The sequence below is a fragment of the Fundulus heteroclitus genome, chromosome 21 (genome assembly GCF_011125445.2).
Source record: "Fundulus heteroclitus isolate FHET01 chromosome 21, MU-UCD_Fhet_4.1, whole genome shotgun sequence".
Classification (NCBI taxonomy): domain Eukaryota; kingdom Metazoa; phylum Chordata; class Actinopteri; order Cyprinodontiformes; family Fundulidae; genus Fundulus; species Fundulus heteroclitus.
In genome coordinates this window covers 39,938,063-40,002,644 of record NC_046381.1, presented here as the reverse complement: position 1 = coordinate 40,002,644, position 64,582 = coordinate 39,938,063, and the positions used below count along the sequence as shown (strand labels likewise).

The following is a 64,582-nucleotide window of genomic DNA, read 5'->3' as shown; positions in this document are numbered from 1 at the left end:
ACATGATTGGCTAGAATACAAAAGGAAGGAAAACTTTATTCTATTGAACTTTTTATTCACCTTTTTTTTATTCACCTCTTGAGCCATACGTCTATTGATTGATAATAAAACCCAGAATTAGAGCTGGACGATAAATGTTGTGGGAAACCTGACCTCTAGTGGCAGGATGCTGTAACTACACAGTAAAAAAAAAAATCAACATTCACTACAGGAGGTTCAGTTTTAGCCACTTTATTCACTTTAAAAGAATAAATGTCTCTACTTTATGACATGATGTGCCTTTCTTGGCTCTTTAGGGCCGGATTCGGCCCGCGGGCCTCGGCTTTGACTCGTTAAACGAAGTCGTCTCTCGGCTCCGTCCTCTGACCCAGACTTTGTGTTGAGCAGGTTCTGGAGGACGAGAACGCCAACGTGGACGAGGTGGACTTCAAGCCGGACACGGTCATCAAACTGTTCCTCGGATACAAGAAGTCAGAGTTGTTCTGTCACGTCTGCACGTCTCCGCGGTCCGTCCGCCGCTCCTAACCTCTCCGTCTGTCCTCCTGTCCTCCGCAGCAAGAAGCTGAGGGTCAACATCAACGTCCCCATGAAGACGGAGCAGAAGCAGGAGCAGGAGACGACCCACAAGAACATCGAGGAGGACCGCAAGCTCCTCATCCAGGTTGGGACAGTTCTCCCGTCGGAACCGGCGCCGCTCGGCCCGGTCCAGAGAGTAAAGCCTCTGTGTGTCTTCCAGGCGGCCATAGTGAGGATCATGAAGATGAGGAAGGTTCTGAAGCACCAGCAGCTCCTGGCTGAGGTTCTGAACCAGCTGTCGTCCCGATTCAAGCCCAGAGTTCCTGTCATCAAGGTAAGGCCCGGTCCGGTCCGGCAGAACCGCACCAAGAGGTTCTCAGAGCCCAGAAACGAACCCAGGAGCTTCTAGAGCAGGGGTGTCAAACTGATTTTGGTTGAGGGGCCGCATTCAGCTTAATCTGATCTCCAGAGGGCCACACGAGTTAACTCATTACAAGATTAAATAGAACTAATAAATGTGGACTTGTTGTTGATTTTTATATTAAATTAATTTCACTTTTACACAATATACTATGAATAACCTCAGCGTTTTTAAGAAAAGTATGTGCAATTTCAACAATACTTTTACTCAGTTAAACATTTACTTGTGCATTATGCATAAGAACTGATCACAGTGATTGTACAATGTTGAAAAACATTTATTCACATTTTTTGGAACTTAAAAACTCTGTCCTGCATGACAAAATACATCAGATAAAAATTAAGAAATTATTAAAATTTTTCCACACCTGAAGCTTAATCTGCTAATTAAAACACAGCGCCCCTCGTGGACAATATAGGAACTGCAGATTTTCAATTAAATTAAGTACATGTTTTTTTCAATAATTGTTTTATCATTCTCTTCCTTTTATCTTGTCCACTTGTGAAAGTCAAATCTGATGAGCTCTTTGTGGCATCTTATTGCCACATTGCCAGACAGGACACTGGGGAAAAAAAAAACAATTTTTTTAATAATGATGCATTTAGCCACAGGGCCGGACTAAATTGTTCGGCGGGCCGGATGTTTGACACCCCTGGTCTAGTTAGAATAAAGTTTAATGTTTTAACTAAAATAATCAAGAATCTTCATAAAAGGAAAACTTTTTTAGTATCAGGAAAAAAAAAACTTCACATTTTTAGATTCATCTGTGATACTTTTAAACTTTTATTTCTCATAATTCTGATGGTTCTGGATGCAGAGGGTGAAAACCCAAATTCTCCAGAACCTTAGATGTGGCTGCAGTGACCAGCTGTTGCCACTGTGGGGCGCTGCTGGTCCTCCACGGCCAGAACTGAAATCAGTGCTGATAAACTGGTTCTGGTTAAAGTTCTATCAGAACCGCCTGGTCCACTGACTGCTCTCTGTCTCCCTCTTGTGGCCAGAAATGCATCGACATCCTGATAGAGAAGGAGTACCTGGAGCGCGTGGACGGCGAGAAGGACACCTACAGCTACCTGGCCTGATCCGCCGCGGCGCCGCGCCTCACCTTGATTTTTATTTGTAACCTTTTTTTTTTTTTATTTGATGTCTGCGTAAATAAAGTGTGGATCCCTCTGAGGAGGAAGAGGAGGGTGTTCTGCTCGCTCTGCAGTGATGAAGAAGGAAAGGCCCCTACTGTTGAGACTGGGAAACCCCGTGTACTCGCTCGCCCGTCCCGTCGACTCCAACTCGCCCTCATGTTGTAAATAACGGCCCGACCGACCGGAACCGGAAGAGGAACAGAACCCTCACCTGCAGACGCCCCGTGTCTGGCAGAGGAGCGCCGCATCCAAAGGTTTCTGCATGCTACTGCCTACCTGCACCACAAAGATTAGAGACAGAGCTGGGGCCGCACCGTCCGGGTCCAGGTCCGGTTCATGCAGGAGGCCCGGTTCGTTGCCCAACGGTGGACATTTGTATAGTGTGGTTCATTTTCTAAATGTGTGATAAATAAAAATAAGGAAAGATTTCTCTAACGCTCGCCTCCCAGAGAGTCTGTGCACCGCTTGCTGGTCTGACCCGGACCAGGACACGTCAGAACCCGCTCCACATGCAGGAAGTTCTGAGTTTTCAGCATGTTTCAACCCAGTGCTGCCCCTCCCCAACCTGTTGTAACACCAGCTGGAACTGGGCTCTGTTAGCCTTTTAGCTAAGAAACTGCAGCAGTTAGCTTGTTAGCTAACTGAAGCTAGCCTCACTACCAGCTGCTTCCTATAAACATTTTTCTGCACAATAAGCCATTAGCAACCTGACGTTAGCTAAAAGGCTAACAGCAGCTGTTAATTTTTTAGCGTGCTGCTTCCAATAGATATTTAATTTTCTGCACAATAAGCAGCAACCTGATGTTGGTAACGGCAGACAGCTAAAAGGTGCTGTTACACTTTTAGCTAACAAGCTAACCAGCTAATTTATTAGCATGCTGCAGCCATTAGCTAAAGGCAGTTATAATAATTGAACTTTATTGATCGCACAATGGAAAAATTCACTTCTGCAATCTGGGGTTAAGGGTCTTGCTCAGGGACCCAGAGTGAAGGCAGTTGGAATCGAACCCGGTTAGCTAACTGCAGCTAGCCTGACTACCAGCTGCTTCCTGTAAACATTTAATTTTTTTGCACAATAAGCAGTTAGCAACGTCTGGTTGCTAAAGGGCTAACAGCAGCTGTTAGCCTTTTAGCTAATTAGCTAAAGGCAGTAGTTGGCTAACTGCAGCTAGCCTCATCGATGGCTGCCTCCTGTCAATGTTTAATTTTCTGCATAAAAAGCTCAAACATCTGAAATAATTGCTGCAGCCCTTAAATGTTCAACATTGGATTTAGATCAAGAGTTTAATAACATGGTTCTCGTGGATCCCACCTTCACCAAAGCTGCTTTTTATCTCATCACTGGATCAGAACCTCTGGACCCGTTCGATTAGCGACCAACCTGCTAATCGCCCGCTGTTAGAACGAGTCGCTTTGAAGCCACCAGCCGCCATATTGGTACTCCCTATTTTCCTCCAGTAACTAGGGAATATGTGCGCTACAGCATCGAATAACGAGGATTCTCTCATGTTCAGGGGGGGCTTAAGACTTAAAATGTCAAATGCCATATACTTTTGTTATGTTCTAAAAATATCAAGTACTTAGAAAGTCATGTGCTGAAATATTTAGCATTTTATTTAAACGTATGTATAATATTAACATAAAATATTTCAGCACCTAATTTCCTAGTAGTTGATAGTGTTAGTACATCCACTGACTGTAGAGTTACCTGTGAAACGTTTTCACTCAGCCAGAAAACTGCTTGTTGTTGCAACCAAATCCTGTGGGATTCTGTGAGAGTAGGGAGGAGCAAGATGGCGGCCAGTGACTTCAGTTTATTATATAGCTCAGTGGTTTTAACGGGTCTAAAGGTTCTGGTTCCTGAAACTAAACTCACCAGTTTTCATGTTAAATATAATTGATTAAGTTAAACTGATACTGGCGACAAAGGTTCTGATCAGGTTCTGGCTGTTGGACCATCCGGACCACGTCGGGTCGCCCTGTAAACCCGGTTCTGTAGAAATGACACCAGAATCGGACCATTCAGAACATTTTTAATCAGCATCACTCTGAACAGCAGAATCCCTGCAAGCCTTAGAAAATTCAGCACCGGTGTCAGAACCGGAGGCGGTTCTACCGAGACGGGGAGAAGAACCTGAAGCTTAAAGGGCCGGGCCGGGCCTCCCGGTTCTGTTCGCTGACCCGACCCGGCGCAGCACCGTTGACGTGATTCTCCAGAACCAGTGAGGAGCTAGAAGACAGGAAGTTGGTCTTTGTTCTATGTACAGGTGAGTTCAGCACCGCGGGTCCGACGGGCCGGCGCCGCTCGGCTCCAGCTTGTAATAAATAACAGAAACGGGCCGGAGCGGCGTTCGGACCTCGGAGAGCACCAGAGACGGAACCGTTGCTGGAGAACCTCTGAGAAATGGGCCGGTCCGTTAACGGGCGGTTCTGTTGGGAACCCGAGGCGCAGCAGGGAGCGGGTCACCCTCCACGGCCAGAACCTCCTGGTCCAACAGAACATTTAGAGGAGAAAACGGGTCAGTTATTGGTTTCACAGTCCATTACTGCAGAACCTTGGTTCTGGTCCACTCCAGAACCCGGGTCCACATCAGGTTCACCGGGCTTTAAAACAGCTAAACAATCCTTCCTCATACTGCTGCTACGGTACCGCTAGGTCCGATCCCAAACCGGGTCAGAACCAAACAATGGTGTGCCAGTACAACACCTGGGTTCTTTCAGTTCTGGCTCGTTATCGGACCGGACCGAACCGGGTCACATCAGCAGCAGACGTTACATAGTTTGTTATAAAACTCAGAACCAGCTGGTCCAATTGGTCCGGTTCCACTTCCCATCCGACACCAGAACGAACCGGACCCACCTTCTCCAGAACCGAATCATGATTTCACAACACAGAAAACACCAGGAGGTCCAATCAGCACAAAGAGACCCGGTTCTAAACCGACCCGGTTCAAGGGAGCCACTGAGGGATTCTGGGAAAACTGTACAGACAGGAGCACCAACAGAACATCCGGAGAAGTCCAGACGGGTCGGGTTGTGTTCTGGTTCTTTAGAACCGTCAACATTTAGCACCTGAAGCTGCAGAATCAGAACCAGAACCCGGTCCAGCTTGGTTTGCTGGTGGGGAAGAACCTGAGCACGTTTCCGGTGTTCAGTCTGCGGTTCTGACCCGTTCGTTTGGCAGTGTTGGGTCCGTTGGGCCGAACCGGGCCGGTCCGGTCCGTGTGCCGCTGGTGGAGGAGTTTTGGTCCCTGAAGCCTCCGACTGTCGGCACCTTCTGGGTCTCGTCTCCGGTTCCTGTGCCGATGATTCCCGACCCGAGACGAGACCCAGAAGGATCCAGAACCTCCCGACAGAACCGGAGCGTTTGACAGAAGTTAAAACGAAAAAAAAAAAAAATCCTACAGAGCAAAAAAACAAGCATCAGCCCAGAGTCCCCACGGTTCTGTTGGGTCTGGGTTTAAGGCCTCGGTGGCGCCGACCCGGTTCAGGCGGTCCGGTTCAGGCGATCTCCATCTCCCGCTCGATCCCCACGTACTTCAGGGCGTCGGCCTGGCTGTACCTGCAGAACCAGAACCAGAACCGTTAGCTTCTGACCAACCGTCTCCATAGCTTCTCCTGATAAAACCTCTGGAGAACAGAGAACGTTTGGACCTCCAGAACCAGGTCAGAACCCAACATGAGGAGAATTTTTTTTTTTTTTAGATATAAAAAACAAACAAGAAGCTGGTTTTGTCCCAGAAAGGGTTCTGGTTCCTGAGCCGGTCCATTTCACAGAGGCTTAAACTCTCTGGTTCTCCTAGCGTACGCTAACTGGTACCGGGCCTGGGTCAGAACACTGAGCTATATTATACACTGGAGTGCTAATCACCGTCTGTTAGAACGAGTCGCTTTGAAGCCACCAGCCGCCATATTGGTACTCCCTATTTCCCCCCAGTAACTAGGGAATATGTGCGCTACAGCATCGAATAACAAGGATTTTCTCATGTTCTTTTAAAATGTCAAATGCCATATACTTTTATGTTATGTTCTAAAACTATCAAGTACTGAGAAAGTCATGTGCTGAAATATTTTGCATTTTTTTATATATGTATATTTATATTTAATATGAATAACATGTAAAATATTTCAGCACCTAATTTCCTAGTAGTTGATAGTGTTAGTACATCCACTGACTGTAGAATTACCTGTGAAACGTTTTCACTCAGCCAGAAAACTGCTTGTTGTTGCAACCAAATCCTGTGGGATTCTGTGAGAGTAGGGAGTAGCAAGATGGCGGCCAGTGACTTCAGTTTTTCAGCTAAATCAGCACTCCAGTGTATTATATAGCTCAGCGGGTCAGAACCGCAGAACTGTTTGGGTTTTTAGACTCTATAACGGCGGAAAACACGAGGTAATCTAAAGTTTATGGATCAACTAACGATTAATTGAACATTTTTCAGATTTTCTCAGGTTATTAAACTTAGACGTTTAGATTTAAACATGTAAAACAATAATCAGAGGTTTTAATCATTTAAAGACGGTAACTAAGTTAAAGGTTAAAGATAAACTACTGCTGAGAGAACAGGCTAGCTCTGCTTAAAGGCAGCAGCGCCCCCTGCAGGATGGAGGCTGAACTACATCACAGAGTGTCACGTCACAGGAAGGACTACCAGACCTTTGAACTAGAAGAGTCATTAGCAAGACTCTTTTCTTTAAGATCTCATTTTAAAATCTACATAAATGTAAGATAATGAAAGTAGAGCCACAGACTAAAATAACATTTTAGGTGCAGCTCACTGGAGGGTGGTGCTGGTTTTAGAACGAGCCTGAGGGCCCCTCATGTGGTTCCTGGGGGCCGCCTGATGCCCGCGGGCCGCATGTTGGTGACCTGCTCTAAGTTATCAGTTAATCTGGTGGAACAAATCCAATTAACCAATTAAGCACCAATGAATGGTGCAGAATGGACCGGCAGAGACTGAACAGCGTTATTATTCTGCATCCTCACATCCAGACTAAGGATGTGAAAACCAGCCGGTTCTGAGTTTCGGGTCAGAACCTGAAGGCGGTTAAAGGTCCGGATCTCATGTCCCATAAACCGACCTGTAGTCGAAGAACAGCTCCTCTCCAGTCTGGATGGCTCTCTTAGCGAAGATCCCGATCCGGTGATCCCCGTTGACCATCATCACTGCAGAGAACGGACCGAGTTAGACCAGAACCACCGACCCGACCCGCGTTAGACCAGAACCACCGACCCGACCCGCGTTAGACCAGAACCGCCGACTCGACCCGCGTTAGATCAGAACCACCGACCCGACCCGCGTTAAGCCCCGCGGTTCTGCTGCTCCTACCTTTTGCATAGCAGTTTGGGTTCACGGAGTGATTAGCGAAGCGGATCTTGTTGCCTTTCCTGGTGGCGTCGACCACAAAGTCTGCAGAGAGAGAGAAGATCAGCGTGGAGACGGACCAGAACCTGCAGAACCAGACCGGCCCGGTTCTGAGGGCTCCTCACCGTTGTTGAGGTTGAAGAGGAAGCTGCACATGTATTTATCGTAGACCTTCCCCCTGCGGTCCGCTTCGTCCTGAGAGATTATCTGCAGGGAAACAGAACCTGGAGTCTCAGTTCTGCCGGGTTTGGACCCGACCGCCCCGGTTCTCCAGGCAGCAGCAGAACCCCGGCGGCCCGGTTCTTACCTCTCCACAGTACTCCGAGATGAACTCGTTCTTCTGGACCGGCTCCTTGATGAAGATGCCCCACCCGGCCACGTCGGACGGCGCCAGCAGCAGGTGCTGAAACCCAAACGCTCGTCTCAGCTTTGCTCAAAGGCACCGGTCGGTTCGGCGGCGCCAGAACCGGACCTTACCTTCTTGGCTCCCCTCTGGATGGAGCAGTTCTTGCAGGACACGTTCTTGCTGTCCCAGTGGTCGGCGGCGCCGCAGGTCAGGCACAGGTCCGGGTCGCACTCCCTCACCGCCAGGTAGCAGGGGCACTGCTTGGTGTTGCACTGGGCTTTGCACCGACAACCCGGGAAGCGGTTCTGACCTGCAGAGGGCGGAGCTTTAGGACCCAGACAGGATGTGGGGGGGGCAGCAGAGCGGGGGGGTTCTTACACTCGGAGCTGCACTGGCAGAACTTCTCACAGAAGTTCTGGGCGGTGACGCAGGGGCAGGACGAGTCGCAGGGCTGCCGGGGGTGGTCACATGGTTGGTAGTTGTACACGTGATTGGACGAGCCGTCTACAGGGACAGAACAGGGTCAGCTGCCAGAACCGGGCTCATCAGAACCGGGCTCATCAGAACCGGTACCTTTCTTCAGCTGGATCTTCCTGCAGTGGGTCGCCCACAGACGGTGCTTCCTCTTCTTCTTCCTGGGGGGCGTGTCCTCGTCCTCCGCCGGCGCCCGGGCGATGATGGCCGACTCCTTCACTCTGAACTCGTACACCTGAGCGCCGCGGCAGACAGAGACGGGTCAGAACCGGTGCGTGTCCCCCGCCCCGGCCGGCCCGGCTCGGTCTGGGCTCACCTGTCTGCAGGTCTTGGTGCCGATGAGCCGGGCGATGGCGCAGAAGTTGTCGTAGTACGTGCCGATCAGAACCCGGAAGAGGGACGCCTCGGCGCCGCTCCAGTCCGCGGCGTCGGCCTCGCAGCTCAGCTTCATCTTCACCGGAGTCTGACAGCGAGAGTTTCCCTCTGCAGAGACGCCAGAACCCGACGTTCAGAAGGACGACGGCGCCCGAACGCACCACAGAACGCTGTAGGTACCAGATCTGCTCGGGTCTGGCGCCTCCTGATGACGTCACTTTATGGCAACGCCACTCAAACAAACTACATAGAGCCCACGGTCTGCATTTGTTACAAATCAATTTTATTTAGTTAATTTAGCGGTTTCTTTTTTCTCAAAAGCTTGAACAAATATTCAAGCCATTTTACAAAAAAAAAAAAAAAAAAAAAATCAACAAATATTTGACAATTGCGTACCGCGCACGTGATGTCACCGTCTCAAGAGCAACGCCCCTTTTGCCGCTTAGGTAGGACATACAGGAGAGAACGCAGGGATAACGGATATGACCGACTTTACAGCCGTTAAACTTTCCCAAGACGATGTCCCAGGCACACGGTTTACTGGCCGCACTGTCGAAGAACACACCAACCTTCAGCTCAAACGATGGCTTGAGGTTCGAGGGCTTAAAAAGACTGGAAAACTGGCCGAGTTGATGAACGGTAAGCTTTGTTTATTTTTTCCTGCGCGGCGATCATGGCGTCGTCGGCCATTTTTGTTTTTTTTTGTTGTTGTTTGCAATCACCGTCCAGGAATGGGTATATGTTTAATGTTTGTCTCATTTGAAATGTTTTTGAGTAAGCTATCCTGGTAGCAGGCTATCATGTTAGCGCCTGCTACCATGATAGCCTATATGCTGTCATGGTAGCAGGCGCTACTTTATTAACATGTCGGCCACCAAAATACTCTTACCTTGACTTGATGTCGCTGGAATTGGGTCAGGATGTTCTTCGGTTGGGCCCTTTCCTCCGACAAAATGCTTGCTACATATGTACTTGAATTTGGTAACTTTTTCCGGGTTGAACTGTTGTGTAGGCCGACCGCCCCGGTCCCAGCGCACACATTTCTCCTTGGCAGTCTTGAAGAAAACATCCTTCATATGCGGCCGATCAGCGTACCTCCAGTCGCTGTTGCACGTTCCATAGCAACAATGTTTAAAAACCATGATTTTAGATTTGGAAAAAGCAGTCGTTTACCGAGTAAAACCTAGGCTAACGCACGTCTCTTTTACAGCAAAACAACGGCGGCTTTCCGGAGTTTGCCCCACTGCGTACCACGTGATGTGACGTCATCGTGACGTTGTGTTTCTAAAAATAGCTCGCGCGCGGTACCGCATTGGCTCAATGTTTGGAAGAATATTGTTAACAAAAACGGAAGGGCTAGCCAGACTAATTTATCCAGCATATATCTTAAATGTACCAAATACCACAATAAAAAAATAATTAAATTCATCACAATTTCATCTGGAATAATAAAAAAACATGTGATCAGAAAGAACAACATCAGTACAAAAAGGAGGAATGAACGTTATTGATTTTAGATGAATGCTGTTATAAAATTAAATTTGGCTGCTGACTTTTATTAAAAATGAAATGAGTTTATGGTTTAGTTTCCCTTGACAACTTAAAAAAAAAAAAAAAAATTGGAGGAATTAAATTTCTGTAAGGTTGTAACTTTGATCCTGCAAAATTACCGATTAAATTGTCAGACTACCACACAAGTATTCTAGAATGATGTTAAAAGTTTTCACGCCTCGACTAATTTACAGGAAAATAACCGTAAATTAACTAAATTAAATTGATTTGTAACAAATGGAGGCGTAATGTAGTTTGTTTGAGTGGCGTTGCCATATGATGATGTCATCAGGAAGCGCCTGAGCCGATCTGGTACCTACACGGGGTCAGAGGTTGTGTACCTGAGCTGCTGTTGGTCTCGTCCTTCTCGTTGTCCCTCTCGTCGTCCTTGCTGCCTTCGCTGTCCGTGTCTTTGGTCTCTGACGACACGGTGGGCGTACCGGGTCGGCTGCTGCCGTTGCTGTTGGGCTGCCGGCCGCGGCGCCGACCCGCCGGCCGCTTGGACGGCGTCTTGGCGCGCTCGCCGGCCGCGCCTGCGGGACACTCCTTCTCCACGCCGTCCTGAAAGCAGAGCGGTCCTTTAGCCCGGCCCGGTTCCTCCGGAGAACCCGTGTCTCCTGGGAGCAGAACTCACCGGTACCAGCGACATGTAGCAGTCCAGGCTGCACGGCGAGCTGTTCACCAGGTTCTCCAGGTTCTTGCGCTTGTAGGTGTTTGGAGTGGCGTGGAACGCTGGAAAGAGACCCAGAAATGTTTCAGGGAGAGAAATGGAGACAAACATGAAGGCCTGGAACTGGACCGGAATCAGAACCAGAACCAGAACCGAAGCCTGGAGGGAGGAACCACTCTGACATCAAAGATGAGGTTAAAGTTCCTCTGAACTTTATTCTGATGCGTTTTTGTCCTTCATGATTAAGGCTAAGTCCAGTACTGGAAAATCAGATTTTTTTATGGTTCATTAAATGCATCACAGTAAACTGCGTATCATCTATCAGAATCAGAAATACTTTAATAATCCCAGCGGGAAATTATTTAAAATTATATCTAGGATGAGTCGATACGATTCTCTATAACTCAGCTTGATTTGACTCCAATATCGATATTCATTACTCTTAAATTAATGCTCAAAGTCATTTAATCACCAAAATCAACCAAATATTAAATATTTCAATTTATTGAACTCTGATACATTAACAGGAAAATAAAGTTAATTTGGTTTAATGCATTTATCACAGAAACCATAAATGAGCCAAACGTCTGATTTTAGGGACGAAGGAGCTTCTAAAATCCTGTCAGCCGTTCCGTAAATTCTCTTCTTCACTGAAGAGTGACGGCTGTATTGATGCCCCCTAGGGGTTGGGAGGTATATTGATATTAAATAGTTTTTAAAAACATCAATATGAATCTGTTTGGTGATTTTTATGCCCAGCCCTAGTCATGATACAACCAAACAGAACAGCACCAGAACCGACCCCGGTTGGATCGGATCTCTACTCTAACGGGTCGTGGGCGTCGGGCCGGCGTGAACTCACGGTGGAGGAAACAGTCGTATTTGAAGCAGCGTCTGCAGAACAGGGTGTGGAAGGAGTGCAGGCTCTGCTCCCGCTGCACGGACCGGGCGTTCGGACCGTCGATGTTGGGCGTGCACTCGGGCGGCAGAGCGCCGGGCAGCTGCTGCTCGGTCAGCTCCTTATACCTGCAATATGGAGACGGGCGCGTCAAAGCTGCCGGAGGCCCCGATGAAGCTCAGAGACACATCAGGGCCTAATTTGTAATAAATAAATATATTTACTTTAAAAATATGAATAACTGAGGCTTATTTAATTTAAATTAAAATGTATTATGAAGTCAGTCTATGTGTATAAAACAAAAGTTTACTACAAAACAAAAGTTTTGGTTGTAATTTAAGGACCATTTTTACAATGAGGGTAAAAAACATAACTTAATAAATTCTACATAGTATTTATAAAAACTATGTAATTAAAGCTTTTAATTTCACAAAAAAAAACAATAAAATAGAATTACTGAAAACGTTTTTTTTGCTGAATTTAATCTTAAAATTGTTCTCTATAAACAAGTACAAATACTACAAAATAACCTAAAACTGTGGTTGAGCTTATTTTATCTTTACTGTATGAAATGTTTTCTCTGAGGTCGGTTTAGTCGACCCAGACGGGTCAGAACCAGACGGGTCAGAACCAGGCGGACACTAACTTCTCCTTCAGCTCCTCGGTGGAACCCTTGTCGGGGAACATGGAGGAAATGGCTTCAAAAATCTTGTCTGAGGGAAACTTCTTGCTGCCGTCGGTGCTGCTGCGGCCTGGAGACGACAAACAGAACCAAACAAACAGAACCGGGCCGTCAGGGAGCAGAACTTGTTTCTACTGAACCGTTGCTTATTGGGGAGAGAAGCTAGACGCCAACATCCAGACTTTAACGGACCTGAGAGACGTGTCAGAATAATCAGAACAACCAGAACCCGTCTAGTATCTAAAGCAGATATCAGAACCCGGATCAACAGAACCGCTGCAGAACTGAGTATCTGAAGAACCGCTTATGAAACACGGATCGGACATTAAGGTTCTGGATGTTACGGACTGAACGTGTTTCTAAGGAAAGTTCTGTTGCTAAGCTGGAAAAACCCAAACGTGGTTTTGGTACCGACAGGAAAACAAACCTTCATCTGAACCAGAACCCTAAAAGCTGGAGGATTGTGTAGAACCGGACCAGAACCTGCTGTGGACTCGCCTTCGTTGTTGACGTGTCGGTCCTTTGCGTCCTCAGCGCGCTCCTTGCTCTCCGCCTCCATCTTCTCCACCTTGAAGGCGTGCTCTTCCTCGTCCTCCTCGTCTTCATCGTCGCTGTACTGGACCATGGAGTTGACCAGCTCCACGAAGATCTCGTCGTTGATGAAGCCGCATTCTGGAAAACACGACCCGCGGGTCAGCCTCGCCGACCAGAACCTCTAGTTTCATGTCTTTATGAAAGAACTCCGTCTCGCCCTAAAAGCTAATTTGTTGGAACATTTTCAGACAAAACGCTGCATGAACTTCTGCTTCTGATTATTAATCGAGTGATCGGATAAAAAAAACTGACAATCTGCAGATGTTTCACATAGTTATTTATTTTAAGAGTAATGAAAATAAGGGGAAAATGCTAATTAGCAAATAATGTAATTCCTTTTTTGAAGAACGAGGATAAATCTGCAACTAAAAAGTTCAACCTTCCTGGTTAATGTATTAAATCAGCTGTCTCTGGTGAAAATGGTTACAGACATAAAATGCATAAAGTTTCATTTGTGTATTATACTTTTTTATTTTCTTTTACATAAAAATCTATATTATTCTATTCATATAAAATAATGATAGTAAAAACGTAGAAGCGTGGATGTGACGTCACTATAAACGGCTCGGCGTGAAGAATCTGAGGCTCCTGTAGCCTCTGCACCACCAGGTGCATTGTGGGAAACGTAGGACTTTGCTACAGGAAATAGCCGACAGACCAGAGAGAGAGAGCGCTCAGGGTCAGGACATATCTTTATCTGCCTCGCTAAATATTTCTGCCTTCTGTAAACGGACCAGTTTCTGAGGACGGCTGCATTAATATGAGGACGATCACGTCTGTTTAAACTGGACTATTATAAACATTAACGCTCCATGCAGCATGATGTGAACAAATAAACACCTCTAAGGTCATTTTCATGTCCTACAGAAATACTGTTGGAAACTAAAATCCTCCTTCCTGAGTCCATCTATGGAAACAGATTTCTGCTGCTAGATAAACGCCAGAATGGATCAGAACCAGATTCTAAATGTAATAAAATTAAAACTGGATGAAGTCACTCTGGCAGATTTAGTTAAGAAGTAGGAAGGAAGAAAGGCAGCATTCAGATTATAAACATGGATAAATTGATACGATAGAAACGTGAAGAGAGACAGAAGACGGATAAATGAGATAAATTAAATGGCTGCTCCTTTAAAGCTGCATTCTAAGGTGAGGAAATAACTTCCATGGATCTTAGATGTGATTGGCTCCTCTTAGCACCGCTGCAGCCAATCAGATCGTGCGGCCGGCTCACCTCTGTCTCCGTGGACCTTGCCGTCGTAGTTCTTGATGAGTTCCTCTATGAAGGTGCCGTCCTGGTCCAGGATCTCGTCTCCCATGTAGGGGATGTTGTGCAGCACCGTCTCGTCCTCCACCTGCAGCCAAACCACAGAGACACGACTCAGAACCTGGCAGCGGACCCGGCTCGGCCCGGCCCGGTCCGGGGCTACCCACCATGAAGTTCTGCTGCAGAGGAGACCAGGAGTACATGACGGGGACCGAGGCCACGGCGTTCAGCGTCTTCAGGGGGATCACCTGCCGGGGGAACTCGGAGAACCCGCTCTCCACGGTGCACTGGGGGAGAAACACGGGTCAGGACACCCGATCAGAACCCAGAGAGGTTCTGGAAGGGCTGCTCACCTCTCTGGTACCGCGCAGCGAGCTGACGGACGTCATGATGTGGATGGGCTGGATGCGCCGGGTCCTCCACTCCTGGTTCAGGATGTCTGTCCGCTCCAGGATCTTCTGCCGGTTGGAGTTGAACATGCTCTGGAACGGGAACCGTTGGTTAGTGAGGTCACCGGGCCGCCGGGTTCTGGACGGTTCTACGGGCCGCGGACCCACCTTGACCTCGTCGGCCCGCCTGAAGCGCTTCTGCTGCCGCAGCTTCATGTACTCAGACTTGACCCTCCTCTTCCAGCAGGCGGGGCCTTTGTCCGAACGCTTCCCTGTCAGCACCATGGTCGCCCTGCAGACGCACAGAACCCATGAGATCTGGACCCACGACGTCTGGACCGGTTCTACTGATACGTCACACCAGGTGTCATCTTAACGCCTACAGGTAAAACCCCGTGTGGCATTAAGAGTCCAGGAAAAACGGTGGGAGTTTTCAGATTGACTGGTTCTGCTGGAGGTTCTCCTCCCTGTTAAAGGGGAGTTTTCCTCTCCACTGTCGCTTCATGCATGCTCAGTATGAGGGATTGCTGCAAAGCCATCAACAATGCAGACGACTGTCCACTGTGGCTCTACGCTCTTTCAGGAGGAGTGAATGCTGCTTGGAGAGACTTGATGCAACCTGCTGGGTTTCCTTAGAGAGGAAACTTTCTCACCAACCTGGAGGATCTGATGGAAGCTGACTTTGGAAAGAACCTTGATGATGACGTGATTCATGAATTGGTGCTATTTAAATAAAACTGAATTCAATTCAGTTTCAATGAACAGAATAAACCCAGCGGGTCTTTTGGTTCTGGATCAGCAGATTATTCTGGTTCTGACATCATAATTGTCTAAAGTCAGAAAGTCACTTTTATTCACATTTAAAAGATAAATCAGCATAAAGTCTGTTTCAGCAGCTTTGAAGCATCAAACTGACGAGTTTTGGGTTCATGGTGTCAGAACTTTGGTCCAGACGGCGGTTCACTTCTCAGACGTGTTACAGGAAGCGGTTCTGACTCTCCTGCAGGAAACCCACAGGCGGCGCCAGCGGCAGCCCGCTCTGACCCGGGTTCTGACGTCACACGTGTCATGGAGGCATGAAATGATGAGTGTACTGATCCGACCGCAGGTTCTGACGCTACAGGGTGAAAATCACTGCAGCCCGATCTGCCCAAACCAGAACCTTTGGGCTCCAGTGACCCGGATCAGAACCAGTGTGAATGTGACTCCAGTGGGAACAACTGAGGCGGGTTTGCTGTGACACTGGCGTCTCTTTCCATCCGTCACAGCGGCAGGAAGTGGCAGCCCTCAGCAAGATGGCCGACAGCCAGCGGTTCTATCCACTTCCTGCCCTCCAGACGTGTGTCTACTGTAGCTCTAGCTAGAACCGTTTGAGGCCCGGAGCTGTGGAACTACGCTCAGCCACAGGATAAAAGCAGCATGCTGAAATCTTTCCTTCATTTATCTGGAAGTTTCATGGAGACACGAGTTTTCATCTGAAAGACACACCTGTAGACAGGACACACCTGTCTACAGGTGTGTCCTGTCTAGATGCTAACAGCAGCACCTCTGATGACGTTATTAACTACACCTGTAATGTGAAAACAATAATAATAATATAAAGGTGTTAAGATGATGTGTTGCCCACTGAGGCTCTGCCTGTCAGAATGAATGAAGGCTGCAGACTTCTGACAGCCCATAATAAATGTTTACGCTGATTTATGCAGAATAATCTACTGCTTTACCTGTAAAGACCAGAAATCATGTTAAAACCGTCCTGAACCTTTAGTGTCTCTAAGGTTCACACCGCAGGTCCAACGCCAATTTAAGGTGGTCGTTCATATTATTAATAATAATTCTTCTTCTTATTATTATTATTAAATGAGATCCTCGTCGTTCTGTCTGAACGGTTCCAGACCGCAAAGCGACCCGCTTCTGCAGATAACAGGAGACGTCACACAGCAGTGCGCTGTTAACACAATTAATGGTGAATGTTATTGTTTCTAGAAGTGTTCAATAAAGTTTGGTTTTAAAAAAAAAAAAACGTGGATACCGGCCGTCATCTCTTTGTTATTATTAGAAAGCTGTTGAGCTGCAGGAGCTGACGATATTAAGTCCACATGGTAGTGAGACGAAGGTAAGAAGGAAGCAGCGTTGCTATTAACGGACTCTATGGAGCGCTACCTGCTGCTGTGATGATGTGTGATGAGAGACAGAAGACGGATAAAATACCACCTGACCAGATTATAAAAGGAGCACTAAATATTCTCCCCAGGTGTGTAATATCTCTCCTCCATGTCCACAGCTCTCTATCGTCTATCAGGAGGACAGAGTAGCTGGACTACACTGCCCTTTTTCTAACATTTTATATTGAATTAACTTACTAGGTTTATTGTTGCTAGCGCGCACTCCAGGCTGCCTTACATGAATGCACTTCTAGTTTAGACATTACAGTCAGGCAGTCTGGTAGACAGCTCAGGGGTCCTATCAGGTAGTGACACAGTGTACCGTAATGCTCCTAATATCCACTGAGCGGAGCGGCTTTGTTGCTAACCAGAGTCGTATTTACACATTTTAACAGATTATTGAGTGCAGTAGGGGAAATAAGTATTTGACCACTTGCTGGTTTTGCAAGTTTGCCCGCTTACAAAGAATGCAACAATCTATAATTTTAATCATATGTACATTCTGATAGTGGGAGACAGAATCCCAAAGAAAATTCCAGTTGATAACCATCTGATGAGGAAAAACAAGTATATGACCCCCTACCAAACAGCATGTTAATATTTTGTAGAACAGCCATTATTGGTCAGCACAGATGTCAAACGGTTTCTATAGTTGGTGACGAGGTTTGTGAACATTTCAGCAGGGATGCCGGCCCACTCCCCCCGCAGACAGCCTCCAAATCATTCAGGTTCCAGGGTTGTTGCCTGGCAACTCAAATTTTAAGCTCCCTCCAAAGATTTTTAATTGGATTCAGGTTCTGGAGACTGGCTAGGCCACTCCAGAACCTTGATGTGCTTCTTCTTCTTCAGCCACTCTTTTGTTGCTTTGGCGGTGTCCCCATCCTCCACCCATCTTCAGCTCTCCCACTGAGGGAAGGAGATGTTGGTCCATAATTCCACGATACATGGCGCCGTCCATCCTCCTCTGTCCCGTCCCCTTGGCTGAAACCCCCCCCCCCCACAGCATGATGTTGCCACCACCATGCTTGACGGTGGGGATGGTGTTCTTTGGGTTGTACTCTGTGTTCTGTGCCCTCCAAACACGACGAGTTGAGGCCAGTAGGGCTGAACGATTTTTGAAAATAATCTAATTGTGATCTTTTTTCTTAATATTGCGATTTAATGCAATCCCCCCCCCCCCAGTTTAATTCATCATGTCTTTTTAAACATATACAAACAACAAATCAATTTTTTTCCTCGCTGTGCAGATTAGGTGCTAAAAGACCCGCAGCATCTAAACTCAGAGCAGAAATTATTGCGTTCTGACTACAATATATTTCAACCAAAATTGCAATTTTGACTTTTCTCTACATTAACCACAAGCAACAAAAATGACCTCTAAATAAAGATGTTTGTAAACAAAGACTATTTAAAACAAGAACTTTTAATGTTTCTATTAATCAGAATATTATTCAAGAGAACAGCTTTTAATTTAATTGGACATCAATCCTTGTTGAACATAAAGTGCAACCAACAAGCAAGTCTATGTATTAAACTGATTGACCAGTACTTAATGCTATGTATGATTATATAAACTCTAAAACAAGTAATATAATTAGATTATCTCACTGCTGCAACTGTCTTCCCTTCCATGTGGAGGCAAACCCACTTTAAACATTTTACCAACACCTAATGGACGTGTTTAATTCACTAATTGTTACATAGCCAAATATTGCAGACTCTGCGATTTGGAAATTGCGTTTTTTTAAATCGCGATTATATTGAAAATGCGATTAATTGTTCAGCCCTAGAGGCCAGAAAGTTGTATTTTGGTCTCATCTGACCACATCACCTTCTTCCAGGCCTCTTCTCAGTCGTCCAGGTGGTGAATGGTGAACTTCATGCAGGCCTGTTCATGTTTCTTCTTGATCAGGGGGACCCTGCGTGCGCTGCAGGATTTCAATCCATGACGCTGTAGTGTGTTACCAACCGTTTATTTTGTAACTGTGGTCCCAGCTGCCTTCAGTTGATTCATCAGTTCCTCCCTTATGGTTTTGGGATGATTCCTCACTGTTCGCATGATCAGGGACACGCCACGAGGCGAGATCTTGTGTGGAGGTCCAGACCGAGGGAGGTTGGCGGTGGAGTGGTGCTTCTTCCATTTCCTGATAACTGTTGATCTTTTCTCTCCAAGTTGCTTTCTGATTCTCTTGTAGTCCATCCCAGCCTTGTGCAGATCAACAATCTTGTCCCTGATGTCCGTAGAAAGCTCTTTGGTCGTGCCCATGGTGGTGATGTTGGTTGTTTGGGTGTAGACAGGTGACTTTTATACAGGTAACGAGGTGAGGCAGGTGCATTTGATGTAGATAATTGGTTGGGATTGGGGTTGTGTCTTAAAGACAGACTAACAGACTTGTAGGAGCCAGAATACTTGTCCAGAGGGTCATATACTTGTTTTTCCTCATCAGATGGTTATCAATTTTTATAAATTCATATGATGTGAATTTCTGGAATTTTCTTTGGGATTCTGTCTCTCACTGTTAGAATGTACATATGATTAAAATGATAGATTGTTGCATTCTTTGTAAGTGGGCAAACCTGCAAAATCAGCAAGGGGGCAAATACTTATTTCCCCCACTGTACATTGTAGCACATAAAACTGGTCAGTAGTGATCATTTATAAGGCGCAGCATTAATTTCAGAGAAGATTTAAGGATTTAAAATACGCCTTATAGTCCGGAAAATACGGTACATTCAACATCATGTTTTAGCCGGTCATGTTTTTTTAACAAAAGGTCAGACCTTGTTTAATTTCTTCAGCAGGGATTGTTGTAAAGTCAGTGACTCTTTACAACGAGCTGGGTTAGAGAGAAAAGCAACAACTGGATCTAAACCATGGAAATAACATTTAACGTTTATTTTTAATGATTTTTCCCCATCTGATGACTCCAACCTGGCGTTAAGGTTCTGGTAAAGAACCAGCTGACTGAAATAAGCTGACTGACACGTTCTGACTGCCTTTCATCATATTCACTCGTCTAACCCGCCTCACACAGGACAACAGGTTCCCAGTGAAGAACGTAAGACTGGACCATTACACCGACCACCAGAGTCCGACTGGCCCATTAAATATCGGAGATCCAGGTTCACATCTGGGCCAACATCTGTTCTGAGTGACCCAATCATGTCCAGACGGCAATAAATACAGGCGCTGATGCTTTGAGCTCTGCTTCAGAGGTTCTACGTCCCTGAGATGCTCCCAGAGCTATAAGACAGAAATAAAATGGCTTTTTTTGCTACTAGTCTAAGAGATGAATATTTTTTTACATTTTCAGAAAAGGGTGGATATGTGTCAAAAAGTGAACAGCGTTTTTTAATTTGACATATTTTTGTGCATAAATAATATATTAATTTATCTCAGCTCTACTTTTGACTTGCTGTATGTGTATACTTAAACATAAAAATATTATTTTAAAATCCTCATGCTGCTTTTGTGCTTTTAGGTTAGATATACATATTTCCGGGAAATCTCTTCAGGATATTAACTTGTATTAAATGCAATTACTGTTATTTATGTTCAATAAGCCTCCATAAAACAGGGCGAAGCCCTTCAGATGATCTCCAAACAAAACCAGGAAGCTCCAGCTTGGTGATAACGTGCTTAGTGTCCCCTAAAATGTGCTTTCTTCTAATCACTCAACGCTTTAATAAGTTAAAACATAACGCGGTGAAGCCAAATAAAACATGTTTATCTCTACAGCTGAGCTCTACAATAAATTCATATTGTTTTCCTGGATAATTATTTATGACGAGTGAGAAACTGGCTCGAACACCCCGGGGAGCTAGCTAACAGTTGGCCGGTTAACAAAGCACCGGGAGCGACCCGGGCCGCTCCGCCCGCATCAAACACGGTGGGAACCGGGTCACCGGCGCTGACAGCTCCGCTCACCTGGTCGGCAGGCCCTGGCCTCATTCAACGCACCGATTCCGGCCAAACACGACAGGCGCCGGGGCAGCAGTCCTTTGTGTTGGAGCTTAGCCGAAGCGTTAGCTCCGCGGCTAGTTAGCCGTTAGCTCAGCGGGAGGTAGCGGCGCTGAGCGCGACTGCCGGCTTCACAGCACCGGCCGTCCGTTAACAACCACGGCTTCCGTTGGCGGGCCTCAGTCCGGGCCGTCGGCGCTACCGCTGCTGCGTGTCTCGGAGGACGCTGCTGTCATTTAACCGCGTCTTTTCTGAAAACGGGGAGCTTAAGCTCAATATTTCCGCCTCGACGCCAAGCAGGTTCAAACTCTTCGCCGTCTCGCACTCACCGCCCACTCCGGCTGCAGCAGCTTCAAGAGGCGCCAAACGGTTGGACCAATCACAGCAGCGCGTGTTCGCGTTTCACAGTGTGGTGTCCTGCGATAGGCCGAGCGGATTTACCGCGTATCCAATCAGCGTTTGAGATAAGACGGAGGCCCTGTTGCGGGGACATGCGGACAGGTTTCCTTTGTTCTCACATTTGTCAATGTAAAAAAATAAAAAATAAAACAAAAACTAAGCGGTTTGATAACTAGACAACTATAATTGCTTCATCAAGCCGCTGTTCATTTAAACCGTGTTCGTAAATTTTAACCCATCTGTTTTAAATTTCTATTGTTAACAGAAGGAAAGTAATTCTGTGGTTGTAAAAACTCATGGCGGCCTCTGAAATAGCAGCGCCGTTTCCTCCTCCTCCACCTGCTGCCCCCTGACAGCGCAGCTGGGAGCTCCAGCGGATTAAACAACGCCGCTTTCAGCAGGAAGCTCCGTTAATAAACGTTACACCGTTAAAAAACACCGTTAAATGATCCTGTTTCTACCCAACACGTCAGAACTCTGACGGTTCCAGCGGTTTGTTCTGGACTAGCAGCAAAAACAGAAACTGTCAGTAGGACAAGGGGTCGATAGGTTTATTAAGCCACACCCCTCCGGAATCCTATTGGTTTAAATCATGATGACGTGTGCATGCTGCATTCACTTTCTCATAGAAGTGCGCGTAAAATTAATACACACGGACATCTTTGTATTTCTTGTTTCTTTTGTATTTTAAGACTATTTTAGAAACGTCTAAATATCAATGTCAAGGTCAACGAGTGAAACAGTTCAATAAGTCAGTTAAGTGTGATAAAACAAGAAAAAAATAGAAATACATACATAAAAAAATGCATTTTGATATTTTTTAAAACATTTTATTAGTTCAAATTCAAACTAACGAGAATAATAAGTTTACAGATTAGTTTTACTATATTTTTTTAAAGCATATGTAGTTAATTGTGTACGTATTTAGGTAAGACATACTCCTGGGTTGCGCACAAGCTAAGTTTATTTTATGTATGTATGACGGAGTGGCAGCTAGAGGTTAGAGCAAGACCCTTTTAGCCCCAGATTGCTCCCAGGTTGTTGCAGTGGCACTCATCGCTCCCTGGGCCTAAGGGATGAGCTAAATACACAGGACACATTTCATTGGAATAATAATAATAATATTTATGATATTTATAGGCTCCTTTCTGGACACTCGTGGTCACCATACATTGGCTAAAAACAACACAAACAATAATAAGTTTATTTTAATAATAAGCTTTATTTTTTTCATAAAGCAAAAAATAAAATCAGGTTAATGTACAATGAATGACAAATTAAGATGATTATTATTATTATTATTGATGCTGAAAAACTAGTCCATGCATTTGTTACTTCAAGGCTGGACTATTGTAATTCTTTACTATCAGGAAGTCCACAAAATGCAGTTCAAAGTCTTCAGCTGATTCAAAATGCTGCAGCAAGAGTTCTGATGAAAATCAACAAGAGGGATCATATTTCTCCAATTTTAGCTTCCCTTCATTGGCTTCCTGTTAAATCAAGAATAGAATTTAAAATTCTCCTTCTAACGTATAAAGCCCTTAATAATCAAACTCCATCATATATCAGAGCTCTGATTACCCCGTATGTTCCTAACAGAGCACTTCGCTCTCAGACTGCAGGTCTGCTGGTGGTTCCTAGAGTCTCTAAAAGTAGAATGGGAGGCAGATCCTTTAGCTATCAGGCTCCTCTCCTGTGGAACCAACTCCCAGTTTTGGTCCGTGAGGCAGACACCCCGTCTACTTTTAAGACTAATCTTAAAACTTTCCTTTGTGAGAAAGCTTCTAGTCAGAGTGGCTCATGTTACCCTGAGCTACCTCTATAGTTGTGCTGTGATAGGCCTAGGCTGCTGGAGGACATCAGGGTCTAATTTTCTCACTCTACTGATTTCTACTGTTCTTCAGTCTACTGTTCTCCAGTTTTGCATTGTATTACATTGAAATGACTGTCGTCATTTCAGCTTTTAACTTTTTGCTTTCTCTCTTTTTCTTCATAGTAGGTACACCTGGTCTGGCGTTCTGTTAACTGTGACATCATCCAGAGAAGACGGCTCACCCGCTACTACCATCTAATGTAGAACAGATTACTGGATCAATGTGTGCTTCTGTGCTTTTTTGTTTCTCTTGTTGTGTCTCTGCTCTGTCTTCTGTAACCCCAGTCGGTCGAGGCAGATGACCGTTCATACTGAGCCCGATTCTGCCGGAGGTTTTCCTTCCCTTTAATGGGGAGTTTTTCTTTCCACTGTCGCTTCATGCTTGCTCAGTATGAGGGATTGCTGCAAAACCATGTACAATGCAGATGACTCTTCCTGTGGCTCTACGCTTCTCCAGGAGTGAATGCTGCTTGTCGGGACTTTGATGCAATCAACTGGTTTCCTTATATAGGACATTTTTGACCAATCTCTATAATCTGACCCAATCTGTATAATATGATTGAACTTGATTTTGTAAAGTGCCTTGAGATGACATGTTTCATGATTTGGCGCTATATAAATAAAATTGAATTGAATTGAATTGAATTATGTTGGCAGTGGAGAAACACCGTCAGCTGACAGCATTAAAACTGTCATAGTAAAGCTTGGTTGGTCTGCAGATGGACGGTTGTGCTGGGCTGGTTTACCACTCAAATGTCAGGCTACTGACCAGAGTTATGATAGAGAGGGTTAATCCTTTCTATATAGAACTGTACTTGACAAGCCCCAGTGACAGTTTGCATTATTTCATCATGAAATAAATCTATCATCTTAACAAATGACTACATGCTTTAAATACTGATTTATATGTTTAATTATTTAAAAGCTGGAGTGGGGAGTTCTGAGAAAGCCCTCTATAGCTCTTCTCCCACAGCGGAGGCTCCAATGTTTACCTTTCTTTGTTTTATGAGCAGGTGAGACTCCTGAAGTTGACGATTTTCATGTAAAGCAGATTTTTTCTCCACCATTTCTTCACACATTAGTAATCTTGAGCTTGAATGATGGTAGTGCTGTGCGAGGCAGGAGTGTGAGCACAAGAGTGATTGACACTGCTAACAACCAATCAGAGCAAGACATTTCTCCTGGCTGTGATTGGTTGTTTCTGACCTGGAGTGGTGTTTTTCTACAAATGGATGAACTGGGAGGACCAGAGGAAGTTGATTTCATTCACAGATTATCTGTCTCATATTTTACTGCCAGGACATAGTGACTGTGTTAGATTGTGGGGGGATATACATTTATGCAAAAGTTACCTGCTACAAGAAAAAAATAAACATTAATACATTTTTATTAAATCAAATCTTCGTAAATACATTTTATTTCAATTACTGTTAATTACAGGTTCATTCCACAATGGCTCTGAATAGTGAAGGCCAAAAGAGTCTCTCGTTGTCATTATTAAAAATCAAGAATCCTTCTTGTTATCATGTAACAATAATGAAATTCTGGCGAGACACCAGCTCAGGATTAACACGTAACACACAGACACAGTCATTAGCAAACATTGAGCTGTTGTCCTTTCTTCACAAAGTTTAACCTAATTTTAAATTATTTTAAGCAGATCATGAAGGTTCACTAAAGTTTCAACATTTTCACAGTCTAACAGAAAGCAGCTCTCAGTGGACCCTGTTCATTTTTCCCATTTCAGCCCCAGATGTTCAGAGAAGAACGGATCAAGCTCACAGAGAGAACGGATCATCTCTGAACTTGCACCGTTGCCTTTTCTCCTCACCATGTCAACTAAAAGTCGAGCTTTGTCTCCTCTGATCGTCTCCCCCTCCACTGCCTCCCTCTCAGCATCTCTGAGGACTTTTATCTCCAGAAGTTTGTCCAGAAGACTCTTCAGAACCGGTCCTGATATCCTTTCCATGAAGCTGGTCCTTATTTCCTTAAGATGCTCGCTTGGACCGATATTCTGTCGGGTCGGTCCATAGGATCTTCTCACTTCAGCAGTAGAAAGACAAACCTCTGTATTCCAGATGCTGCTGGAGCCACGTTCCCTCAGAAACAGTTTAATGTAACTCATGAAATTCTCATAAACCACCTGGAACGTTTGGAGGTAGTTGTCGTACGATTCTGCATCAAACTCTGCCTCTTTGGGCTGAACCCTAACCGACTGTCTTCCAGGACGTGTGGACAGAGTGTAAAGCCGCTTCGGCTGCAGTCTGCAGTGTGGAGGTGTCTCTAGAAACTTCTCATCTCTATCTATTTTCTTCCTAAAACGCAACACATGTCTCAGAGCAACGTTTTTAGGCAGCAGCAACACATTAATCTGATATCTGACACTAGCAGCAGCTGGAGGCTTGTAGAACAGCAGAACCAAGGCTCGGACCGGGTCATTAGGAGAATCTTCATCCTTGACGACACCAAAAGCAGAAAACCCTGTGATGTTGATGATGACGTGAGTTTCTGTGATCTCCTCAGGCTTGATGAACTCAATGCCTTCATCACCTATGTGAGCGACTGACAGGTAGGTACATCCTCCTGTGGAGCGGATCTCACAGTGAGGGAGATGGAGCTGAGCCACAGACTGCTGCTGACATCTGATGTCAAACAGAGGTCCTGCAGGCTTCTTGCCATGTTGGCTCAGTAACCTGCTGCTCCAAGGAACAATCCTGTAGGACACGTCTCCTTCTGCCTTCATGGCAAACACCAGACCGCTCACTCTGCACTGGTACAGGCCTGGACTGGAGCACCGCAACCAGTAGGTTTCATCATCTTCATCACCAGTGAAATCAGGAGTAAACTCCTCAAAGCTGCTCTGGAGCTTCATGTTGGGTAAACTTGCAGCTCGGGGTAAGATGCTGACGTCTGCAGGAGGATCCTGAGAAATCAGAGGCCAGCTGAGAGAAGGAGACGAGTTACTGCGATCTCTTCTCCTCAAACCAGACTCTGAAGCATCGGGCAGTCCAGTACGGACTGATCTGATTGGAACTGAGTAGTTAACGGGTCCAGCTGACTCTTTTATTTCCTCCAGGGAACTGCATTGAAAAGATGGTTTAAAGGTCTCCTGTTCTCTGCTGCTCTGTAGCTTCACCTGAGATGACCTGGTAGCTGCAGCTGGTGTTGAGTTCCTTATTTCTCTGGTAGTGTCCTGACTCAGTGAGGAAGAGGCTGCAGGGTCTGTCTTCCATCCAAAGATCATGTCTTTGGCTTCTTTAGTTAGTATTGTTTTGTTCTGGGGTTCAGAAAGGTGTGGAGTAGTGAGCTTCAGTGAGTTAGTAATGATGTTTGAAATTTCATAGAGGGATGAATCACTGGGAAGAGTATCCAATGAAGCTGTCGATGGATTGGTTACCAAAGGATGATTGGACCTGTTTCTATCCATCCCAAGTTTTTGTCTTCTCCTTGGTACTATGGTACCTGCTGGACTGGGAACAGTACTGATGGAATCAGGTTCAGTTGTTTCTAATTCACTCCGATCCAGTTCCCGTTTAATAGAAGCCCCTCTTTTTTCACCCCTAACCACTAGTTGATCATTTTGTTTTCTTTTATTTTCTACTTCCATTGTTGAATCTATGACTGTTTTCATCATTTGCTGATAACGAAAACTGTCAGAATTGGATCCAGCACTGAAATCCCATAAATGTGTGGAGGGTGGGAGAATGGTGTTGCCCTGTTTTACTTCAGGAGGAGAATTCCTTTGCTTGAACTGGTAGTGGAGGTCGTATGGGGGTGAAGGATACATTTCTGAAGGGGATGAAGTGAATTTGGATGGTTGAACAACTCTCCAATTCATAACATCAGCTCGGTTCTGGAGTTTTTCCTTAGGAGTTTCAAGCTCCCAGCCAGAAGAAGACGGCCGATTAATTGATGTCTTGTTTGGTGTTTCTTTATCAATATCTTTGTTTGGTTCTGTGGTGGTCATTGTGGTGCCAGGGAGAACAGGTGGTTTTCTTATGATTCTATCTTCCATTGCTGAATCTGTATCCATTTCTATCATTTGCTGAATATGAGAAGTGTCAGAAACTGACCCAACACTGAAAGCCCTTGTTCCTTGGTAAAAGGGATGTGGGAAAACCGGGCTAAATTGTCTGGATGAAAAATCAAAAACAGGAGGTCCAGGGTCCAGCTCAATAATGGGTCTCGTGTAAATAGACCACCATGTATTTCCTTCCATTGGTGAATATCTGTCTGTTTTTGTTGTTTCCAAATTGAGACAATTAGCACTGAAATCCAATAAATCTGTCGGGGGTGGGAGAATGGTGTTGCCCTGTTTTACTTCATGAGGAGAATATCTTTGCTTGACCTGGTAGTGGAGGTCGTGTTTATCTGGGACTGAAGAATAAATGTTTAAAGGGATTGAAGAGACTATTTTCTGTCTCTGTTGCATATGTTTGGATTTTGTACCGTCATCTGTGTCTGTCTCTGTGACGGTCATTGTGGTGTCAGGGAGAAGATTTTGTGCAGCCATGGAGATTTCCTCACGGATCAAGGCGTCTTTAGTTCGGTCCTGATACTCAGAGTTCAGTCTGTTCCTGAAACCATCAGCTTCTTTGTCTCCTTCAACTTCTAGAGCATCTTATTTCTTGCAAACTTCAACTCTCCTAACGTTTTGCTTCTTCATCTTTGTTTTTTTTTTATTAGTTTCCATTTGAGAACCTAAAACATTCTGGATCTGTCTGCAGCCAAAGGAACCTGGACCCTGGGAATTAAAATCAGTGAAATAATTTGTTAAAAGCTGTTATTTGCATACAAACATACATGTTATGTAAAAAGACATGTTTACTTGTTTTTTTCTCCTAAACCATGTTTATGTCAGTTAGGATTAGAACAGGGACCTTTTTGCTCATATGTGACCCATATCCATCTTTTCAACTGCCCAATTCCAATCTTTTCACCAAAAAAATTAATAAATCCAATTTGTGCCACTTCCATATGTGGTACTATTTTTCAAATAGTACTGAACTGTCATATCGCATTTTATGCATCTTTTACATCACTTTCCTGGATCTCACTAAACATCCACACACAGTAGCAGTTAGCGCTCCACAAGAGACCATAGTTAACGGCTGTGGAGCTTTATTCTTACCTACGTTTTGCTTTGATTTGGTTTTAAGATTGCCGGTTCACATTGCTCAACAGCTTTCTAATAATGAGAAGAAGTCAATAAGAGAAGTAGACAAGAAATAGAACAGAATACAACATTGGTTCCCAAACTTTTTTAGCCGCGCACCCCTTCCATGTCCCAACCAGGTTGACGCACCCCCAGTCTGGCCAAGTTTCAGTTAAAACTCAACCATCATAACAAAGGTTATGAAAATAAAATTAGAATATAATTTGAATTAAATTGCAATAAAGTTACACAGTCTACAACAGGAACCTGAGGATTTGCAGGTGCATTGGTGGCTCAGTGTGGAGCCAGAGGTTAGAGAGAAAGGGGGAGAACCAGGTATGTGTAGCTGCGTGCACGTGACGTTAATTTTGGTTGCTTTATGTTCAGTTTTGATCTGTTGAGCCATGTTAAATCTTTTAGTTATTTTTTTGGTAAATATTTGTTCACCACTTTTTTGTGAATAAACCATCCGGCTGCACTGGACATCTTTTGCCTGACTGCCTTCTTTAGCCACTTTGGCCAGGCTGCCTCACACACCCAGGCACCAGACCGAGGTTTTGCTGCTAACACTTTATTTTAGGACGAACAGAACGGAAGAGCTTTCACCCCGCTAGTCCCCACGAACCACCCCTATTCACCCGGAAGCCACACATTTCTCCCGGTATAAATCCAAAGCAGCATAACCGTCAACAAATCTGATTAGATTTTTGTTTCTCTAGAGTGCTCCGCTGACTCCGCGGAGCTTGAATGTCAAACCAACTTCACCGCGGTCTAGTGCAGGCCAGAAAGTAGTGCTACATACTTTGCCGGTGGATCAAAAGGTCCGAAAGAAATGGGATAAATTCGTAAAAGAAACGCGAAAGGACTGGATTGCCGGCAGTGACAAAAGTGTTTTATGCAATTCACACTTCACGAGCGAGGATTGTGAGGGCTACTTACAATGGAGCATGGACTCTATGTGTTGGGCAGCGTTAGATATAGTCTCCTCAGGTTCACCTTGTTTAAACTCCGTTTCTTCGTATATATATTGGGTATCGGAGTCACCGATGCTTGAGGTGGAGTTTGTAGATGTATCAGACTTTTTTTTAATATAAATTTTTTGTACGTAGAGTACGAGTTATTAATTAAATTTAATAAATCGGTAGTGAAAGTCGTAGTGTTAGCAGCCGGATGCACGGTACTCGTTCTGTTTGTGACGTCGCATTCCGAAACAGCCTGATTGAAGAATATTCAGGCTCTTTCTCTTATACAGCAAGTTTTATCGGAATTACTTCTAAACGCCGCACATAATTCACATATAATTTACATTTCTTTACTCTGGTGACTATTTGACTGCATCTGCGTTAAAATACATTCAGTCCAAGAGTTAGACTTTAAAGGAACAGTGAGTGTGCAACAGCAGTTAGCAATAAAGTCTGATACAGATCATTACAATACATTTTATTTATTGATTAAATTTACAGTTTTTGATTTAAATTTTTTTCAAGGGACATGTTTATTTGCACATCTTTATGATGTGGGGGAAAAAACACTGTCAGAGCGCCATTACAGTTTTCATCTCGTGCACCCCCTACTGGCAGCTCGTTTACCCCTGGAATCTGGAATACACCATCATATACTTGTCCTGTGGAAGTAAAAATTCAGTGTGATTTCACAGCAGCAACGGACCGTTGGGGAACTGGAAGGCTGCGTTTATGTGTTGTTCCGATTTGAAACACTACTGTAGGTGTCATTATTACTTATTCCCGCTTTAAAGTACTATTACAACCCATCCATCCATTTTCTGACCCGCTTATTCCCTCATGGGGTCACGGGGGGGTGCTGGTGCCTATCTCCAGCGTTAACCGGGTGAGGGGCGGGGTACACCCTGGACAGGTCTACTATTACAACCAAATGACTAAATAAATTTTTTCCCCCAAATGTATATAAAAACATTATTCAACACCAACATGAGAAGTTGGACTGCAAAATTGATGGTTGCACCAACTGTCAACAAGCACGAACAAACTCAGTGGACTAGTGGTACGAGATTATACTAACTATACCAACTGATTTCCCTCTATGGGGATAATAAAGTTTATCTTATCTACATATTAATAATTGCATGGTTGTTAAAGAAGTTTATGTGCTAATTTCCTCCACTGTTTAGGTCGTGATCAGCCAATCAGCTCTCTCTGTTTCCACCATCTTCCTGCTTCAGACACTCTAGGCTCACTATAAAAGTTCTCCTCACTCCTAAAATTTTTTCACTTTAGGAGCTCTCTGAAGGCCTAAGATGCTTTGGCAATAATTTTTATTTTACCAAAGTAAAAGTGATGTCACTAAGAGCTACTTTTAGTCTTAGGATTCTTTGTGAATACGGGCACAGATCTCTAACCACCCCAAGGGAGGCGGCAGATTTAGTCCCCGGCCACACCTGTCTATCAACCTCTGGGGTTGTAATCCCACTCTATTCTTTTTTTTAAATAAGATAACAGGTGACAGATAAAATATTCTTCTTATTCACATGTGTAACTCATTAGCGTGATCTTGTATTGTTTGCAAAGCAAGCACAGCGTTTCACTAAACAGAACAGAAACTTCACTCATAGTTCAGTGCTTCCTGTATTTAACTCTTCCAACGTCTACATCAATGAACGGATTAAAAAAGGATCAACAGTTTTAAATGAAAAACAGTGAATAAAGCAACAATCCCGTGAGAATCTACTAGCTTTTACTCTACGGATATTATGAAATTGGAACAGCCTTATACGTTCCTGTTACTGTCTGTATACATAAAGTAAAACCGCCACATCATCTGAACGGCCTATTGACACTGAATTCAAGTCAACAGGAAGGGCGTCGATTATTAACAAAGTGAACCAAAAAGAAAAGTATGACGCCTAATCTGTAGCAGCAGGAGCTGACATATTTTCCAGTTGTATAGTTAAGGGGGGTTCTTATACTCTTCTGCCTCAGAAACAGTCTTTCATTGGTAAACAGACGATGTGCTGCAGTTTAAAGAGACCGCGCTTCAGAACGGATGAGAAGATTCATGCTGAACATTTTATTTCTCCTGTAAAACAAACTATCATGTCGCTGATATCTAGAAAGTGTCATGTTTTACACAGCCTGCTCCTTTTCTTCTTTAACAAGACCCCAGATTAAACTACGCGTTGTTTCCATCCATCCATCCACGTTAGACTTCAAATGTAAAACAAAATACAAAATTACTTTAAGCATTTTTATAGATGAAACGTTTTTTTTTTTAACTTACCTTTCTTCTTCAGCTGCGGTCGGGGCGACTTCTCACGCTTCCTGTTTCATAAAACGTGTCTGGTGCCATCAGTCCCCATAACGTAGACACTTGTCAGTAGAGAACTATGGGGTTCCATTAGTGCCAAAAATATGTTTATGCGTTTTCTGACGTGTTCATGTGTCTATGTAAGTTGGCAGACAGTGAGCTACAATCATCGTTTCCTCAAAAAGAGTCTCCCACCGTGCTGGGAGAATTACTTTGGACTCTATGCCAGTGATTTTCAACCTTTTTTGAGCCACAGCACATTTTTTACACTTACAAAATTCTGGGGCACACCACCAACCAAAATGACACTCTAACACAGTACCAGTGACATGCAGTCAGCTTGGCCTCCCCTGGGATGGCACAATCCTATGTTAACTGCGCTCAGTAGCGCCTCCAGAAATTTTTCATAGGGGTGGCCAGATGGGGCCACTTAAATTCTTGGGGTGGCACACTGAAGCTAATGGCCATATTTTCAGGATTTTATTCTACGGTTGTAGTAAAGCTGCCTGTAGAAAATTACCGGGAAGACTTAAACACCTATTGATATATTTTGGGTTATTGTGTGATTTTTAATGTTACTAATGATCTAATGTGCATAGATATAGACCAGAGGTCTGCAACCTGTGGCAAGTGGCTCTTTGGACATTCCACAGTGGCTCTTAATAACTTTGGCTACACATTATATTTTTATTGTGGTAATTAAATGTAATAATGATAATAAATACAGGTTTTAGCTGTTTTTTTTCTTGGAATAATGGCTATTAATTTTCACAACAGAATGATGGTGAAAGTGCCAGTAATATTTAATTTTAAATCAATATTTTTCCATTATGTTGGAAACTATGATTTATTTTACATCCTTATCCACATATATCAGCATCCCATCCATCATCTTTTTTTAAACCTCAAAATAGACATAAAAGGGTGTTTCTTTAACAATCACAACATATTTGCTACAGCAGATCTTTATCTAAAATATAACTTGTCCTTTTTCAAAAGGCCAGGCAACATTTGGGGCTCTGAACAAGTTTAATTCAAGTGGACTGTAGGCAAAATGGCTCTTTAGACTGTAAAGGTTGCAGGTCCCTGATATAGACCAATAACAGTACAGTTAACATTTTGAGTTGAACAATAATTGCTTTGTATTATCTAATCACATTAGGAATAAGGTGTAATTTTATTCATTTATTGAAAACTAAATTATACTGGGGAAAAGCAGATACTGGCAGATAAAAATAAGAAATGATATATTTATTTATGTAACAGGAATTTCCCAACAGGGAACAACGGTCATATAATGATTACAAGGATACAAAAAAAAAATAAAAAAGATTACAAGAAACACTTATATGTTAACTTATTCTTAATATATAAAAATATATATTATATAAATATACATTATATAAAAATAATAATTACTTTTACAAAAAGAACTTCCAAGCAACAGTCTCCAACTCTGATTACCAAGCTTCAGAACAGCTTTATTCGCCTGTTGCTATGCTTTTTGGCAAACAGATCCACAAAGTCATCAAAGTTAATGGCCCTAGCCCTTTTTGATTCTACACTTAACACACCCAAACTGCTTAAACGCCCATCAGTCATGGAGCTTCTCAAGGCAGTTTTGATTAACTTTAACACTGAAAAACTACGCTCACAGGCTGCAGTGCTCACAGGTAACGCAAGTGCAATTTTGCACAGTTTAAACATTTGGTGGAAGACCTTCCTATATGGCTCCAGAAAGACAGTGAGCTCTGTTAATTTATTTGGTGTTTCCTGACCACTACTTTGCTTCCTTTCAAGAATCAGCTTAAAGGCATACTACGCAACATTTTTCAGTTAATTAATGTGTTCCATACCGTTTTTGATGATTAAATGAGTCATTTCAGGTCGAACAAAGATTTTCTCGGTCGCCCTGGTGGTCTGTGGGGGAAATACCGTACTTGCAATGGCATACCGCGCACGTGACGTCACCGTCTCAAGAGCAACGCCCCTTTTGCCGTTTAGGTAGGGCCAGAGCCATAGAGAGAAAAAGAGTCGCGACACTCCCATTGGACTGCGTTGTACGCTTTTTGCCGCATACTTCCAGGGTATGCAGCCTCGCATAGTTCCAAAAAGCTATTCTATGGCGTTGGACATCATTCACTTCCATTGCTGACTCTCGAGTAACTTCTGAGGTAAGTTGATTAAATAGCTACCTTGAATTGTCAACTGTCAATATTGTATCATAGGCCATTTATGATGCATATACTGATCTTTTGTTGTATGTACACAGCGTAATTATATATATTTTTTTTATCTTGGTAGACGACCGATTGCCTGCTAGTTTGTTAGCTTGACTTGCCTTCTGTGAAGGTAACGTTATATCCAGGGGTAAATTGATTAAATAGCTACCTATTTTGAACTGTCAACTGTCTATATTTTATCAGAGGTCCTTTATGATGCATATACTGACCTTTATTTGTATGTACACAGCGTAATTATATATATATTTTATCTTGGTAGACCACCGATTGCCTGCTAGTTTTGTTAGCTTGACTTCGCCCTCTGTAAAGGTAGCACTAACGTTATATACAGGTGTAAGTTGATTAAATAGCTACCTCTTTTGAATTATCAACTCTGTATATTATATAAATAGGCCCTTTATGGTGCATATACTGATCTTCTGTTGTATGTACACAGCGTAATTATATATATATATATATATATATATATATTTTTTTATCTTCGTAGACGACCGATTGCCTGCTAGTTTGTTAGCTTGACTTGCCTTCTGTGATGGTAACGTTATATCCAGGGGTAAATTGATTAAATAGCTACCTATTTTGAACTGTCAACTGTCTATATTTTATCAGAGGTCCTTTATGATGCATATACTGATCTTTATTTGTATGTACACAGCGTAATTATATATATGTTTTATCTTGGTAGACCACCGATTGCCTGCTAGTTTGTTAGCTTGACTTCGTCCTCTGTAAAGATAGCACTAACGTTATATCCAGGCGTAAGTTGATTAAATAGCTACCTCTTTTGAATTGTCAACTCTGTATATTATATAAATAGGCCCTTTATGGTGCATATGCTTATATTTATTTGTACGTGCACAGTGCAATTTAGAAATATATTCTTAACTTGGTAGACAACCGATTTTCAGTCATTGCCTGCTACTTTTATCTCGATTTTGCCAGCTGTGAAGAAGGTATCGCTACACCTGAAATTACGCAGTTCATTAGTGAATCTTTGACATCTTTTATTAAGTAAGTTATTGATGTTATATCACTAGGATCATTAAGGTTGACTAGGACGTTTTTTTAGGTTGTATCTGCTGAACCTGGCGGTGTTAGCCAGTCAGCTGAGTACAGTGTATCTGATGCTAGTAGAAATAAGGTTTGTTTAATCACACCCTTGAAAGGGCTGTTTAGTTGGATTGCATGTAGGAATACAAATTATTCCACACAAAAAAATATCATAAGCCATAATAAGCTTTAAAATGTTTATTACTCAGACAGTAGTATGACTAATTTGTTCTCCAAACACTGCTGCTGCAGGTGGCTGCTGCTGGAGGCGATGACTGCTTGAGCTGGCTGATGTTGGCGAAGGATGGTGATGGCGGCTGCTGGCGCTGGCAGCTGGTGCTGGCCATGGCTGCTGGTGGCGACTGCTGACTGCTGGAATAAGAGGAGACTGGAGGCTGTGGAGACTGCGGACGGTGTGCCGGGAATGGAGTGGCCGAGTACATCCATGGCAACCAGTAAGGTGTTCGTCAGTGGCCTAGATGGTATGACCTTAGGTGAGGAGGTCTGCTGTGTGGAAATCGCCTTCTTGGTCTGACTCTTGCTGCCAAGGTACCCCTTATTATGGCTGTTTGCCTTCCTCTCAGCTCCGATGCACTTTGAGTGAATCCTTAACCTCAGCCTGATATATGTTGAAAGGATTTTTTTTCCCCAGCTCATGGCATGAGGGAAGGTTGCTGTCCAGACTCATGGCCTCTCTTTCCAGCTGTTCCACTACGTTGGAGGATTCCATAAGGGAATCACTCGTCTTGGAACGGAAGAGCTGCTCCACGTGCTGCAGGAGAGTGAACAGCTCATCGGATGGCCGGTATAATGCACCCCTTTTAAATTCCTTTAACTGTAGTAAAACAGCTTTCTCACTTGTTGTGTTGGTTACTTTTTCAACCAGTGCACACTGGCATTCCTCACAGAGCGAGAAGCTGATGACCCTCTTCGCTACGTATCCAGCCAGGTGGTAGAGGACACAAGACTCGGTCTTTGTGAGGTCAGGTGGTGATGGGTCTACCAGCTGCTCCACTCTCACAACCTCAGAAGCACTGCAGTTGCTGTTCTTGTTGTCCAAGAAGTCCGCCAAGTGGTCTGATGCATCTTCCAGGTAACTGCCAGTATGCGTTGTCGAGAGGAACTGCCCTACAGTGGCAGCCCGTAGTGCATAGTGGAACTCCACAGGTGTCGGGACTGAGTTCCTCTGACGTATGCAAGAAAAAGTTTTTTCTAGGCAGTCCTGAGTGAACCGGCTTGTTAGGACAAATTTGTGCCCCTGTCTCAACAGATCTTCCTGGATCTCCAGGATCGTTGTTGTGGCCATCATCAGTCCTGTCTGGACTGGTTTCCAGCTGCCCTGGGGAACGATCTTCAGGCCCTGAAAAAGATGGATCGAGTCACGGAGGAAGCTGATGGCCTTTTCATACTCTTCCATCTTGAAGTGACTGAGGGTAGTGACAACATTGCGGGACGACATGAGGTCAAACCAGTGGTCCATCTTATCCAAAAACCATGCGGTTGTAAGGTAGGACTCTGGTCTGCGCTCCTCCTGTACCATGTACCTCAGGGCGGCACTTGTTGCTTTGCTGAACACATGCATTGCTGAACTCACCTTCATTTTTTCAAAATGGCTAGGCTCTAGGACACCTCTGGACAAATTGGGTGCCAGCTTAAGTGCCATGCCCTCTTGGAAGGACACCAGATCCTTTAAAGGGGCAACAGAGACCTCACTGGACGCCAGCTGCTCCTTTTCCACCACATCCTGAGGTATGGTGATGATGTGACCACGGATAATGGCAGTCTTCAAGTTTTTGACGAGATGAGGAACGTCAGGCATGAAATGGAGGCGCTGGTTTGGCTCAACAGGATGCTGGATCCATGGTTTGTCATAGGTCACCCCAAAGGACTTCCACATTGCTCTATTGGGGCTCCCCATGTCTGTGGTGATGTTAAGCACATGAAGCCCTACAGATGCTGCCGCTTCAACAATGCTGACTATGATGGGCCTGTAAACTGCACCATTGGTGGAATTGCTGCTGTAGTGGTAAGCCACGACTTGTTTCCACCGCGTTGTAGCTCCAGCCAGCATAAACACCAGTGCATGCGTCGCTTGTCCTTGGTGGTCAGGCAGCGTGATGTTGCCAAATAGCCTCCCCGTTCCCAGATGGAGCTCCACGCCTGGAGTAATGGACATTTCATCTAAGGTAAGCACACACTCTCTCTCCATTTCACTCATGCCACCTGCCTTCAGCCTCAGCATCTCAAACACTTCCCCCAAAACTCCCGGCTTCAGCTTTACATGTTGCATCCTCCTTTGCAGCGTGCGGATGTTAGGCAGTGGAATTTGCATTTGCTGGAGGGTTTTATAACCGGTGGTGCCAGCGGTAAATCTTATTTTTATAGCTTTTTTAATTGTCTCCTTTCCCCACCGTATTCCTCTCTTCTTTTCCTGTCCAAGGGCTGTCATTTGGTCTTTGTTAAACATTTGGGTGAACTTCTGATTAACTAAATTGTTCCTCTTTCTTAGCGCCAAATTCATTCTTTTTTGCTGTGCTAGAGCCCTCTCTGCTCTCCTTCTCATTAACTTCTCCATTTTAAGTTGCCTTATTAGGTCCTCCACAATTGCACTATTAGACCCTGGCAGTCTGATCCCTGGAGCACCTGGCCCTGGCAAAGTTGGTTCATCGTTGCTGGCTCCTGACTGACTGGCCCTCGGCACACACATCCCTGGATCACCTGCCCCTGGTAAAGTAGCCTCTTGGTCGCTCTCTCTGTCTCCTGTCATGTCCCTTTCCTTGCCCTCAAAATCCACCTCAATTTCTCCCTCAACCTCTGTAACAATAACAAGGTAATGTTGCTGTTATATGTATTTTGCCTTTGCATTTGCACCTACTGTTATCTTCAATAAAAGGGTACACTACACTCCTATAGAAAATAAATTAAAGCGAAAAATTACTGTAATGTGAATCAAATCATCTGCCACAATCAGAAACCAAAAAAATGTATAAACTCATCTACTGGCAATGGTTAATTTGGTAGAAACTTTTAGATTATCTACATTCTGTATGCAAATCCTCAGAGAATCCCTGAAGCTGGATGTACTAATATGAATGTAATGTCTCATTAGGAGTGTAGTCTATCCTTGAATTACATTAAATGGGGAATATTGTTGCTGCATGTATCATACCGAAGTTTAATTTGCCGTATGTGTGGTCTGTTAAACTTTGGGTTGGTGCTGGTGGCACCCTTCCAGAACGGGGTTTCCTCCTCTTCGGCTTAGGCCGATGAAGGAACATCTGGCCTCAACTTCAACTTGCCTCCGGTTTTTGTGGCAGTGAATTGGTCATCTTCAAAGTGTACCTGAAGGTAGGCTTGTAAGATCAGTTTCCGTTGCACTTCAGATAACAGCAAAGTCATAATTCTCTACACTTAGAAATATGATGCCCTTTAAAATGCTTGCAAGGGATGTCACCTCTGAACATTACTTACATGACATAGTTTTCGGTTGTTGCTGGTCCCGGTCATTTGCAGGTTTTTGCGGCTGACCATTGTCATCCATCTTTTCAATCGATCTTTGTCCTTGGGGAAGCCATACATGCGGTAACCCTTCTCGGACCGATTGGTGCATCCAAATGCTGCACATCCAACCATGGTATGACCACTGATCTACAAAATGTTAGTTGTAACCAATGAACCACGACACCATTGAACATCACAGAGAGCGGGTGACAACTTTTCCTCAACCACCTATGCCCTCTGACTTTTGAGAATAGGTAAGAGGTCAGAGTTCATAACCAAACAAGGATCCTCCCTCCCTCTCTCTCCTCAACCACTTTTGAATTTGCTCAGAGCTATTATAAGTGTGGTAAAGTATAGTATATTTGCGACATTATAATATGCTGTGAATGGTTTGCCCTATATATAGTGTTACCTGCTGTGTCCATTGTTGAATATATTGTCGCCCTATTTCGCTTCATCTGCTTTTTAGTGTCGAGGACTCAGATGAAGAGGATGTTAGTATGCGTTGTCGAGAGGAACTGCCCTACAGTGGCTGGCCATAGTGCATACTTGAACTCCACAGGTGTGAGTCTGATGTATGCAAGAGAAAGTATTTTTCTAGGCAGTCCTGAATGAACTGGCTTTAATGAACATATTTGTGCCTCTGTCTCAACAGATCTTGCTGGACCAGCAGTATCGTTGTTGTGGCCATCACACGTTTCAGTGGAGCCCCCCCCCAAAAAAAATGGTTACGATACCTGTTCTTAACGCCTGTTTACACATTTGTTGTTCTTGTTCACACATACTGTACGTATATTTGTTGATATTATTCATGCTTGTTCCCATTTTTTTTGTTCCACATTGTTCATTTTTATCTTATACCAGCTTATACCTTTATTATTAATGTTGTCCTTCCCTTCAGCCCTGATGCACTCTGAAGCCTGATGTATGTGGAGGATTTTTTTTTTTAAATGTATTTATAATATTCCTCCCTGTTCCTTCACTTTGTTCTTGTTTTTCCAGTTACACACATTTACACACACACACATCTTGTTGTCTCACTCAGTATTTTTTATTAAACAATATTTTATTCATTCATCCAAGCTTAATGAGTTGTTATTCTTTAATATATTTGATTCTTTGTGCATGGCTTAGTATTAAAATTATCATTGTTGTGTGGCCAACTCCTGCCTCATCAGAAAAAGTGGGTGTAAATGCTGAATGGACTGTTCTTCCTCAAAAAAGCAAAAAGCAACAACGGGAGTGTTGCCTGTCACTGTTCTCTATCACTCTCTCTGCAGCTAACCGTACTCTTACTCTGTGCGTTAACCCAGAGACGTAGAGAAAAATCTTAATAGCTCTGCACTTACCTATAGACCCAAACATATAAGCATAATGCTTTTGATAATATGTGAATGGCTTAATCTTAAAATTATATTCATAGTCTTAACATGATCATGTTTCACGTTGTGGTCTGGGGGTGACCACTTATCAGAAGTGAGCTAGCTGCTAGGCGAATGCTGAATGGACCACGGCAGACCTAACGCTACCACCAAGGTAAGCTAATGGCTGAATGGGAATTTATAAGCAAAATCACGGTAATCAATAATACAGCCCAGTCGCCATAAAATGAAAATCATGAGACATCTGTCATCACATGAATGATATGGAAAAGAAAAGTTAAGTTAGAGCCGTTCTAGCCTGTACTCCTGTCCATACGAACATGAACATAAGCATTTCCCTCCAAAAATGTAAAACGTATCTAAGTAATATACAGCTTTTTGTTGTCACCCTGCCTCTCAAAATAGAAAACTGACATTAACAAATATGTAATCATGCAATAACAGCTGAAAAAGTAGTAGGGTGTATGTTTATATATATATTTACCGTTAAATAACGCAATCGCTGCTGTCTGTCCCATAGAAGAACATGACAGCCAGCGTATGTTTTGGAACTATAGCGGTTTACATGAACCACGTGACTGCCCTGGCGGTGACATCAAAGAGTGTCGCAACTCTTTTCAATCTCTATGGCGCTGGGTAGGACATACAGGTAGAGAACGCCCGTAGCAGCCAGTTATTACAAACGATGGCTAAAAAGACCGGAAAACGGGCCGAGTTGATCGAACGGTAAGCTTTGTTGTTTTTTTCCTGCGCGGCGATCATGGCGTCCGTCCAGGGATCGGTATATGTTTAATGTTTGTCTTATTTGAAATGTTTTTGAGTAGGCTATCCTGGTAGCAGGGTATCATGTTAGCGCCTGCTACCATGACAGCCTATATGCTATCATGGTAGCAGGCGCTTCATTATTAACATGTCGGCCACCAAAATACTCTTACCTGTTCACTACTTGATGTCGCTGGAATTGGGTCAGGATGTTCTTCGGTTGGGCCCTTTCCTCCGACAAAATGCTTGCTACATATGTAGGTGAATTTGGTAACTTTTTCCGGGTTGAACTGTTGTGTAGGCCGACCGCACCGGTCCCAGCGCACACATTTCTCCTTGGCAGTCTTGAAGAAAACATCCTTCATATGCGGCCGATCAGCGTACCTCCAGTCGCTGTTGCACGTTCCATAGCAACAATGTTTAAAAACCATGGTCTTAGATTTGGAAAAAGCAGTCGTTTACCGAGTAAAACCTAGGCTAACGCACGTTGATTTGACGTCATTGTGACGTTACGTTTCTAAAAATAGCTCGCTCGCAGTACGCCATTGCAGGAGCCCTCGGCCCGCACCCACAGGCTCAGAAGTCTGGTGCAAGACCGCGAGAGTCGGTCTTGCTTTACGGCTAGAACTCCATGTGTTTTTGCCCTGCCATTTACTATATGCACGCGCCAAAGCAACAACAAAGAACCGCGTGTTAACGTCAAATAAACAGGCGAGGTGGCGGCGGCGGCTGAGTGCAGATAATGAGTGCCATTATCCGTGGTCACATCATCAACATACCTCAGGATGTGGTGGAAAAGGAGCAGCTGGCGTCCAGTGAGGTCTGCAGGCATTATACCTACATGCCCATCGTGTCTCTATCAGTCTTTGTAACTCTCTTGGGGCCCCCGGAAACATCTCTCTCTGTACCTCAAGCCATTTTTAGTGCACATATGACCCTGACACAAAGCTATAAAGTTTCTGCAAAATAGAAAAGAAACAATTAGCTTCAGGGATGCATTTCACACTGTCAACTACTAAATTCAAACAATGTGCATTGCAATGCACATAAAAGGCTAATGGGGCCTCTAAATTCATGCGTGCCTGCACACCTGTGTTTATTCCGCTCATGACTGAGGCGCCGTCATATGCTTGCCCTACAAGGTGGTTTTTGTAGTCAAGACCGTGCTTCTGCAAAAGTTGAACTATTTTCTGTGAAAGTGATGCAGCATGGAGGCGCTGTGCTGCCTCAAAGGCAAGGAAGCTCTCACATACTGACCCACTGTAATAGTATCTTATTACAAAGGACATCTGTTCTTTTTTGCTGAGGTCTTTAGTCTCATCAACCAAGATGCTGAAAGCCTCACTTTGAGCAACTTCACTCGTTATTGAAGAGCGGACCATTTCAGCTAGACAATCAATTATTTCATTTTGCGTGCCCAAGATATGTTGCATTTCTTTGACTTGTCTTTTTTTTTGACTGTGGGATTGTTTTTGGCTATCAGTTCCATAATAGAGAGAAAATTTCGTTTATTCTCACCATCTGATTCTTTATGTGCTCTCTGTGCTATGTTCTGTGTAGCTGTGAGGAGCAATGTTTCTCCAATAATTTGAATGTACTCTCTATTTTCCTTCACCAATTTATTGTATTCTGCATTTAAGGAAGCGGAGAGAGAGGATGTGCTTGCTGTGGATTTTTCATACTCTGCCCATGACATTAGTATGGGCTTCAGATTTGGCATGGCCTAAAAGACCCCCATCTTTAAAGGTTGCCTTTTTCCAATTTTTAAAGCCCTCTTCAGATGTAAATACAGAATCACCTGAGGAGGGCAGACTGAAGTGACGACAGGCATAACAGTAGGCAGAGTCTTTACTCTGAGAATATTCGAGCCATTTATATCTGCTGTACCACTCTTTAGAAAAGCATCTTTTCCTGTCCCCATGAAAGGTTCTAGGGAAGATGTCTAGTTGTGGCTGCTTGGGCTGTTCTGCTCTTGACTGGGAGATATCTGCAATGAAACAGGAGCAAAAGTCTGTTATTCTGAAATCAAAATGATGACACTGATAATAAATGATGATAATACCAGCCTCTCCACCGTAATGATTAATTATAGCTGTATTAATGGCCTACAGGCATTTTGATTCAGACAAATGAAAACTAACCCATCAACATTATATATATATATATATATATATATATATATATATATATATATATATATATATATATTATTAATCAAAATTAATAAAAAAAATCTTTAAGTGAGTCCTTCATGATTTGTGATTTAATGAAAACACAATAAGCAAAACATACATTTCTTTCGAAGATATTTCATTAATTTCATTGTTATGGCCACAGGGTCATAACTTCACCTGTCGGTCCATGAACACCTGCTTTTGCTGAGTCCTGCCATGTTTCACTGATCAGTGATGCTGACTGTTCCTGCTCTGCTGCCTGATGTTTCTCCTCATCACTGTCTACTATCGCTGACTCTGTTTCCTCATCATGCTGCTCTATCTGTTGCTTCCCTCCATCCACCTCCTCTTTCTCCTCCTTCTCACTCGCTCTCTGTTGATCCCCTGTCATCTCTTTATCTCTTTCCACTGTTATTTTCTTCTTAAAATAATAAGATATATCTCTGGACCTTCTCTTTATTGTCTGGAAATTGACAAACCATACATAAGCACAAGCTAACAACAGTAGCTACGTAACTTTGTCAAAAAGACACCCAAAGTCGCTGTAACAGGAGCTGATAAAGTTCATTTATGCCCCTCTTCTTTTTTTTTTTTTTCTTTTTTTTTTTACAAACGAATGATTTCACTTATTTACTTACCGTTAGTCTTATTCGCTTTCTGTATGAGTTCTTTTAATTACCGTTGAAGGCGGGCACGCGCTAAGCTGAAGCTGTAGCTGTTGGAGAACGCAACTGCTGCTCGATGAGACGGAGTGGGGGCGGGAGGGGGGAGGGGAGCGGCTGGTGAGCTACGGTGAGCGAGAAGGTCAAGACTAAACTGTCGCTACCTACCATTTACACTGGTGGCGCCCCGACTGCGCTGACTTCCATTCTGTGAATGCATCTTCCTGTCTATAGATCATAAATTCAATTGTTCAAACAGTTATGAACTGACTTTCCACACTTTAATATATGTGGATTACAAATTGTGTTTTGGTCATTAAACTGTGTGTTTTCGTGCTGCTGGGCGATCATAACCGGCAAAGAACTGGTTGTAGGTGAGGCCTGCAGTTCCTTGGCCTCTAGGCAGGGGGCGCTCAAGGAGCACCGCTCCTGATCCTAAAACTGTAGAGTGACAGCAAGTTATGGATGTTTTATTAGCAAGTTTTGCTAAACAATAAAGCACTAAAAAGACTCTAAACATCCAGCCGGAACAGGAGTGAAGAAGGAAGGCTTTCCTCCCTGGCAGTGAGCTCCACTGAGACTGAGAAACTTTTAAAACTGAAGAAGATAAAAATAACTTTTACCGGAAGTGACCGATATGTTTGTGCAGAAAGAGCTGCGCATGGACTTCATTTATAAGTAGAGGTAAGACAGCGATAATTATTCATGTTTTGTTTTTGTAATAAAATGTGCGTGATGTGGGTTATAGTTTTTAAATGTGTTACAAATGCAGAAATCCATCATAACTCATAAACTGTTACCAATCAAATGACAAATAATTTTTTTAATTTTTATTTTTTTTTAACAAAGAATCAATATTTTTTCCATGTGTCTTGGTGAATTTATTTGGCTCAATCAGTGTCCTTCAGCACTTTTCACTGAGTCTACTCTGTAGAGTGTATATATTAGTAAATCTGACTCTCATGACGTCACCAGTTATGAACCCTACCGCACGTCACTGCACAGTACATACAATACATATAGTTAATAATATAGTTTCTAAATGTATTTATACTCAGTGTGAAACCTGGGCCTGTTTCGATAAACACACAAAATGGATATCCTGGCAGGAATGGTAGAAAGACACACACGAAGCTCTTCCTCAACAGCTCTCAGTCTCTCTCTGTTTTTCGCTTTTATCGCAGTCAAGCTTGAGCAATGTCAAAAAAGCTTTGTTGGCCAGAATGGGGAACTCCTTGGCAACAGATAACCAAAAAATGTTCAAAGGAAGATCAGCAAAGTTTAGCTTTAAACCACAATCTTGTTTCAGTTCAATGAGTTCCTCTTGCTCCTTTAAAGTCATGTCCTTTCCAGCAACAGACGCTGAGCTGTATGGGTCCCTAACCCAGTCAAGGAATTCTGTGAAGGCTAAGGAGAAATAAAATGACAACTTCTCCTCGAGAGTTTTCTTTTTTTTTTTTTTTTTTTTTTTTTTTCCCAGTGTCCTGTCTAGCAATGTGGCAATAAAAATTGATATCTTAATGCCAAATAGAGCTCGACAGATTTTACTTTCACAAGTGGAGCAAACAGCTTTCGCCATAATGCTCCGCTTGATTTGTGCGTGTAAATAGCTTTATTGTGATTCCTGCAGGGAGAATATCAAATTATATGGACACTACAATGGGAAAGTAGGAGAGTAAAAGAAAAACAAGAAGAGAAAAAAAAGAGAGAGAAGAGGTGAAAGAAAGAAGAGATAAAAGGAAGAGAATGATAAAACTTCCTCTGTCTGCTCCATCACCTGGAAAGAGACACAAAAAGAACAGCACAACCAACAGACATAAAGCAACAGATACAATCGAGTAACACCTTGATACCATTGCTAAATCATATGTATTATTATTTAAGCTGACATGTGTAATGTGATACCTAAAAAAAAAAAGTAAAAGAAAGTAAATAAATTATAGCCTTTCTGTATATAAGTGACCATTTAATACCTGGGACCCAGCACCTGAGAGTTTTCAAATGTGTGCCAATCACCTCGCACATTACAGCAGTGTTGCCATCATGACGTTTCTCGGTGAGCGGGAACATCTCAAGGTTGCCACGCTGCACATGTTGTTGCCAGAGCTGCACCTTTAAACGGAATCCGTTCATTTTATCAGTGCTTGTAAGCAGGTTTTCATTTCGGCCTTAAATCCATGTGTTCAGTTCATTCAGATCATAAAATATATCAGCCAGGTATGCCAGCTTTGCACACCACTCATCACTTGCAAGCAGCTTTGAGTAATCGGACCTCTCGTTTGTCAGAAATACTTTAAGTTCCTCTCGCAGCTCATACACACGGACCAGCACTTTGCCGCGCGACAGCCACCGGACCTCCGTGTGGAGCAATAAGACCTTATGTTCCGATCCCATTTCCTCACACAAAGACGCAAATAAGCGACATTTCAAAGGTCGCGTCTTCACAAAGTTCACTATGAACTAGAAGAAATCAATACGTGGATGTGCCAAAATTTTCTTCAATTGAATAAAAACAAAACAGAAGTAATAATTTTTGGACCAATAGAGGAGAGATCAAAAGTTAGCTCACAGCTTCAGTCGCTTCAGCTAAAAACCACAAATCAGGCCCGAAACCTGGGAGTAGTGATGGACTCAGACCTGAACCTTCAAAAGCATCTAAAGACAGTTACAAGGTCAGCTTTCTATCACCTGAGGAACATTTCTAGGATTAAAGGACTGATGTCTCAGCAGGATCTGGAAAAACTAATCCATGCGTTTATATTTAGTAGAATTGATTACTGCAACGGTGTTTTCACAGGTCTGCCTAAAAAATGGATCAGAACGCTGCAGCTGATCCAGAACGCTGCTGCCCACGTCCTCACTAAGACTAAGAAAGTAGAGAACATGGACCCGGTTCTAAAGTCCTTACACTGGCTCCCTATATCTCAGAGAATAGACTTTAAAATCCTTCTGTTAGTCTATAAATCCCTGAATTAGCACCTAAATCCATTACAGACTTGTTATCAGGGCATCAACCCTCCAGACCACTCAGGTCTTCTGGCTCCAGCCTGCTCTGCAGAACCAGAACCAGAACCAGGACCAGACATGGAGAAGCAGCATTTAGTTCCTATGCTCCACTGATCTGGAACAAACTTCCAGAAAACTGTAAAAGTGCTGAAAGCCTGAGTTCCTTTAAATCGAGATTAAAAACACATTTGTTTAAAATTGCCTTTGAATGTTCAAGTTAAAATGTTTTACTGTTTTCAAATGTTCTTTTTTTGTTTCTACACTATTCTGTTTTATTTTCCTATATTTTAATCATGTAAAGCACTTTGCATTGTCTCTGTACTGAATTGTGCTATATAAATAAATTTGCCTTGCCTTGCCTATGCGCACAACATCATCCAACACAGGAGCTAGATCTGCTGGTGAGGTCTTTGCAACGAGGGCCTCACGGTGCAAAAAACAGTGCGTAACAATAACATCTGGGTTTCTTTCTTTGACCCTACTTACGAAGCCTTTGATGCGCCCGACCATGGCTGCGGCTCCATCAGTGCAGACACCTGTGCGGTTTTCCCACGTAGGCCCGCTTTTGTCAAGATATTCCGACGTGACCCGAAATATTTCCTCTCCTGATGATTTTTCTGGCAGTGCCTTGCAAAATAGTAAGTTTTCTCTAATGGTTTCTCTATCCACAAAACACATGTTGGCCAAGAGCTGAGAATGTCCACTAATATCCGTCGACTCATCAAGTTGCAAGGCAAATTTCTCACTGATGTGCATCTTTTCCAAAATTGTGAATTGTGTTATCTGAGAGAGGCACTTTAGCTATCTCTTTGGCCGCGTCAGGGCCGAGCATCTCATTTAAAATGGCTTTACAAGCTGGCAGTATTAATGTTTCTGCCACAGTGTGGGACTTTTTTGATTTAGTTACGAGTTCAGCAACAAGGTAGCTAGCTTTGAGCGCTCTCTTGTTTAACTTTGTGGTTTTTCTAAAAAAAAAGTTGCCTGTCTTTCATTGTTTGTACGTAAGCGTACAAAATAGTCCATCGGCTTGTTTTGAACGGAGGGTGTTTCGTTTGGAGATGGCGTTTAAACTTGTTTGGCACCATGGCGCTATTGGATAGCTTCTCACCGCACACCAAGCACAGCGGCGTCGGTGCTGTCGCATCCCCTGTGAAAGTAAATCCAAATGAAATATAGCTTTTGCTGTATTGCCTTGAGCTCACTGTCTTGTCTTTTTTCTTTTGACCATTCATACTAGTGCCTTTATCTGTGTCAGAATTTTGTCCAGGGGCACCATGGCGCTATTGGATAGCTTCTCACCGCACACCAAGCACAGCGGCGTCGGTGCTGTCGCATCCCCTGTGAAAGTAAATCCAAATGAAATATAGCTTTTGCTGTATTGCCTTGAGCTCACCGTCTTGTCTTTTTTCTTTTGACCATTCATACTAGTGCCTTTATCTGTGTCAGAATTTTGTCCAGGGCCATGTTCGGCATTTGCATTTTTCCTTTTCAAAAACTTCTCCATCACTGTCACTTGCTCGTCTTGCTGAGGTCCCAAACTGTCACGTGTCGTGCAGCGCTAACTCTATTGTCTTTACAGGCATTTATCGCCATCTGCTGCCACTCACTGAAATAAAAGAGTATTACATTATCTGTTACACTTTATTACAGCACAGACACCCGACAATGGTTAATTAGGTGATATTAGATAATTTCCCGCGGCACACCTGACGATCTCTCACGGCACACTAGTGTGTCGCGGCACACTAGTTAAAAAAAAATCACTGCTCTATGCAGGGTTCACTATTCTTAGTGACCGTCTGCAAATTGCAACACCCGAACAATAACGATAGATAAATCATCAACAGTGTCACAAATGTAATGTAATATGTAATATCATCTTTATTGTCATTGAAACATACACTCCAATGAAATGTGTTCTCTGCTTTTAACCCATCACCCTTAGGTAGCAGTGGGCTGCCACTGTGTGGCGCCTGGGGGGCAATCAGGGGTTAAGGGTCTTGCTCAGGGACCCAGAGTGCAGGCACTGGGGATCAAACCGGGTACTTGCATCCTTGTATGAGTGCAAGCGTGCTGCTCTAACCACTAGGCCACTACTCCCCCTAGTAGTAGTGTTTTTAAGAAAATATTGTCCACTCACAAAATTTACCACATCTTTATTGAATCAAATGTTAGTAAATATATTTATTTTTCATTTACAGATAATTACAGGTTTATTTAAAATTTCACATATAATTATTTCAGATTGTGGCACATTTGGCCCTCAATAGTGACAGAGGGGATTGTAATAAAAACACACATACAATGAAATTCATACAAACACCAGATATTCCTCCAACTACAGAGTCTAGATCTCTAAAAGGTCTGAATCCCTTTTTCCTTTATTCTAAAAGTGGTTAAAATGTCCATCCTCTATACTTGCTTATAGGGGCTGGTGCCTGTATCTAAATGTCACTGGGCAAGACAGGAGGTGGTGCACCCTGGACAGGTCACCAGTCTATCTCAGGACAATGGAAACACACAACCGTACTGGCAATTTACAGTAAACAACAGACCTAAGAGTCACCGTTTTGGTCTGTGTTGTCTTTTGGTCTACACACCATGCAGAAAGACTTGATTTGAACCCAGGACCTTCTTGCTGAAGTCAGCACTGCTACCAACTGTGCCATTGTACAGCTGTGGTTAAAACATTCAACTGAGAAAATAAATAGTATGATCAACTCTCACTGATTTCTATTACACCAATATGTGACCTGCTATCCTCTATATCTGCATAAAAACAGTAAATCCCTCAACCGCCATCACCATACATTGTTTTTCATGTTTGCTAGCTACTGATAAATGCATCTATTTTAATTTTAATTTTGGTTTTTAGTCCATCCAATTAATGTGTTACATTTAAATCATCTGTCATAAATCTATTAAAAATATCAGTTTTTAAAGTAAACTTTTCTCCATATACTTTTCAAGTGTAATTATTGCAACTATAATTAAGTTCCATACATAGTAATACAATAATATAACTTTGGTTATACAAGCTGGAAATAACAATGAATTTTATGCTTTTGTTCTGGTAACAAGAGCTATAAAATGGAGAAAGGCTATTTTATTTTTGATATAGAAATACAAAGAAAAACAAAGGCATGCATGACACTATACATTATAAAGGTAGTTGGTGGTTTACTGAGTAATATTAAACATCTACTTTTTTAATGTTAAATAATCACAAACATTGATATATCAGAACACTTCAAATAAAAATTTACAGTACTAATACATATGTTAGCTGTTTCTGAGGGGTAATTACATGTGACCTCCCAGGAAGGCTGGATAAGGGGCTCAGAATGAGAGACAGGGGGTTAAATGAGACATAATGGACTGACCGAGTGTCTCATCCAGAGCGAGACAGAGCAGACATTAGAGACACAGGAGTATCACAGCCATGCAGAAAGACAGTTTGGATATTTAAACAGCTGTAGTTGATCAACCCAAAGATCAGACGGCAATGCTGATTGGTTCTCAGGGACAACAGTCCAGCCAACCGTGAACCACGCAGGTGATGCAGAGTCCAGAACAATGGAGCTAGCTTGTGAATACATATTTACTATTAATAAGGAAGATATGTTCTCATGGAGGTCCATATCTGAGGAATAGTCAATTATTTTCTTGCTTTCTTCATTTCTAAAGTGAATTTTGTTTTCTGTTTTGGGTAATTTTCCTGTTAAGGACAGTCCTCTAGTCTCTTGAAGGTGTGATTCTTTATGTTCATCACTGCACCTCAGTAACAGAACCACCAGGGTGGAATTCACTTCCCTTTCAATAATATTCTCATCTGTCCTTTCTTCACAAGGTTTAACCTCGTTTTGAATCATTAAAAGCAGATCATAAAGGTTCAATAACGTTTCAACTTTTTCACTCTAACAAAAAACAGAGCTCTCAGTGGACCCTGTTCATTTTTCCTCACATCAGCCCCAGATGTTCAGAGAAGTACGGGTCGAGCTCACAGAGAAGGCGGATCATCTCTGAACTTGCAGCATCACCTTTTCTCCTCACCGTGTCGACTAAAAGTCGAGCTTTGTCTCTTATTTTCTTTTCCTCTACTTCCTCCCTCTCAGCATCACTGATGACGTTTATTTCTAGAAGTTTATCCAGAAGACTCTTCAGATTTGCTTCTGATATCCCATTGATTATTTTGGTCCGATGTTCTCTTAGCTGCTCATCAGCAGAGAGACCCGTGTTCTCTCTCTGAGGTAAAAGAGGAACATATCTCTCCCAAACACAGCAGGAGCTGTTTTTCTCTTCAACACTCAGCCTAATATATTCAGTGGGGTTTTTTAAAATCACCTGGATGGATGTCAAGTGGTTGTTGTATGATTCTGCATCAAACTCTGCCTCTGTGGGCTGAATCAGAACTGAGTCTCCTGCAGGATCTGTGGACAGAGTGTAAAACTGATTTGGCTGCAGTTGGCAGAGTTGAGGTGCATCTATGAACGTCTCGGTCCCATAAAATTCCTTTCTCTTCCGCTTCACATCCCGGATCACAACATTTGCTGGAAGAAGCAACACATTGAGGCGAGATGGCTCATTAGGAGGAGCTGGAAGCTTGAGGAACATCCGAACCAAGGCTTTCAACAGGCAAAGGTATGTGACATAAGGAGCAGCTGGAGGCTTGTAGAACAGCAGAACCAAGGCTTGGACCGGGTCAGGAGGAGAATCTTTATCCTTGACGATACCAAAAGCAGAAAACCCTGTGATGTTGATGATGACGTGAGTTTCTGTGATCTCCTCAGGCTTGATGAACTCAATGCCTTCATCACCTATGTGAGCGACTGACAGGTAGGTACATCCTCCTGTGGAGCGGATCTCACAGTGAGGGAGATGGAGCTGAGCCACAGACTGCTGCTGACATCTGATGTCAAACAGAGGTCCTGCAGGCTTCTTGCCATGTTGGCTCAGTAACCTGCTGCTCCAAGAAACAATCCTGTAGGACACGTCTCCTTCTCCCTTCATGGCAAACACCAGGCCACTCACTCTGCACTGGTACAGACCTGGACTGGAGCACCTCAACCAGTAGGTTTCATCATCTTCATCATCTTCACCACCACCAGTGAAATCAGGAGTAAACTCCTCAAAGCTGCTCTGGAGCTTCATGTCTGGTAAACTTGCAGCGCTGGGTAAGTTGCTGACGTCTGCAGGAGGATCCTGAGAAATCAGAGGCTCAGTAGTCAAGGATGCATCACTGTGAAGAGTATCCAATGGACTGGTTACCAAAGGATGATTGGACCTGTTTCCATTCATCCTAAGTTTTTGTCCTCTACTGGTGGAGTCAGGTTCAGTGATTTCTAATTCACGCTGATCCAGAAGTTTTAGAGAAGGCTCATTTCTTTGTTTTCTCTTTTTCTTCACAACATCATCTTGATGATGATTTCCTTTTCTTTTAATTCCTCTTCCCATTGCTGAGTCTGTGGCTGCCTTCTTTGTTTGCTGATTGGGAGATCTTTCAAAATTGGACACAACATTGAAATCACTTGACTGTGTCGGGGGTAGGCCCCTCCTGAAAACGTTTGAACATTGTTTGCGTTTACTAGAAGATCTTAGGTTGTACTGGTGGTAGTTTTGTTTATGTGTGAGTGAAGAACTGATCTTGATGGGGGGATAGCCAGAACAATGTCCGGGACTAACTGATTTATTGATATAGTTTTTTGTCTCTGTGACGGTCATTTGTGCAGCCATGTAGATTTCCTCAGAATTGACTTGTCTTTAGGTTGGTCCTGACTTTCAGAGCTTAGTCTGCTATTTCCACTGTCAACTTCTTAATTTGCTCCAATTTCTACATAATTTTCAGAAGATCTTCCTTCCAACCAAAGGTCAAGTTTCTTGACATTTTATTTCTTCTTCTTAGCTTTTTTTTTGGTCAGTTTTCCTTTCAGAACATAACAATGTCTTGTTTTGTCTCTGTCAGCAGCCAAAGGATCTTGCACCCTGGAAATTAAGAATAATGACAATTCTTGTTAATACTCATAATATTAAAACAATAGGTAAAACTACAATAAGAACTCGTTGGGAACTAATCATGTGCTAATTAGTAGTTAACCAGAACTTACTGGGGAGCACACACCCCAGCCTTATATTAGGGATTATCAGATTACACAGACTGAGCTGCAGTAGACAGTTACCATGAAAATTACAGACAGACAACAGACATTGGAGACAGAGTCTGACATGGTTAGATTGGACAGAAGACTGATTAGGGGAAACGTGTCAGCTAGGACAAGTCTGCATTATAGCATGATCTAGTCCACCAACGTGACGAATAAACACTGATATCATACTGGGCACGCCCCTGAATTGGTGGACATAATTTTGGTCCTACTTAATGCCTGTGTGAGGAATGAACCATTCTCTTTTGCGTACAGAAATCTACCTGTAACATTGTTGCGTGTGAGAGCCTAGTACTGAAGCTGTAAACATCCCTCTGCCCTTTAGATTAAATACGATAAAGTATAGTTTTGTCTTTTTATTACTACAGAGTCTACAATTGAAACACCACATTATTCAAGAAATAAAAACTGGGGTGTGTCAGGGTTCTCTGTGTTTGCCTGCTCTAACTCTGCTCCTGAGGTGTGTCTAGTTGGCTATGGGGGCGTGGTCCACACCTGAAGCTCATTGGAGGCGGCTTCTTCTGGCTTCTTAAGCAGAGCACTGACAGATGGAAGACGCCAGAGCCTTAAACCAGTCGTGTTTTTTGGTGCTGGTAAGCACTCACCTGCCTTGACGCTCCGTCCGAAGAATCACCTCCAGAATCACTAGGGTCAGATTTTGCTCTGGTGCTCCCAGGAACTTACCCAGCTGGGCTTGAGGTCCCCCTCCCAGATTCTGGTGGCCCCGCTTCTACTCTGGTTAATCCATCTGTCACTCGACCCAGCGGAGGCTTGCTCCGGATCCCTCGTCAGCCGCTGCTGCTGCCCTCCAGCCACTAGCCACCTACTCCATCTAGAGCAGGCTCACAGGGTTCCCTCGGCACTCACTCCTCCCCGGTTAGGTCCGCCCGGCTAATGGTAAGCAGAGCACGTTCTGACAATTACTGGATTCTAGCCATCGATCTAACAACTCCGTTCTCTTGCAGTCTCCTCTGCTTCGACGTTCAGACCTCGCTGCTGCAGTCATTATTTCGTCCTTGTTATTTGCACATTTCCTAATAAACTGTTTAAAGCTATATGCTGTCGCCTGTTCGTATCTACATGTGGGCAAAACATCTGAAAACCATGACAGGGTGATTGCAGCTAGGTCAATTTTTAAATACTTATCAAGAGATTACTGGTTATTTACCTGGGAAACCAAAGAGGAACAAACTGGGAACTAATGGGTAGCTAACCCTTACATACAAGGGAACAAATAGCCCGGCCTTATTGAGGTACTATTTTAACTTCATGTAGTTAAAAATCATACCAAATACTTAATGAGGAACCAGTCTTTACTTAATCAGAGTATTAATCTGACTATTATCCAATATTAACTAAAACCTTTTTGATCTCTTACAAGTAAAACATTTCTTTAACTGATCTATCCGCAGCTACATAACATCCTGGACATTGGACCCACAGATGCCTGCCTTGCCTTGCGTTACTCCACCTGCACACTTGTGCACTTTGAAACTTGTTGTTTTTATCCAGAAAATACAGGACTTACATAAATGACTCCTATTAATACAAAAAAACAGAACTTTTGCACTAATATTTTATTTTTGCATTAATATTTTATTTACTGTCCAATTTCAAAACCAAATTTTGCTGCTTTTATTTATTTCTTCACTGCATGTGCCCTCTTATTTACTTTTATCTGAATGTTATGTTGTCTGTGTACTTAGTCTGGTAAATATGTCTTGTCTTCACCGTGAGATAGTGAGAAACGTAATTTCGATCTCTTTGTATGTCTGGAGCATATGAAGAAATTGACAATAAAGTTGATTGATTGATTGATTGATTGATTTAATTGTTTACCATAGGAATCTTTTTTTTGTTGCTTCCTAAGTATTGTCACTAATTTGTTTTATATTTTTTGTACCTGTCCTCTGCTTCCTTTGTATTTTTAAGAAACTCCTATATAAACTATTTTTCTTAGCATAGGCATTTTTTATACCCTTAGTCATCCAAAGTTTATTTAACCATTTTCTTAGTAATTTTTATTAGTTTACATTTTATTGTATGATTTCATCAGAATTCTCATAAATGAATTATATGCTACATTGACATCATTGACATAATAATTCTTAAGGTCCAGATTTAGTGCCTCTAGGGCTTTATCTGGTTTGTCTCTTCTGAATTGTACAACAGGTTTGTCCTTATTGTCATAGTTTGAGTTCGGTCTTAGTTTTAGATTCTGTCATAGGTTTAGGTTCTGTTTTAGTTTGGGTTTGTCTTGATTTGTTCTGAAACTGTTTTAGTTAACCTGTTCTCACCTGCCAGTTCACATCTCAGTCAACATTCTATCAGTTTGCTGTCACTCCCTGTCACCAGTCACCATCCAATCAGCTTCGGTTTACTTTCTGTCACCACCCTTCCTCTGATTAGTTCCACCTGTTCCTTGGAATCAGTTTCCTACTTTGTTCACCTGTTAACTGCTCTATTTATACCTGCCTCCCTCCTCCGTTCTCTGCTAGATCATATAGCCATTTTGGTGAGTCTTATCTAGCATATTCTGTTCTGATTGCCTGTTGATCCTGACCTGATTTGCCTCTAGTTATCAGAGCTAGCCTGTTCCCTGCATACCTGTTCTGCTCTGACTGCCTGCTTGTTGCCTGACCGGATCTGTCCTTTGGTTTGGAAGCACCGTCGGCTCTGGACTGTTTTGGACACTGTAGTCCCATTTTCGCTTGACCCCCCCGCCCCCCCCCATTTTTGGGTTGTATCTGTTTTCTATCTGTAAATAGTCTTTTATTCTGAACCTCTGATTGTCTGGCTGAATACTGGGTCCTCTGTCTCGGTTCATGACACTTTTATACCAATTTCTATGTTTAAATACAAAAAAAAACTGGTAAATGGTCACTAAAGTCTGTCATCGAGATTCCATTCTTAATAATTATATCTTTCCTGTTTGTAAATATATTGTGGATTACAGTTGCACTTTGGGATGTAATTCATGTTGGTTTTGTTATCAAAGGGAATAGGCCTATACTATACATTGAATCTACAAAATCACAGATTTTCTGACAATTCGAGTTTACAAGATTAATATTTAAGTCTCCACACAAAGTGTTTTTGTCATGATGCAGTTTTGACCTGCCCGTCTGCCCGTCTCCCCATGAACCTTTCAGCACTGCCAGCTACACCTCAAGACTCAGCAATCCAAGTACTCACTCTGCTGCTGAGCTTACGGCTCCTCCTGGACCTCTTTGCTGTCATCCTCCCTATCCTGAAGGACACTCTCCCCTGCCTGGATTCCACTCCAGGGCTCAACTCCCAGCCTTAGGTCCCGTCCCGGGCTCACCCACGGTCCTCTAGCTCCCTCCCATCTGCCTGCTTCTGTACTCATCTTTCACCTGCTCCAGCCCAGTAAAGACTCTGGTTCAGATCTTTCACAACACATCTTTCAATAAACTCACAAAACTCAGCTCCATGTGTGGTGTGTGTGTGTTCGGGTTCATCGTGACAAATCTGATAGTATAATTCTATTAGTTTATCAGTAAATGTCACAGTGAAAGAATCTGGTTCTCTATATACACAGCTTATTATAATATTCTTGAATATTTCATGTATAATTTCCACTGTCCCAATTTCTATGACATTTTTGTTGTTTTCTACAATTTTACATTTCAGATCAGTTTTTATGTACAAAGCTATAACTCCGCCGTATTTCTTCTGTTTATAAAAACAGATCAGATCCCTCCATTTGAACATTTCTGTAATTGCAATAATGCTGAATCTGTCTTTAAACTGATTCAAATAGTCTTTTATTTTAGATATTTTGTAATACAAGATTCAGCTGTTTGTATACATGTGACAGAGTATCTTCTGTGAATTTTTAACTATTTAACAGTTCTTCATTGTAATACTAACAACCAATTGTTTTTAGGTCAAATATACTTACATCAATTTTATCTATTTCATATATTTTGTCAACTCTTTCTGTGTTTAAACTGATTTGTCATTTGATCAATTTCAAACTAACATCATTGTGCTTCTGTCTCCTAAGTTGTCTTGCTTGCCTAGCAATATCTGCAATTTTTTTTGTTAAATCCTCATTTATATCCTTTTAAATTCTTTACCTGTCTTAGTAAATCATTTTTATATTTCCTGATTGTAAATCACATTACAATAGAAGGAAACTTATTTCTACTATCTTTGGAAGAAATAGTGTGACAGTCAGATATAGTGTCTTGATGTATTTTTTTTGACCAATCTATATAATCTGACCCAATCTGTATAATCTGATTGATTTTGTAAAGTGCCTAGAGATGACATGTTTCATGAATTGGCGCTATATAAATAAAATAGAATTGAATGAATAGTAATACCTTTTTAATGTAAAAAGTTAATGACTTGTTGTTCCAGTTTAAAGGTTGTGAAGATCAGTCACACTTATATAATCTGTCACTATATGTCCACGTCCTGATATCAGCTCCAGATGCAGCTTTCGCTCACCTCTGTAGCCTCTTTGTCCTTTTCTGGTTTCAACTATCTTTAGATCAGTGGTCTCAAATGCCAGTTGATGATATACTGCGAAAATGGTGTGACCAAAGGCTCTGTTATACGCAGATGGAGTCTTACAATAGAAATGAGCACTTTCATTTAAATTTGTTGTCCAACTGTTTTTAATATTTGCCCCCTTAGTATCCATACCCCATGTTTTATTTTGTTTCATTCGTATCCACATTTGATTCCAACTTGCTTTTGTTCTGTGTCGATTTTCCTATCTTTCAATCATGTAAAGCATTTTCCATTGCCTTTTTACTGAAATTTGCCATGCAAATTCATTTGCATGTGTATGAGTGTGGGCCAGGTGCTCTTTGGGCGCAGCTTCCAGATATAATTCTGCAGATGCCCCAAATTCATGTAAGCTGGTTAACGTGGTTTAAGGTGGTTTGACGGAAAAAACAAAGAAATGAACACAAACGTTTATTCATTTCAATAACTGATTTCTTATTAATATTCGAGCGGTTAACAAACACAGAGTCGCTGACGTCACCCCAGTAGGCAGGGTTTATAGATGCGGAGCAAATTTAGATCACATAGAACAACAGAAACGTTGTCAAGTTTGCAAGACAGCAAGAAAATACATGTGCAAACCTAACGTTTATGCCATTTGCAAGTATGTGACCTTTTAATTGATGTGGGAAGTGATTTATGAAGCTGTAAACTAGATTACTAAATCCAAATCTCCTCAGAATCTTCCATAATAAGCCTTCTTTCCGTCCCTGGCAAACCAAAAGCTACAGTGAACTTTGTTCAGCACCAGGCTGTCAGGCAGGAGTTCGTGGATTTTATAATGCCAAATAATGCCTTTAATAAAAGAAAAAGTAAAATAGAAGTTCTCCATTTAAAACAGTTTTGTGCGTCCTGGGTTTCTACAGAGATTATGTGGCGCCGTTTCTGACTGTGATTGCATTCAGAAAATTAAACGATAATATGGCCAGGCTGTCACAGGTCCTGGTTCCATTTTTCTTCTATTATTTTAAAGATTTTCACATGTACAGAGAAGCTCATTGCTATTCTTTTCATCTGCCTGCATTTTCTCCACATAGCGTCCTGCCATCGGTGCGCACTGCGCATAGCTGCGGCACATTGCAGCTGCCTTTGGGACGATATTGACAGACTAATAATGAGCGCGGGTGTTAGTGTTTTTTTGTGGATAACACTGAATGTGTTGTTAAAACATAAACAGGTGTCTAGAGACAGAAAAAGACACAAACCAAATGTTTGAAACCGGACAGCATATGGGAAAAAACACGCAGTGCGATTTATTTACATGCGCAACGACGTAAGAAGCTGAAATAACCCCCGTCCAGCTAACAGGTTTGCTTCAACGATGCAGTGCCAGTGTTATGCGAAATTCAGTTCCCCTGTGAAAATCTGTTCCTCCCTGTGCCGGGAGCGCGCATTGCAGCCATTTTCATGGCGCTTCTAATTGATTTCTTGGTAAAATAATTCATATAATCATGTCATGGTTGTAACATTCAGTTTAATCGGCAGCTGATTACAAAATTGTAAAATAAAAATCAATAAACGAGGTCTTCTTACGCTGTTCTGTGTTATTTTAAATGGCAAGATAAACGGTCTTTTTCCAACTTTTGTCACTTAAGCCTGACAAATAAAAGTAAGCCACCAAACACAGTATTCCATGTATCTATGATTTTACATTGCTGAAATAAGAGGATGTAAACTATGGAGGACCAAGTCTTCCATATTTAAAAATAAATACAGAAATAAAAAAATGCTCAATAAATAAATATGCATATGTGCTAGTGATGGCGAGATGAAGCCTCATGAGGCATTGAACCACTCAGCCAACTGGTTCGAGAAAAGGTTCATTTCTTGACGGTTCATGTGCACACAGCACCACCTACTGACAAGTTGTATAATCACAGCCAGCTGTATCTTAACACGTGTGATGCATATCATTTTTGTCTATTATGGCTCTTGGGAATGACTTCACAGAAGGTGTAGGACGAAATAATTTGTCTACATAAATTTTGTATACACATGTGTATAATAAAACATTGTTTCAATGTATTCTCTGTGTGTAATTTTTCCCAAAATAGTAGTGACATGATATGGCATGTTGTGTAATAATGTTTTTCTGTGACTCTAGAAAAATGGCATGGGCTTAATCAGGCAGAGGACAATGAAAGTGCTTGTGGAACTAGGCAGGGGGTAGTGAATAGGCTAATGCTTGTGTAACTTGGATGATTTCATTCATTTTTATTAAGAAACAACAATTTCTCCACAGTTCTTGGTTTCAAATGATTTCTCTTTTTTGATACTACTTCTCCAACCTTTGAAAAGACACGCTCACATGGCACAGATGATGCCGTGGTGCATAAATAAATAAGTGCAAGTATGTACAGATTGGGGTACTGTGACCAATGATTAGCCCAGTACTATACGGTCCCACAGTTTCCCCTCAGCAGCAACACTGAAGCACACAGAGGTTCCCGCTGCGTCTTTACGCACGATCCAGCTGCTGATGTGTCCTCTCTTTTCAGCTCAATGCAATTCTAGACAGTAACAGTTTATAACCTATATCACCTTTCACAGCAACAGGTTTCTCATCTCAGTCGACCAGACAAATCTCTATTGCTCTCCTCAGTGCGCTCTGGGCGGTGAAGTGGGAGGATTTTACCCGATGGTGCGCTGCGTGCGAGGGATAAACAAGGTGGAAATGCAAAAATAAAAAATGTAAAGGGCTCCTATACAGTGATCATAGGAGCTGACCGGTCTGAGATCAGCCTCCTGATGTTACAAGTTCTTTAAAATGAAAGCGCGCACCCAAATTACAAGTAACGTAACTTTGCGCACCTGAAAAAAGCGCACGGCAGAAGCGCATCGAAGCGCTGAGGCACAGAAATACGGTGCATGTAGTTAAAAAATGCAGAATTAATAAAAACAACTTATAACCAGACGTAGCGTTTTAAACTGCATCTGGTGAGCAGAACTGTTTTATGATCCAGAGTGCAGCCATCACTGGTTCTGAATGAAGGCTTTATCTGCCAGCAGCCCCCCCCCCCCCCCCTCCTGCGTACGTAGTACAGGACCTTACCGGCTCACTTTCACCACTGGTTAAGACTAAAATTATTCATAACTCTGATCGCTCTTCCTGCTGCTCTGTTAACATGAACTGCAGCAGGAATTACTGATGGCCACAAGCTGTGAAAGAAGCTGAAACATCTCAGCAGAAGGCGGAGTTTTTATCGTCCGCTGCCCAGATGGGCGTTGGGATTTTTATGCGTGAAAAATGCCATGTTTGCGTGTGACCGTGTGAAGTCAGTGACGGTCAATGCGTGATAGTTGAGAGCACTGATCTCCTATCTATCTATCTCTCTCCTAAACTCTCCAAACACCAAACTAACTGTCTCAAACTAAATAACCACTATCCAAACTCTGCTATCCAAACTATCAAAACTCTATCCACTCTGTCAACTGACCGCAACTCTCCTACAACAACCCACATTTTGAATGGAGCCTGTGGGGTTTCTAAAAGCTGTCGAAGCCGCGCCAACATCTGAACCACTTCCCGAAGCAGTCACGTGGTACAGCCGGCCAGCGAGGCTTCAGACGTCATCGTTTTCGGCTCCTCCCCTAAATGAAGCAAGCCTCGATGCGCGCTTCACGGAAACGCCCCCTCCATTACTCGACACACGCCTCGAAGCCTCGGCACATAACGTAACATCACTAATATGTGCCACCAAAAATACAATGCACAAATAAATGTAGATAGAAAATAAATTATACAGTGAGACAAAATGTATATATCTCCTTTAATTAGCCACTTTATTTATTACTTATTTTTTTAAGTATTTATGTGCATGTTATAATATTTTTGTCTGTTTTATTCTTTCTTTGTATTTTTTTGTAGATTCGACCTATGCAGTAAAATGCTAACCAACCAATGGGAAGAAGTTGAGCCCTTAAGACACAGCCCCTCCTTATTTGTATAATGAGGCAGAAATGCATACAGAAATGTAAAAAGGAGAGACAGAAATGTAAAAACGACAAACACAAATGTAAAAACGACAAACACAAATGTAAAAACGACAAACACAAATGTAAAAACGACAAACACAAATGTAAAAAGGACAGGCAGAAATAAATAGCATCGGAGAAATAAATAGGGCAAAAAAATACAAAGAAAGAATAAAACAGACAAAAATATTATAACATGCACATAAATAAATACTTAAAAAAATAAGTAATTAATAAATAAAGTGGCTAATTAAAGGAGATATATACATTTTGTCTCACTGTATAATTTATTTTCTATCTACATTTATTTGTGCATTGTATTTTGGGTGGCACATAATTGTATGCATATTTATTTATTGAGCATTTTTTTATTTCTGTATTTATTTTTAAATATGGAAGACTTGGTCCTCCATAGTAAACTGGCTGATAGCAGGGCACAAAAATGTATTGACTTTCGGGTAAATCCCGTTGTAATGTAAAATACGACGGATTACTGGATTAAGAACACTTCTAGTATACTACTTGCTATCACACAACAATTTTTGAGAATTTGGAAACAGTTGCTCTTTATTTCCCAAAGTTTTCGGGGGAGGAGAGGAGATAATGGAAAGTTCAGCTGCCTGAAAGACCTCTTTTATTTATTTTTATTCTATAATTTTGTAAACAACAGCTGCCGATTAAACTGAATGTTACAACCTTGACATGATTATATGAGTTGTTTTACCGAGAAATCAATCAGAAGCGCAGTGAAAACGGCTGCAATGCTCCTGACACAGGGAGGAACAGATTTTCACAGGGGAACTGAATTTCGCATAACACTGGCACTGCATCGTTGAAGCAAACCTGTTAGCTGGACGGGGGTTATTTCAGCTTCTTACGTCGTTGCGCATGTAAATAAATCGCGCGGCGTGTTTTTTCCCATATGCTGTCCGGTTTCAAACATTTGGTTTGTGTCTTTTTCTGTCTCTAGACAGCAGGACAACCTAAAGAAGAGACGGAGAGCGAGAGATCCATCACAGCTTCTCAGCATAATCTGATCCGGGGCCAGACCCCCAACCCCCCCTCCTATTTTGGCACCAGTGCATATAAGACTTCATATGTAAAACAAATGAATTGTATTTTTTCCTTTTGTGGTATTACTTTAAGCATTTTTACAGTTGAAACAGAAGTTTAAAAAAAAACATACCTTTCTTCTCCAGCTGCGGTCCAGGACGTCGGTAAAGTTAGACAGACATTCACAGATTCGGCTTTTCCGGATCAATAACTCTTTGGTGGGTCACTTCTTCAACAAAACCCACATACCTCTTCAATCACAGCAAGTCAGTAAGGGAGCTCACACCAAAGTTTCCTTACTCACTGCACAGGGAAATTTGCATTGGACTGCAGGCCCGTCCCTAACCAAATAACCAAAAAAGTGTAAACAAATTACATTAACTTAAATACAATATAAATATGGCACTGTGCAAAGTAAGAAATCAAAGAAATGAGTAGGCAAAAAACACAAGGGTTTAAATAAACAAAAACATGGAAAGATGATCTTACAAGTAGCTCTAGTGATTCCAATAAAAGTTAAAAAATAAAACAACTGGGCTTTTTTCCAAAGTTTGAAGACGTTTCGCTTCCTATCCAGAAAGCTTTCTCAATTCAAAAAGTCTGGAGTAGTGTGGAGTAGCAAGCTTTATACTACTGCCCAAGAAGGCCATGTAATGGCTTAGATAACATGCAAATTGAACTGAAACAGGTCCACCCCTTAGTAATGGGAAGTCATTAAGGTCGTTGTTTGCAGACCAAGAATGACCTTAACGACTCCCCATTACTAAGGGGTGGACCTGGATGAGTGAGAATCTTTTTTTAATTTTATTTTATTTATTTTTTAAACAGTGTCCTGTCTGGCAATGTGGCAATAAGAATTGTTGTCTTAATGCCAAAAGGAGCCCAACAGATTTTACAGTATGGCTTTTGCTATAGTACTCCGCTTGATTTATGTGTGTAAATTGTTTTATTATAATTCATGCAGGGAGTATTTCAAATTATATGGACACAGTAATGGGAAAGTAGGAGAAGAAAGGAAAAACAAGAAAAAAAGGCAAGAGGGTGAAAGAAAGATGAGATAAAAGGGAGAGAATGATATCCAGAGCCGGCCTGTGGCTTAGGCAGTATAGGCAAATGCTAAGGGCGCAAACCACCAGGGGGCACCCTGCCTATACCTATACCTTAACAAAAAAATAAGTCTGACTTCTTTTACCTGCCACAGGATTTTCATTCTTTGTTGCATCTAAAATCTCATCATGTCAAACCGTCAAAAACTATCTGGTGCCCAGGGGAGGAAAAAAAGAAAAGAAGAGGAGGGAAACGTGACAAAGACAGAGGTAATGTTACAGTAAAGATGATAATGATATTTTGCTGTTGCAGAACAATGATCGACAATAGCATTAGCCATTAGCATTACATAGTTTGCTAACAGAGCACTTTGCTCTCAGACTGCAGGTCTGCTGGTGGTTCCTAGAGTCTCTAAAAGTAGAATGGGAGGCAGATCCTTTAGCTATCAGGCTCCTCTCCTGTGGAACCAACTCCCAGTTTTGGTCCGTGAGACAGACACCCCGTCTACTTTTAAGACTAATCTTAAAACTTTCCTTTGTGACAAAGCTTCTAGTCAGAGTGGCTCATGTTACCCTGAGCCATAGGCGTAACTTCCTTAAGGATTGGTGTGGACATGTCCCCACCAATCTTGACCGGTAGGGGGACAGTCCCCACCAATATTTTGTACACGTATTTTACTTTCGGTGCTGTGTATATCTGATTAAAACCCCATTCAGGCCGCTCCTCAGAAAGAAAATAAAAAAGTTCTCCCCACTGCTCACCGTCCACAAACCCCGACAAAAAAAAAAAAAACTCCGCCGCTCCTCAGAAAAAAAAAAATCTGTTGCCTCTCGCTTTCTCCCCATCACCCCCCTCCGCCCCCCCCTCTCCTGTCGCTTCCTTTCAAAAGCCCCCGCTATTGCTACTCCCACCATTTGATGTGATCGACAGGAGGAGAGATAGCAACACAGCGGTGTTCATTACATTTAACCGCTAGCTAACCTATTGGACTCAGGGTTGGCAAAAAATGCCACCGAAAAAGCTGCCTGACATCCAGAGCTTTTTCACTAAACAGCAGCAACGTGTAAGTTTTTTTGGGCGAATTAAAATGAGTAACAAAACATGACAGCATTTAATGCAGGTTATTCTTCTTTCTAACAGGGAACAAATATAATTCAGATTGCTTCCTCAGTGGAAGATGCTACGGGTTTTCAGGTAAAATGCAAACAGTGTTGCGAAAATATTCTTGATGAGATGTGTGAGATAAAGGAATAAAGGGCAGTTTAAGGTTCTATTGTTGTATATGTGTCATTCAGCAGGCCACAAGCATGCTAACCGATTCAGGGATAGCAGTGGACTCAGACTTGCAGGTGAGAGGGACTTGTGGAAATATTAAGACCTAATTTTACTCAGGAGAGACTTAAAGTAGTAATAGAGAATAGTGTAAAAATAAGTGAATACCTTATTTAAAATATAACTGAACCGTTGGAAAAAAAACTCAAACCACTTTTTTCCCGCCCTG

General features: G+C 42.7%; 4 protein-coding genes and 3 long non-coding RNA genes across 12 annotated transcripts in view; 3 read left to right on the top strand and 4 right to left on the bottom strand.

Annotated features, from left to right (window-relative positions):
* LOC118556202 (cullin-1) overlaps window positions 1-2,511 on the top strand; it is a 21,232-nt gene extending 18,721 nt beyond the window's left edge. The window contains exons 19-22 of the mRNA XM_036125031.1: window positions 388-470; window positions 556-661; window positions 737-850; window positions 1,939-2,511. Coding sequence (XP_035980924.1) covers window positions 388-470; window positions 556-661; window positions 737-850; window positions 1,939-2,019 — 384 coding nt within the window. The 3' untranslated portion in view covers window positions 2,020-2,511. The remainder of the gene's footprint in view (window positions 1-387; window positions 471-555; window positions 662-736; window positions 851-1,938) is intronic.
* Window positions 2,512-4,092: 1,581 nt separating this feature from the next.
* On the bottom strand, window positions 4,093-21,691 carry LOC118556200 (histone-lysine N-methyltransferase EZH2-like). 2 transcript variants are annotated; one of them, XM_036124967.1, is made up of 19 exons: window positions 21,144-21,691; window positions 14,857-14,980; window positions 14,653-14,781; window positions 14,467-14,586; window positions 14,267-14,387; window positions 12,937-13,110; window positions 12,403-12,508; window positions 11,721-11,884; window positions 10,823-10,920; window positions 10,530-10,749; window positions 8,579-8,745; window positions 8,362-8,497; window positions 8,167-8,292; window positions 7,920-8,098; window positions 7,750-7,845; window positions 7,568-7,649; window positions 7,407-7,487; window positions 7,159-7,243; window positions 4,093-5,638 (listed from the first exon to the last, which is right to left on the bottom strand). In XM_036124967.1, exons 2-19 carry the CDS (start codon window positions 14,971-14,973, stop codon window positions 5,578-5,580), a joined length of 2,262 nt encoding a protein of 753 aa, XP_035980860.1. In that variant the 5' UTR covers window positions 14,974-14,980; window positions 21,144-21,691; the 3' UTR covers window positions 4,093-5,577. The 2 variants fall into 2 exon arrangements, with proteins under 2 accessions (XP_035980860.1, XP_035980859.1); XM_036124966.1 differs by having other exon boundaries at window positions 20,782-21,690.
* Window positions 21,692-24,815: 3,124 nt separating this feature from the next.
* LOC118556801 lies at window positions 24,816-27,652 on the bottom strand. The gene is made up of 2 exons (XM_036125136.1): window positions 27,435-27,652; window positions 24,816-26,837 (listed from the first exon to the last, which is right to left on the bottom strand). Exons 1-2 carry the CDS (start codon window positions 27,597-27,599, stop codon window positions 24,816-24,818), a joined length of 2,187 nt encoding a protein of 728 aa, XP_035981029.1. The 5' UTR covers window positions 27,600-27,652.
* A 5,985-nt stretch (window positions 27,653-33,637) lies between these two features.
* On the top strand, window positions 33,638-37,756 carry LOC118556761. 3 transcript variants are annotated; one of them, XR_004927334.1, is made up of 4 exons: window positions 33,644-33,697; window positions 34,026-34,075; window positions 36,875-37,002; window positions 37,119-37,756. It is a non-coding gene; the product is annotated as an uncharacterized LOC118556761 (long non-coding RNA). The 3 variants fall into 3 exon arrangements; XR_004927333.1 differs by having other exon boundaries at window positions 33,647-33,697; window positions 37,398-37,756; XR_004927335.1 differs by lacking the exon at window positions 34,026-34,075 and having other exon boundaries at window positions 33,638-33,697; window positions 37,398-37,756.
* LOC118556762 lies at window positions 35,075-36,244 on the top strand. 3 transcript variants are annotated; one of them, XR_004927337.1, is made up of 4 exons: window positions 35,075-35,365; window positions 35,469-35,621; window positions 35,703-35,909; window positions 36,087-36,244. It is a non-coding gene; the product is annotated as an uncharacterized LOC118556762 (long non-coding RNA). The 3 variants fall into 3 exon arrangements; XR_004927339.1 differs by having other exon boundaries at window positions 35,076-35,365; window positions 35,725-35,909; XR_004927338.1 differs by having other exon boundaries at window positions 35,082-35,365; window positions 35,766-35,909.
* Window positions 37,757-41,753: 3,997 nt separating the features above from the next.
* On the bottom strand, window positions 41,754-43,339 carry LOC118556777. Its single transcript, XR_004927361.1, has 2 exons — window positions 43,274-43,339; window positions 41,754-42,448 (listed from the first exon to the last, which is right to left on the bottom strand). It is a non-coding gene; the product is annotated as an uncharacterized LOC118556777 (long non-coding RNA).
* Window positions 43,340-50,263: 6,924 nt separating this feature from the next.
* LOC105921326 (caspase recruitment domain-containing protein 8-like) lies at window positions 50,264-51,454 on the bottom strand. Its single transcript, XM_036125135.1, has 2 exons — window positions 50,648-51,454; window positions 50,264-50,548 (listed from the first exon to the last, which is right to left on the bottom strand). Exons 1-2 carry the CDS (start codon window positions 51,452-51,454, stop codon window positions 50,264-50,266), a joined length of 1,092 nt encoding a protein of 363 aa, XP_035981028.1.
* Window positions 51,455-64,582: the final 13,128 nt, after the last annotated feature.

Bases quoted from the DNA above. Each gene is read 5' to 3' on its own strand.
- LOC105921326 (XM_036125135.1), bottom strand. From the start codon at position 51,454: ATGAAGCTCCAGAGCAGCTTTGAGGAGTTTACTCCTGATTTCACTGGT. The intron at 50,549-50,647 runs GTGATTTTAAAA...CTTTTACCTCAG, and splicing joins ACCACTTGACATCCATCCAG to AGAGAGAACACGGGTCTCTC.
- LOC118556200 (XM_036124967.1), bottom strand. From the start codon at position 14,973: ATGGTGCTGACAGGGAAGCGTTCGGACAAAGGCCCCGCCTGCTGGAAG. The intron at 10,750-10,822 runs GTGAGTTCTGCT...CTCTGCTTTCAG, and splicing joins GCTACATGTCGCTGGTACCG to GACGGCGTGGAGAAGGAGTG. The intron at 8,498-8,578 runs GTGAGCCCAGAC...CGCGGCGCTCAG, and splicing joins GCACCAAGACCTGCAGACAG to GTGTACGAGTTCAGAGTGAA.
- LOC118556801 (XM_036125136.1), bottom strand. From the start codon at position 27,599: ATGGCTGCACAAAATCTTCTCCCTGACACCACAATGACCGTCACAGAG. The intron at 26,838-27,434 runs GTCAAGCAAAGA...CTCCACTACCAG, and splicing joins AACACGACCTCCACTACCAG to TTCAAGCAAAGGAATTCTCC.